General features: G+C 28.0%; 2 protein-coding genes across 6 annotated transcripts; both read right to left on the bottom strand.

Moving 5' to 3' along the window:
• Positions 1–6329: 6329 nt before the first annotated feature.
• LOC136079140 (uncharacterized) lies at positions 6330–6761 on the bottom strand. The gene has a single exon (XM_065794858.1). The coding sequence runs from the start codon at positions 6759–6761 to the stop codon at positions 6330–6332; it is 432 nt and encodes a 143-aa protein (XP_065650930.1).
• Positions 6762–36486: 29725 nt separating this feature from the next.
• Positions 36487–65404, bottom strand: LOC100204095 (extracellular sulfatase Sulf-2). 5 transcript variants are annotated; one of them, XM_065795319.1, is made up of 12 exons: positions 55200–55597; positions 53541–53949; positions 50907–51228; positions 50109–50432; positions 49898–50023; positions 47273–47341; positions 45821–46050; positions 41398–41688; positions 37971–38279; positions 37747–37889; positions 37494–37625; positions 36487–37393 (listed from the first exon to the last, which is right to left on the bottom strand). In XM_065795319.1, exons 2-12 carry the CDS (start codon positions 53938–53940, stop codon positions 37325–37327), a joined length of 2415 nt encoding a protein of 804 aa, XP_065651391.1. In that variant the 5' UTR covers positions 53941–53949; positions 55200–55597; the 3' UTR covers positions 36487–37324. The 5 variants fall into 5 exon arrangements, with proteins under 5 accessions (XP_065651391.1, XP_065651389.1, XP_065651392.1 ...); XM_065795317.1 differs by lacking the exon at positions 55200–55597 and adding an exon at positions 65203–65404 and having other exon boundaries at positions 37106–37393; XM_065795320.1 differs by lacking the exon at positions 55200–55597 and adding an exon at positions 61091–61175 and having other exon boundaries at positions 37106–37393.
• Positions 65405–72089: the final 6685 nt, after the last annotated feature.

Raw genomic sequence — 72089 nt, 5'->3', positions numbered from 1 at the left:
ATTTGTAATATTAACACTGTGGTTATGAGTTTTGATATACTGCACATTTGTGACACCATTTTTGTTTACTGTGACAATCATTCTGACAGGGCAGAAGGCACCTGATTTAACACTCCCTCTGTAGTACCTTTTATTAGTTTTTCTTGCTGGTTCACTAACAGAGCGATGCGGTTTAGAATGACTATCATTTTGACAAATGAAATAACTTGTTTACTGATAAAAAAACAAATGAAATAACTTGTTTACTGAAAAAAACTACCACTTTGTTTACTGAAAAAAACATAACTATTAAGTTCCTCTTTTTCCTTCCATGCTAAGAATTCAGATTCTGATAAAAAATTGTAGGATTCTTTGAAAAATATACCTTGATGACATTCCTCTATGTGTTTAATAAGTTTGACTTTTTGAAAAAATACTTGGCCGCAGTCTTGATAGTGACATGGAGTTCTTTTATCTTTGAATTGATCATCTCTAAAAATGGTTTTATGTACCTGCAAAGCATGTCTTTTCATATTATCTTTTCTTGTAAATGACATCATGCAAGCAGAACACATAAAACTAAAAACAACAATTTTTATTTAACTCTTTATATACTTTAGTTACTTATTGACATCAATTAAGTATTTTACCCAGGTTTTTTAAACTGAATTTCTGTTAAACTATTCAATGGATCGATTGATGACAATGCTGAAAAAAAATAATGTAATTTTTGTTTTTAATTCACCACAGAAAACCACTAAAAAGTTTCATAATATCAACATAATGGTTCTTTTAACTATTTAATTTTAAAAAGGGGAGAATTTTCTCATATGAAAAAAATCCTTAAAATATGAGATTTATTGTATAAAAAAAACTTGACAAAAGTAAAACTTACTCTTATAACAAAAACTTTAAAAAGGGGAGAATTACTCTCATACGAAAAAAATCATTAAGAGAGGAGATTTACTCTTTTAAATAAAACTTGACAAAAGTAAATATTACTCTTACAACAAAAACTTTACAAAAGGGGAGAATTACTCTTCCACACCACCAAATAGGTTAATTTTATTAATAAAATGATTCTCTTTAATAATTTAATTTTGAAAAGGGGAGAGTTACTCTCATATAAAAAAATCCTTAAAAGAGAAGATTTATTGTTTTAAAAATAACCTGATAAAAGTAAAACTTTCTCTTAAAACAAAAACTTTAAAAAGGGGAGAATTACTCTTACCACAGAACACCACCAAAAAGGTTCATTTTATCAATGCAATTGTTTTTTTTAACTATTTAATTTTGAAAAGGGGAGAATTACTCTCATATGAAAAAATCCTTAAAATATGAGATTTATTGTTTCAAAAAAAACTTGACAAAAGTAAAACTTACACTTTTAACAAAAACTTTAAAAAGGGGAGAATTACTCTTCCACAAAACACCACCAAAAAAGTTCATTTTATCATTAAAATGGTTCTTTTTAATAATTTAGTTTTGAAAAGGGGATAATTACTCTCATATGAAAAAATCCTTAATTTAAGGATTTTTTTTATATGAGTTTTAAAGCTTATAAGAGGAGATTTACTTTTTTATGGGACTTACTCCCACTATCGATATTACATAACAACTCAAAAAACTAAAAACCCTACCTTCATAAGGATTTATTTCTGCAGCATTAACAAATGATAATTTATCACTAAGCTTGTTAAACATTTCTTTGTTTAATTTCATAATAAGTTTATTTACTTTAATAACACCAGGAACTCAAAAACTTTACTATTCACGACAAATTTTCACGACTAAAACATGCGACAAACTTTATGCAGGTCAATTTACGGGCTAATGTTTACGTCGGGAGTATTTCTCCCCTACGTAAAATTCAAAAAATTTTATTCATTCGGACTAATGAAATTTTCTGATATTTCGGACGTCAAGTAGCGTGTTATGAGATGACATCGTTTCAATTACGGCAACTTTTGAAGTTCCATTCTGGGCAACATAGGACCATGGTGTTGTAGCAAAATATTTACATACAAGTAACAACTTACGATATAAGCTCTTAATATCACATAGACTTGAAACCCTTAAAATTTAAAATTTAAAAAAAATTATCATCAAACTCAATATCGTTAAGCTTCTGTAATCGTTTAAATGCAACGATAAAATTAGATCGCAAAAATTTTTTTCTTTAAAAAAAAGTAATTTTATTCACATACGTGCAGTTTTTAAGTTTAAATACTAGAAGTTTTAAAAAATAAAGAAAATTATTTTCTTTACAAGAAAAAATGTTCATGAAAGTAGAATAAGTTCCAGTTTCTAAATAAAGCTAAGTGTTCCAATTAAGGAGCTGTTCCAATTTCGGCAACTCTCCCCTATATATACATATATATATATATATATATATATATATATATATATATATATATATATATATATATATATATATATATATATATATATATATATATATATATATATATATATATAAATTTCAAGTTAACACATGGTTCCAATCAGAAAATATCATGCTTTAAAGTTTACACAGATAACACAATTATATTATTAATTTATACATTGTCATATAAACTACGCAATTATTATATGCAGAAACACTCATAGAGTAAAGCTAAAATCTCTCTTTACCTTCATCAGAAACACGCAGCTCGCGCAATAAATTTTAAAAATCGTTTTTTTTCATAGGAAACAACTTTTTAAAAAAATGAATGTTTTATGTACATCAACTAAATGTCTTTAATTTTTTATGCTTTGTGTTTAAATGTAGAGAAAATATGTTGCCATATGCATTACAAAATCTTTATTGTATGAAACCTAAAAAGAAATATAATCTTTGAATTAATGACAACCTTATTGTCCCTTTTTGCCATGAAAGCAAAGACCAGTTTTTTGTTTCTTACTGAGGTCCATATCTCTGGAACAAATTGTCTTACCAAATTTTGATTTTTCTCCTAAACTGACTTTTGCTTCATTCAAATAGAAACCTAAAAAAAAATATTTTTTAATTGAAAATATCTTGATTTAATTTTAACCTTTTTTTTTTTGTTTATTTGTTTTGTTTATTATTTGCTTTAACATTTTATTTTCCCTTTTTAAACATTTTATAATGGCTTTTAAACTTTTTTTGCATAAAAAAGTATTATTTCACTACAGACATTGTATTTTTATCAAAAATTAACCATATCGGTTGAACACGATGAAATTCAGCACCCTTTAATTGTTGATATCAAAATGAAGCTAATTGAATTATTTATTCATTTTAATAATTTTTTACATATTTTATCGGACGCTTATATAGAAACCGATTATCTTTGTGAGTACTAGACATCATCTGTTGGATCTTGCTTTGAGTTTTTTGAGACGGCTATCCAAAATTTCCTAAATTTTTTTATTTATTTGTAGCTAATTTCTTGCTTTTCAATAAAGATAACTTTCAACAACTCGCTGCTCAGGATAATTTGGAGGATTTGCTTCCTAAGGTACAAATTCGACGCCATTTTGTTCATACCATTCTAGAGACTTCTTGGAGCAGTGAATTATAGTAGGGTTCATTTTCGAAAACACAAATTTCGAAAATTTTCGAATAAAAACGTTTTCGATAAAAAATTTTTTTTCGGATTTTGTAAAAACTTTCGAAAACTATCGAATAGCTAAAATAAATTCGAAATTTCGAAAACTTAAATTTAATTTTGAAAACTTAAATTTAATTTTGAAAACTTAAATTTAATTTTGAAAACTTAAATTTAATTTTGAAAACTTAAATTTAATTTTGAAAACTTAAATTTAATTTTGAAAACTTAAATTTAATTTTGAAAACTTAAATTTAATTTTGAAAACTTAAATTTAATTTTGAAAACTTAAATTTAATTTTGAAAACTTAAATTTAATTTTGAAAACTTAAATTTAATTTTGAAAAGTTATATTAATTTCGAAAAAAAAAATAGTAATTACGAGATATTAAATTAATTTTGAAACTTAAGTTGAATTTCAAAAAGTTAAATAAATTTCGAAAAAAAAATGAGTTGCGAAAAGTTAAATGAGTTTCGAAAAAAAGTTTCACAAAGATAATTAAATTTCTCTATAAGCAACATTCTTTAGCTACTTCTAGTTCAACTGTTTTGTATATTTCCAGACAGTATATTTAAAATTCTTTTTTTCCCTTTAAGCAACTTTTCCCATTAAGAAACCTTTATTGAAATTGGGTCAAATGAGTTGCTTATATAGAGCGTTCACTGTATTTATTATCACAGGAAAAGCTTTATCATTGCAATCAGTGACGAATCCAGGATTTTTGGGGTTTGAACTTGCCACCAGACATGGAGCAAACTCCAAACATTTGTATGTTTATTCTGTCAAATAATGATGCTTTGCAAATAATTGCGCTTATTGGAGGCTGGGAACAAAAAAGCCCTTTAACTTCATACCCTCCCCCACCCCAAACGTGAGAGGCAACAAGTTGATGAAATTTTTTTTTGTACTGATCTCAACTAGACTTATATTCATTGATAGATTTTAAGTTTCATAGTATTATCTCTGAGCGTTCAAAAATTATGACCATATAAAATTTGTAAACTTTATATGATTATGAAGTTGATGGCTTTTAAGTGAAGTTAAAGGGTCTTTCGTCCCCAGCCTCCTCATCGCAATTTTTTGGAAAGCACCATTATTTAACATAAGTATAAACGTAAAAATGTTTGGAGTTTGCTCCATGTCTGGAAGTTAGCTATCTCAAACATCAGAAAAACCTGGATTCGTCACTGATTGCGATTTCGATATATCTGAAGAAAACCATTACAGGCTATGCCCACGTTTTGAATTTGTAAACATTTTCCACAGTTTGTAGAATTACTGAAAAACAAGAAAAATTGTTGATAGAATTATGGAGAGAATTAAAGAAATGTCATTATATATTCCTTTTGCAAATTAAAATTGGCAAAGCGAACATATAACGTTGTTCTAAGGTGCTGTTCATATGTATGAAAAACATTTTTGCCTGGGAGAGAAAAATAACAATAATTTTCTATAACGTGTGGGAAGTTTGACAAAAAATCTTTAATTTTTTCACACCTACAAATATGTTACTGTGACCATTTTTTGATCTTGAACACAGACACATTAAAATGTTGCATAGTTTTTGCTAGTTTATTTATAGTTTAGTTGTTCTTAAAAAGTTTAGAACTAATTCAAACTTTTACAATAACAATTTGAAAAAAAATAAAATATTTATAGAGTATGAAAAGTATATATATATATATAAATTAGTAAAAACACTTATCTAATTTTTGATTTCTTCCACACTGTGTTTCACCATCAGTAGGTTCATCAGGAAGAATGTCTAAACATAAAAAAGTTTTCAAATTATAGAAAAATTATTTCACAGGAAGTTGGGAATATATATATATATATATATATATATATATATATATATATATATATATATATATATATATATATATATATATACATATATATATACAGCGGTGGCCAAAAATTAAAGACCACTCATTTTTTTTTCAAAATTTGTTTTTAACCTTAGTATAATTTTGTTTTGGAAAAAGGTATCAAAAAAAGAAAAACATTTTTAGAAAGAATTTTTATTGTATTTTATATTTATTATAAAAGAATTTATAATTTTTTTTACAAAATAATGCTAAAAAATTAAAAAACTGACTAGTAAAAAATATAAATGGGAAAAAAAATTCGACAAAATTTTAAGACCAGTTTCAAAAATAATTCAAAAAGCAATAAAAAAATAATTTAGAAACGTGTTGTTCCTCCATTTGTTTTCAAGCACTCTTGTACTCGTTCTGGCATTGAATTCATTAAAGTTTTGATTACTTCATCAGGCACATTTTTCAAATGATGAGAGATACAAGATTTCAAATCTTCCAAATTGTAAAGTTGTTCTTTACCAAGCTTGTGATCAAGCCACGACCATAAATTTTCTATTGGATTCAAGTCTGGACTATTGGCAGGCCATGGAAGCACTTGAATTTTATTAGAATTGAACCAATCGCTATCAACATGCGCTTTATGACACGGCGCATTATCTTGCTGGAAAATAAATCCATCTTGCAACTGCCATAAATCAATGCTAGGAATAAGCGAGTTTTCCGAAATTTCGATGTACCTTTCTTTGTTGAGTCTACCATCGAATAAATAAAAACGCCAACTCCACAGGCACTCATACAGGCCCAAATGCCTATTGAACCACTGCCTTGTTTTGTTCGTTGCAAAATGCATGATTCATCGTACCGTTCGCTTGGAAGTCTACGCAACATTACGCGACCTTTTCTGTTGTCTACCTCAACGTTCATTTTATCACTAAAGACCACACGGCTCCACTAATCTGTTGACCAATTTTTATGTAGTTTGCACCACTCTTTCCTGGCAAGATTTTGTTTTTTATTTAAACGTGGTTTTTTTGCAGCAGCACGCCATAAATAATTTAAATTGTGGAGGACCCTTCGCACAGTTCTAGGGCTTGCTTTCAGACAATTTGACAGTGTCCATTTCGTAGACAAGTCTGTAGATAATGCTTGTCTGTTTTCTTTCATTAATCTCACTAACGAGCGAACATCACGGTCATTTGAAATTTTATTGCGTCCAGTCCTATGACGATCATTAATTGACCGGGTCTCTTTGTATCGTTGAAATATATTAATAATGCAAGAGTGAGACCTTCCGAGCTTTTCTGCTATTTGTCTGATGCTATAGCCTTCTTCTTTTAATACAAGAGCCGCGTATCTGTTTTTATCTTCGATCTTTGCACGCATTTTTGCAATATTTTTATATCCTTATTGCAATTCAAAAAATAAATGTTTATTTGATATCGAAACTCAGGTTTCGACATTTTGTTTTGTAGCCCACGTAATAAGCAATTAAGACAGTTAAAAAAAATAATGGATTATTATTTTTAATAAATGCAAATTAAAGATTTGATAGTGGTCGTTAAATTTTGTCCGACTTATTTAAAAAAGATTTATAAGTACTCATTAGCTTTTTAATAAGTTAAAAGCTATTTAATAAGAATTAGATTTAAAAAATTATACCACTTTAATCCGTATGTTTTAATTAACAAGATATTAAACAAAAAAATTTAATATGTCAATTAGAATCTTCTTAATTTTAATTTAAAGATTAAGAAACCAATTATAAAATGAGTGGTCTTTAATTTTTGGCCACCGCTGTATATATATATATATATATATATATATATATATATATATATATATATATATATATATATATATATATATATATATATATATATATATATATATATATATATATATATATATATATATATATATATATATGTTATATATATATATATATATATGCATATATATATCTATATATCTATATATATATATATATATATATATATATGTATGTATGTATGTATGTATGTATGTATGTATGTATGTATGTATGTATGTATGTATATATATATTACAATTAGTACATCATTTTTATTTTTGATGATATTGCTGTGTCCCAGATTTCTATTTAATAAAAATATTTTGATAACAAGTTGAGTTTTTATACTTGAAAGAAAATAATGAAATTAAAATGAACTAACAAGTTTTCGACAAAACCGCTAATTTAAACATACGGCGTATTTTGTGTAAAACAAGAAAACTAAAAATAAGTTAAATATATATATGGAAAGTTAAATATATATGGAAAATAATGTAGGCAGTTTTTGGCAATAAAAAAACCTATTTTTACTGCGAGCGCAGTAAAAATGAACTTTCGAAGCACGATAAATTTTGTGCAGAAATGATATGTAGAAACTTATATCAATCTTGCAAATCAAATTGAGAAATTTTCTTACTAATTATTGCGCAAAACAACGCGCAAGTAAACGATTATTGTAAAAATGATATAAGACGTATAAAGCGGAGTTGAAACGTTTATAGCATTTTTACGACATAGATGAGGTTGATTCTAAAAGTTCTTACAAAATATAACTAAAGCCCTTATGAAACTTATAAGAAACCAACAACAAAAAAAAGGGCCTCTAATTTCCCAATTTGCTGACATGTGATAACTATCCAAGTCCTATTTTGCCAAATGAACATATCTAAAAAAAAGTCCCAATTTACCGACTAATTTATTGAATGGGGTATGTCACCGTCCTACCCTCCTTCCATCCATACTCTTTGCACCGGCCTTGACTTGATCTAGCCATCAGTATTCATTTTCAAGAGCGTATTTAAAAGAAGGAGAAGATCTTGAGGATTGTTTTGTCCTAATTTTTAGAGTTCTATTTTTTTGTTTTTATAAATATTCATTTAGATGCAGTTTAAAGAATTAATGTTATAAAATAAATATTTTGAAATAATTTTAAAAATTTTGAAAGTAAAAAATTGTTTCGATACCGTTCTAATGATTTCGTAAATATAAAAATATTTCGATGCAAATTATAGAGGCTCGAAAGTGATAAAATGATTCGGTGCCATTTTTAGAATTTCGTTAATATAAAAATATTTCGATGCAAACTATAGAGATTCGAAAGTGAAAAATTGTTTCGGTAAATTTTCGATAATGTAAATATATTTTGGTACAATTTTCAAAATTTCGAAAGCGAAAAATAGTTTCGGAGCTAATTTAAGGATTTCGACAATTAAAATATATATTGATTGAATATCGTGAGTTTCATAAAGTGAAAATCATTTCGGTTCCCAATTAAGTAATTAGAAATCGTTTCAAACTTTCCGTAACAAAAATAGAATTTCGAAAAGTTTTTTTTTTATCAAAAACTCAGCATAAGTGAACAACCCTTGGTTTTAGTGAAAATGCAGTTGTTTTTTTCTGTTTAGTAATGAATATAATGATGAGTATGTAACATTTGCTGCCAAGTATGTCACATTTGAAATGCATTATAATTTTTTAATCAATAATTTTAAAGAAATTACAAAATAACTATTTAATTTTATTTCATTATATGAAATTTTACATGATTTTATTATTTATTATAAAAAATTTGTTGCTCATTATACAGGGTGACCACAAAGTATCCGCACACGAGACGGTTTCATCTTGTGAAAATATAAGCATAAAAGCACTTATGTATTTTCTTATTTATTTGTTGTTTTTGGTTAATATTATGTCATAAACTTTATATACTTTACTTTATATACTTTGTAAACTATGTTCAATTGGTTTTTTTAGAATGGTGCGCGTTTCTCCTTATCGTCAATCTATCATCGAGTTTCACAAAAAAGGCTACTCAGCGAGCTACATTCAGAACCGTTTACATGCGCCAAGACGGACGAATTAAGGACACAATTAAACGCTTTGACGAGTTGGGAACAAGTTCTAATTATCCAAAATCCGGAAGACCTCGAACAGTGATCACTGCGAGCAATGTGAAAAAGGTACGCGATCGCCTGCGTTTGAACCCCAATCAATCTGCTCGAGGTCTCGCAAAGAAAATGGGGATAAAACGAACTTCAATGGCAAAGATAATCAAAAAGAAGCTTAAGCTCAAACCATACAAGAAGAACAAGTCGCAACTTCTTTCTCAAGCAGCTAAAGTCAAACGTAAAGACCGTTCTCTTGGACTTCTGCACCGTTTCAACGGAATTGATTATCGCAACATCTTGTTCACTGACGAAAAGATTTTTACAGTGGAAAGCATTCTTAATAAGCAGAACGATCGAGTTTGGGCAAAATCTCAACCAAATGTCTCGGTTTCACGCAGTTCTCATCCTGCTTCAGTTATGGTATTCACCGGGATAACGGCTCATGTTAAGACACCGCTCATATTTGTTCCACAAGGTATAAAGGTCAACGGTGACAATTATTTGGATATGCTCAAGAAAGAAATTGTTCCTTGGGCTCAAAAAGAACTTGGAAATCGTATTTGGACGTTCATGCAAGATGGAGCTCCAGCCCATAAAAAGAAGACAGTTCAGGATTTTTGTGCGGCAACTTTTCCTGATTTTATCAACTTTTCTCAATGGCCGCCATCGAGCCCCGATCTTAACCCGATGGATTTCTCAGTCTGGAGCGTCCTAGAAGGAAAGGCATGCCAAAAGCCGCATAAAAATATTGAAAGTTTAAAAAAATCACTACTGAAAGCTTGGGATTCTCTGGACCCTGCCTACTTGCTCGCCACCGTCGAAGCATTCCCGAGACGCCTACAGGCCTGTTATTTTGCTGATGGAGGAAAATTCGAATTCAATCTTTGAATCATAATTGTTATAGTTCAATAAATGTTTTAAAATAAAGTTTGTGTTCCAAATACTTTCTACATGCTTTTTATTAAGCTCTTTATCTGTGCGGATACTTTGTGGTCACCCTGTAAGTTAAATTTTAATATTTAGAAAATAAAAAATATAAAAATTTAGTTATCAGTTTTTCAATTTTTCTGTTTTATTAGCGAATTTTAAAAATTTATTTGCCTTCTTTTTAATTTTTAATTTTTAGTAGAGTCAATTAGTGCAAAAAATTGGTGCAAACTTTGCGCCGTTTAGAGTAAAAGCATTGACGGACATGTTGGTTAGGTTAAACACACACTTTAGGACTTAGACCCACTTTCAAGATGACCCCACATGGTCTCCATGGAAACTAGCAGATGTTCATAGCAACAAAATTTTATTTTTTCGAAAAATTTAATTAATAAAAATGAAGCAATTAAAAATACAAAAACGCTATATAGAAAAAATTAATTGATAACGACTTAAAGGGCCATTGGGTAAATTGAAGAATTTTGCGTGCAAAAATAGATTACGTTTATTTGTTAAAGAAAAATGGTGGTGTACAATATTTTGCAAGAGTTTTATTTACTTAAGATACAAAATCTTTTTTTTTTTTTTCTTTATAAAAAATCTTTTGATAAGACCATTAAGTCCTTAAAATTTGAAATTCACGCAAAATTAAATAACTTTTTTATTATATGTTTAGAATAGAAAAAGAAAAAAAAGGTTTTCTTTTTAAATATAATGGTTCTATCAAATCGATGAGGCTGGTTGTAGCTGGTGTGTATAGTTTTTATCACTTTTGTCTCAAAATTATCTAACGCACATTCAAAATTTATAATAATACACGAATAATAATAATAGTAACAATAATACTAATAGCAATAATAAATAATAATAATAATAGCACGACTGTTGTTTAAAAAAAGTTAGAAGAAAAAGGATAAATAAAAACTAAATTTTTTTTACCAGGAATTTTTTTATGTGATTTCAATAAATTTTAAAGGAAATTTAAATAAAAAATTAAACTTTTTATATAGATCATGTTGGAATTTTAGTCAATTGACTAAAACTTGTACTTGTGTTGTCAAAGAAAACCATCGAGAGTTTAATTTGTCTAGGGAATATTAAAATAAAAAACACGGGTCTAGAGCTAGGTATGAAAAGTTACCGTAAACGTAGGAAAATTTGAAAGAATGGGCGAGTCACCAACTACACTATTATTTGATGATCTAAGATAAAAATCTTCCAATGGATAATTTTATTTAACATGATGCAAAGTTTCATAAATTGCTTAATAACAAATTTAGCGATATGAAATTAAAAAGGGTTGAAAATTAGTTTTGTTTGAGACTGTGAAAATGAGTTGTGAAAATGATAATGAGTTTTAATTGATGGAACTAAAAATAATATCTCTTTTGAGCAGTGACCAAGATAGTATTTGTAGAAAACGGAAAGAGATGAAACTTTACGACGAGGAGAGAGAGGCTGAAGCTTAACTGATAAAACTGGTTAAACTACGTTTGCAACACGTTTTTAGATTTTTTCTAGAAGAGAAAGAGCATCATTAGAAGAACCAACCCAAATATAACAAGTGTAATCCTTGCAAGAACGAACAAAAGAACAAAGGAGCAGGATGTTGGCCTGCACGATTAACAAAACCAACCTTAGCAGATGGTAACTTTGCAATTGATTGTATATATAACTTCTACGAGAGGTCACTAATGAACGATATTCAAAAAGACGTAAAAAAGAAGATTCAGTTAGAGGTTTGTCATTTATTAAAATAGGAATATTGACAGTATTGCAATAGTTCTTTGCAGTAAGAAACGGAGTTTTGCTGGAGTTAAAATTTAAAAGTCACTGCAAGCTAAAGTTACAGAGGTGAGATTTGATTCAAGATCGTTTGCTTGTTCTAAGGGATCGAAAAGAAAACAATTTTTGTCTAGACAAGAGTATAAAGTTGAGTCGTCAGTGAATAGAGCCACTTTGGATATAAAATTGTCAGAAAGATCATTAATGTAGACAAGAAACAATACAGGACCAAGGATAGAATCTTGAGGTATCGCAGAAGTTACTGAAAATGAAGTAGAGTATTGGCCTTCAAGGATGACTTTAAAAAAAGTAATAATTTAGTAAGATTAAATACTTTCCCAAATACACCATATGAAGAAAACTTATAAAGAAGATCATCATCCCAGACTTTATCAAAAGTTTTAGATAATTCAAAAATATTTGCACTTGTCTTACCGCCTCCATCTAATTGCACGGTAGAATCTTTTAGTCACAGCAGATAGCAAGTTTACCGTAGAACTTGAAGATCAAAAACCATGCTGGTTGTTCAGACAGAAAGTTATTAGGCTATTTGGTCAAAGACTCAATGACTTTGCTAGTAATGGAAAGAAGAGTGAACGGACGATATTTGGAAAAATCAGAACGTTCTCAAGTGTATCTAAAAAATGGAACCACATATACCAATTTCCAGCTGTCAGAAAACAAGATTCAGTCAAGCACTTATTAAACGGAGTTCTGGAGAACACTTTTCTATGACAATTACAGGAATGTTATTTGGACTACAAGCTGAGATGATTTTTATTTAGAAATGACTTTATCAACGGAAGCCTGTGTAATTTGGATGTCTAACAATGGGTTAACCTGCTTAATTGAAATGGCAGGAAGAATATGACTATTAGATTCAAGTGTCGAATTTAAAGAAAAGTTCTTTTACAAAAAGTTCTGCCTTATCCCTGGGAGAGATTATAAGATCAGATTATAAGATCAGACCCATGAACTACAGATGGAATGTTCAACTAACTTTTAATAATGACACTGTTAAAGATTTTCCAAAAGTTAAAAGGGCCTAACTTCAGAGATAACCCGGTTGGAAATAAGCTAGCGACAAGTGAGTGACTAGCTAGCTTTATAGCGATTTTCAAGCAAATTTTGTTTGTTATTTTTTTGTTTTTTTAATATCTTTAAAAATTCAATTTTTAGTGTGGAGTCTATTATAGTTATGAGAATAATTGAACTTTAAATATTGCGATTTTGTAGCAATGTGTTGCTAGCAACATAGCGTATCGGAAGATGCGAAATTTAGTAAACTGGGAATATTGGAGCTTAGCATCAGAGCACGTTTTTTCACTGATTTCTTACTATAAAAAAAGGCGTTTGTCCTTAAGAAAGTGATTTTTAAAAAGTGAAAAAAATGTTGTAGCTTAGGGCTTCTTATGTGTCAATGCTCACCAAAAGAACTAAAAGGGACACCATCCGTGCACAACATGGTTTTGTTAAAACTCTGATTTTTTACAGCTGGTGATGAAATCAGCCTCTCCTAGAGTTACCACAGAGTTTGGGAACCTTACAACCGTTCGGCTTTAGAACCATTAAACTGAGCTGTACCAAAAAGAGTTGCATAGCCACTATCGAGAAGGGCACAAGCAAAAAATCTGAGTAAAGTTAAGAAAACCCAGCATTATTTTAGGTAGGAAACAATGTAACACAGGTTTACATCTATGCCAGCCTAATTGTGCGAGGGTGGTAAAAGTTTTTGTCTATTAGGCCTTTTACAAGACAGTAAATGGATGCAGTTAACATCTGTGCAAGATGAGTGTTTTTATCAAGACACCATCTCTATCGTTTACTCAACCAAGAGTCCCAAGGCTTTAAGTCAAAGCAAGAACTTTAAGTCTGAGTTTATTTCTAATAGCCATTACCTGAAAAATCAAACCCAAGGCATAACGTAAGGCAGCAGGAAATGCGAATGGTATTACTGGGTTGCATGTTACCAGTAGCAAGGTGTTCGTGATGATCCTGACCCTCACCTAGTGTAGTTAGAAGAAGTTACTTCCGGTAAGCTGCACTTTAAAACATTGAACGGAATTTTTAGAAACGCATTAGGAAAATTGTTACATCTAACAGAATACAAGAAAACCTGTCGATGAATTTGAATTTAGCATGATATGCTTAAAATACATATTTTGTTAAACCATTGTCCTCACATTTTAGGTAGCTGGGCTAACTTTTTGTGTTATTTTTGTTCCCAATCAAATTTTGCTCCAATCACTTCGTTTTTTTTTAAAGCATTTTCATCTTATGATATAAGTATACTTAAATTTTAAGTTTGCACAACGTCTGAAAGCGTCATATCAGTAACATTAAAAATTTTGGGCTATGTTCCTGCTTAAAACATTCAGACCGATCTATCAGTTGACATAAAAACTAAGCATAAAATCAATTACAGAAGAGAATCACATAAAAAAAAATTAAACCACCTAAAATAATAGCATTACGGACAACACATTAACATAAATACTGTTAACAATTTAGCATTACGGGTAACGCATAAACTTAACATACAACTAATATACATTAAAACACATAAACATAACATACATTACGGACAAAATAAATATATATTAAACATAAATATTGTTAACAAACATAAAAGTAGAAAAGCTGAAAAAAAAATAAGTTTGTAAAAGTCTAATTTGCTATATTTTTATTTTAACTTATTTTTTGCTTAAAAATTATGATGAATATATTGTTATAATTGTGATATTGAATACGTTGTAAAAATCACTATGAATACTTTGTAACAATCATGTTGAATACGTTGTAAAATTCAAAGGTTGTAACAGAAAGTTAAAATAGTTTAAAAATTACAAATTTTATATCAACAATTTTTGCCACTCCATTTTTTAATAAGAATTTAAAATTCACCCGACACGGTAACTCTTTTACTCAACGTGCTAACTCAACAAGTAAATAAATATATGAATTAATATATAAAAGATGTGTCATTAAAAGTTATTATTTTTGTAATTTCTTTAAAAAGCGATAAAATTCTTGTACTTCCGTAACGGATTTAACGGTTTTAACCGTGACATTATTATTGAAAAGCAACGAGAAAATATTTATTATCTTTTAATAATTATTTCTATAAAAATAATAACAGTTATTAATGTCATTATCAATATCATTATCAATGTCATTGATTTATAACAGTTATTGTAACGAATATTATTTTTGATATATAACTGTTATTGTGATGATCATGGTCTACTTAAAATAAAGTATTTTAAGTAGGCTATGGTAATTATTAATAATTTGATAAACACCCGTTTTTGTAATGAATAACTTTGGTAAATAACCGTTATTTATATTATCATTAATTTATAATTATTTATATTATTATTCATTTATAATTATTTATATTATCATTAATTTATAGTTATTTATATCATTATTCATTTATAGTTATTTATATCATTATTCATTTATAGTTATTTATATCATTATTCATTTATAATTATTTATATTATTATTAATTTATAAACGCTATTGTAATAGTTATTAAAAGAAAATTTTTTTTCTCTTTTTGTTTTGAAATTTTCGTTTTTAAAAAAACCAAAAGGCTACATTTAAGTAAAGCTAAACTCGGTTCTGATCTGAAAACTTAATATACGAATTTAGGGTAAAATTAAAAAAAAATAAACTGTTTTTATATGGTAATGCTGGGATGAAAAATAATTACAATAACTTTTGTATCGTTTTGATGAAAAATATTTACAATAACTATTGCGGTATGTTGCATTACTAATTCTAATTCCAATAGCTATTTTATTTTAAAGTATTTAAATTCTTTTTCTACGCATTTATTATTATTTGGGCACTAGAAAGTTCAGAGGCGCCCGTAACGCTCGTGACGCTCGTTTTTAGCAGTCATTTAGTCACCTACATATATAAACTTTATTTAGGGGAGAGTGGGGTAATGGCGAACGCGGGGTAACTCCGAACATGGTCAAAACAGCATTGTAAAAAAATAAATTCGACAATTTTTTTTTACCTGCTGAGAAGGGATCCTATGCTCAGTTCCAGACGTGCAGTAGTGTAATGAAGCTGCGGATGTTGTTCACTATAATTTGATTTTAAATTTTTCTGATAATTTTATGCAACTTTTTTCTTGAGTAACACTCTGTTGTAGCTTCTATGGAAATAAAGTCACTCCTTTTTTTTGTTTTTGTTGCATAATATAGTTTTTAGACTTAGTTATTACAATTAGCTTTTTATTCGCTATTACACAACAGTGCTTGTGATTGCCCCCCAATGTGTTCGGAATTACCCCACGTAGGCAGGGTAATTCCGAACACCAATGGTTTTATTTCTGGCATAAATTTTTATTTTATAATAAGATTTTTAAAAATTCCTTTTGAGGGTTTGTGACTGAGTAGTTAAACTAATTGATAAGCAATAAATATGATCAATTTTGTATAACTGGTGTCTTTAATTCGCATTCCCGCTTAGGTGTTCGCCAATACCCCACTCTCCCCTATATTGAGAAGTCAAATGAAGCTAGGAAAGCCAAAGAAGTATATATATTACATTTACTAAATAAATAATAAATTAAGGGGCGCTCGCGGCACCCGTTTCTAGCAACCATTTACATAAAACAATTTTATTTATTTTGAGTTCAGTAATATAACTGTTTAAAGAACAATTTGTTTAGAATTAACATTAATAATATTCATTCAAAATCATACAAATATATAATTATGTATGTAATTAAATAATTATTTACTATGTGAAGTGAAAAACTTTTTCTTAAAACTTTATTTAAACTGATATTGAAATGTTTCACCCGATGATGTCGTCTAAACTAATCGATTAACTACATAAAACGCGTAGAAATAATATATTTTTGTTATTATAGTTAACTGCTAATAAGAAACAAATTACAGCATTATGCAATCAGAGAACCATTAATCTGGGTAATTACATATTATATGGTCTAAACATGTGAACTACTTTTGTTTTGCAACTATTTTTTCTACGTTTTCAGATCACTCACCTATCAGACCATACTGTTAAATTTTGAAGGTGGGTCATTTATGAAAATTAGGCAGTTTAGAAAATCAAATAAATATTGTTATTTATTTATGTAACAAAATTCTTGTATAACTTTGTAACTAGACCCAAAAGTTCAGTTACTTTATGGAACACGCACAGCCATAAATGCCTCAGGGAAACAAAAGACAAAGTTATACTACAGTAACTTTTTGTTATATTAGAGTAATTATAGAAACAATTGGATAGGTGCCTAGTGTGAAAGCAAATAACTAAGTGAAAGAAATGGTAGCAATTGATCATGAATACATGTCTATCTCCAGCAGTAAAAGAGGAACAATCATTATTATATGTGGGTATACTGGCAAAAAAACTCAAAAATCGTTCTTTAGAGAAATCAATCATTTAAGTTTTCTTCCAATTTGAAACTTTTATAATGTAATGAAATTGTTGACATTAAATACACCATAATGTTAAGTGTTTATTTAAAAAAATATTTATAGCTTTTATTTTTTTTAATTTTAATTAGTAATAACTTTTAGCCTGAATAAAATACCCGTTTTATGACTTAACGTTAAATGTATTTTTAAAATCAGAGAAAAGATAATGTTTCATTCGACTTAGTGTATTATACCAGTTCGTAGAGCGTTGTAAACTTTACAATACTGCATCATTAAGTTAAAACTGCCAATTTTTGACTTAACGTCTTTTGTCAGAATATTCACGATATATAAGTTGTACCCTATTTCAAGGTTAAATAACTCGGAGACTGGACTATTAAAACATTTCTAAGTTTTGACATGACAATAACGTTTTTCATTCCAATAACAATAAATTGTTATTGTTTTATAAAGATGAATTACAATACAATATTTATTGTTATTGCAGTGGGTCATTACAATACCTTTTTTTTCAGCTATTGTTATTGTATTACGAAGGTGTATTGCAATAGAATATTTTTTGTTATTGTATTACAGTATTACAGGAATTGTAAATTACAAGCATTGTCATTGTTTCTGAAAAAAGTTAATGCAATAACAATAGTCATTGTTTCACTTATTGTTTTCATTACAATTACAACAGTCCGAACTCTAAATAGTAATATATAATAGTTTGATATATATATAGTTCTGGATGAGATATTTAGAGTAAATCTGATTATCCAGCGTGCGAATTGGGAAATAAAAAAAATATTCTCGCAGTATTTAAAGTGTTAGTATCAATATTTTTATTTAAATTTAGACAGTTGTCCAGAGAGAGCTATACAGGTTGTAAGCAGAAGCTGGTGTTCCTAGTTTTAATTAGTTTATGTTTTAAGTCGCCCCCGCTTTTTTTTATATTTTGGAATGCGCTCGGTTTATTAAAATGAGATATAAAAATCTATAGGAAAGTCATATTTATAAGGCATTACTTATTTTTAGTATAATTTTTATTTTATAATTTTATATTTTATACAAATATTTTTCAAGGTTTTATATATAAAGGATACACGCACACAGATTAATGTATAGGGGCACCATACTTGTACCCATTTGGTTGAAATTGGTTTTACCAAATTTAAAATCACATTCTCAAGGATGGTCTGATCATGTGGAAGGTTGGGGGAATGGCTTGAAGGTGGTGGGGAATTTGAGAAATTTGATTGTTTTCTTAGGTAGTGTTCTGCTGCTTTGATGCACTCATTGTGGGTATATTTGTTTAACATCTGCTGTTGCCAACCAGTAGTCTTTAGGTATTATGTCTCGATTGGAGAACACGCACGTAGTTGATTGGTGGTGCCCTTAAAGTAGACTGGTTGTCTTTCTTCTAGGGGTTAAACGTATTCTGTGACGAATTTGGAAAGATTATCTGTGGGTTCTTTAATTCCCTAGAAAATTGGGTAAAAGGATACTTCTGTTTTGTGTGTTTTTGGTAGTCCGTAGAATAAAGGGAATTGATATAGGTTTTTTGGTCTAAATTTCTCTGCTGTTTTTTCATTTATTGAGTATTTTCAATTAAAAATATATTTCATTTATAATTAAAAACATGCTTCGCATATTTTCAATTAGAAAGTTGACCTTGTTGTTTGCATGTTGAGAAGGGTCATGGTGTAGTCGCTTGTATGCATTACGATCCTCCAACATGCTAAAGACCTTGAGTTTGTAGCCATTAGTGTTCATTATGCAGATATCCCCTCCTTTGTCAGTATGTTTGATTGTGGTTCCTCGTTTTCTTTCTAGTGATTTAAGCGCTTTGAGGTCTTTCTTCCTCACATTACTGATTTGGTTTCCTTTTCTTTATCCAATACTAATTTTAGTTTTTTTCTAAAATTATAAAATATCTTAAGAATTTTTTACGTTGAGTACATTGTTTGTAAGATTCATTGGGAGATATTGATGATTCCTTAGTCTGCAAAGCGTTTCTCAAATTTCTTTGTTTTCTCTCTCATTGCTCCTTTGTATTCCCTGACGTTTTTGTTAATTTTTTATTTGGTTAGGAAAAGACTGCGTGTCCACAGTTAAATGTTTTTTGTTGCGTTGGATGAAGTATACATTTTGTTAGGTAAAACCTGAGATGGAGTAATAGATTGGTTAATCATTATTAAGATAAATATTTTTTTTTAAAGAGTAATTTTAGCAAATCTATTATAGAGATAATCACTCGACATTATAGAGATAATCACTCTTTTTAACACCCAAAAAACTTAAGATTTGTTTTTCTATTTTTGGTACATTTTGCTGCTTTTGATCAACGTTTGTTTCTAAACTAGAACCGGACGCTAACTAATTTTTTAATCGCGGTTTTTCTCATGATGCTTTATTATAATTATTATTTTTTTAATATAAAAAAAGCTTTTAATGAAGTGGATGTATGTCTAAGCATATATGTATGAAGCTGTAGGAACTTTGGAGTCGTATGTTGGGTTTGGACGATGCAGGAGTCAGGGTTGGGTTTGCTCCGATTATCTAAACTTTTTGCAAGTTATCCTCATTTGACACCAGTATCAACATACAAGAAATTTGAGTATGCTTTATGGCTCTTAGTTACCTACTTTGAACAACAAAATTACTGGGCACTCGCCAAAAATACGAAATTTCTCCCCAGGCCCCCGATGAAAAAAGTTACTTTTTACATTTTTGGAAAAAAGAAGAATCTTCTTATGGTAAACAACAACAAAATTCTGAAGATGTGTTGCGAAGTCTTGGAGCATATTCCTATTCTCCGTGAATAGTTGGCATTCTAAAAAACTACAACAGCAATTGCTTAGAAGGAGTTAACTAGTTGCAACTCCTAAAATTTAATATTTTTTTGATTTGACGAAGTTCTGCTCAATGTAATTAAAAAAAAAAGTTGTCCAATCGTATTCTAATTGCGTAAATCGTAAAACAATACAACCAGTGCTTTTTTGCTATCATGTAGATAAATCTCAATCAGCTAAAAATTGTTTATGGGTCATTTCAACCTTTCATCAACATTACATACAGCCAAAATAGTAAAAACAAGTTTTTCAGGCCCTTGGAAAAAAATTAGCTCTCCAACCCGTATTCCTTTTTTTTCATGGAATTTGTTTGTTTTTCAGTTTTTTAAAATTTCTTGGAAGCATGGGAGGCGTTGCAAACAAAATAGTAGAGATATAGTACTCTATTAGGTTTCATTTTTAATGGCCACTTCCGTTACCGCAGAAAATTTGATCATTCGTGGAAATCGATCATTCGATTGTCATTCGTGTTTTTAAGCTGTATACGATTTTAAGTTGTATTTATTTGCAACAGGAGTAACAGAAGATTTGCAAATAAAGAAAAAGTAATATTGTAAAATAATATAATATATAAAATAATAATGTAAAATAATAAAATAATGATATAATAAGTAATATAATAAAATACAATAAAATAATAAGCAAAGTATTGGCAAAGTAAAAAAGCAAAATGTATTTAGTATGGAAAAGAAATAGAAAAAACTTTAAAAGACAACGATACCCTTATAAAAAAAACCCGATGAACTTCCAGCGAAAAAATGTTTCAAAACCCAGCGAACTTCCATTGATCTTTCCTAGCTATCTTTCATCTTTATATACAAAAAGTGGAAGTTTAGCGAATTCGCTGGTATTTTATTTTTTAGGGTATATTTTTTTAAAACGTTTTTAAACATTTTAAATATTTAAAACCGATAAGCGTGAAATAAGACAGATTAAGCATAGAAAAATAAAAATGTTTAATATAACCTTTATTTAAAAATATCGATATTTAAAATAGAAATACAATGTATAAATAATAAACTACCTTAAGTATGAATACAAATTTTCATAAATTTTTAACAAGAAAATAAAAATTAAATTCACTAATATTAAAGTTAAATGTTTTTTTTTATTGACTTTGGCTCAGATTTTGTTGAGAACGATGATGTAGGCTTGTTGTGGATCTTTGCTATACATTACGCTTGTTTCTTTATTTAAATATAGAAATCGATCGAGATAATTATCTCGATAGTGTTTATTTGATGCATTTAAATGGTTTACATTTATTTAAGCTAAAATCACATTTTTTTTTCTATTTTAACAATTTAAACGAACAAAACAAAAAATTATAGTTGTATTTTTATTTTTTTGTTTTGATAGAGATTTAAATCATCAAACATAATCTACAAAAAAATTTAATAAAGCAAAATCATTTTGCATAAGCTTACCCGAGCTTGTTTGAAAAACTCTCATAAGTCGAGAACCAAAAGGTTGTACGTACATTTTTTGTTTTCGAATAAATGCAATTTGTTTACTTTTCCTGATAAATTATCTAAACTTTTTTAAACTTTATTTATTAGGATATTTTAGTATATTTTGAGGCGAAAAAATCATAAATGAGTTCAGCGGACTGTTGGTTCTCAAAACAAAGTTATCAAAACAAAAAAAAATTAAAAAAATCGCAAGTTCGTCTTTTAAATAGTACTTGACGCATTCTTTTCCGTTTGGGTCTTCGGAGCTAAAAAAAAATGATACAATATATAAAAGACATATATAATAATTCTATAAAAACATATAAATAAATAATATATAAAATAAACAGTAAAATAGAAAGCAAACATAAAACAGTATAACAGGTAAAAACATAAATAACTTTAAAAAGCAAGGATGAATTATAAAAACAAAAACATATAAATATATAAAAAATTATTCATTACTTTAAAATAAAAAAATTTGATTGGTGACAGTAAAACATAAACTTAGCCAAACTTGTGTCAATAAAAGTTAGTTACTATTAGAGATTATACGGTAATCAAAATAATTAATACTAAAAAAATATTCTAAAACAATAATAACAAATAAAAGACATAAATTAAAAAAAAAGATCAGGCGAAAATCACAAACAAGTTGAACTTAAAAAATTCTATTATTTATTGTTTTTGTATGAAATAAAATAAAGACATGGTAGACTTAACAAAATTATGTTATTTATAAATGATGAAAACTAAAGATATAAAATTATACGAAATTTACATGAAATTTATTTTAATAAATTCTAAATTCCTAATACTAACTTACCGTATGTAACAATTACTTACAACACTTACTGTATGTAACAATTACTTACTGTAACACTTACCATTAAAAGCTTACCAACCACACATATAAAGTTACCCTTCTCAATGAGGCCTTCATCTCAATTAGTAAGTTTTGTGTATCTTATATCAGTCTCTTTGTTATTTACAAGAAAAGCCCTGTTAAGCACAAATGTATCATATTCACCAGAGACAGTTCCGTTGCAAGACCATTGAATAACAGCAAACTTAGACGTTACGAATACTAAGACTTACATAAATTTAAAGATTACAAATAAATACATAATTTTGAAAATTTTTTGAAGTAAATTATAAGTTGCTATTAAATCTTATACCTCATTAGCAACGTATAGTTATAGATGTATAATACATAAATTTATAGATGTATATTAATAAGACTTCAATTATTTAAAAATTGTGACAATATATAAGCAATTAAGTATATTGTAACAGAAATTGCAACAGTGTAAGGAGACAGTAGATTAAATGAAAATTATCCTATTCTAACCAGTACCATCCTTCTGAAATAACAACACTCTCATGTAGAAAATTGAATAAAATGACTTAGGTAAATTTAAAAAAAAACAGTAACCCAGTAGTAATAGAAAATGTAAATATCAATTTAATAAAATAAAAAAAACAATTCTAAAGAAAAACAATTTTTTTAAACCAGAGGTTTTTACAAAATTGATGAGCCATCATAAACTGTTGAAAGTTGCATATAATTTTTTATCACAAATATAAAATATAACAGTTCACCTAAAAAATTACAATTCACAAAAAAAAAATTACAGTTAACCAAAAAAATTGTGGTTAACCAAAAAAAGGAACAGGTCACCAAAACAGAATTATGTAAACAGCTCACAAAAAAAATTACAATATTACAAACAAATCATCAAGCAAAGATAAAAAGCAATAATAATACAAATAGTATTACTATAGAAAGAATAATTATAGAAGAGTTAAAAAGGGCATAAATCAGGAGTACTAACAACACAACCTTCAACCAAAAAAGCCTTTTATATAATTTGCTCTATAATATTTGCTATAATAGATAGACATTCTGCATAAGAATATATAAAAATATCCTAAGCTGCGTTTGGACTTGTTTTTAAAAATTTAACACAAACAAAAACATTCATCTCAAGCATAAAAAAATATTCAATACTACAAAATGATCCAAAAGTAAGTTTAACAAATGAGTTACTATGACGAACATTCTTATGACGAATATGGTAAATCTTTTTGGCAATAGAAACTTTGCAATATTTTTGAATTTTAAAAATATTCTTACCTAAATAATAATCAAAAAACAGTTTCTCACAATAAGGAATATTATAATTACAGCCTTAATCTAAAACTTTAATAGAGCCAATAATATCTCCTTTAGAATTAAAATTATGAGAACATAACATGTCATCCAAAAAGTCAATGCAATCTTTGTCTATAATATTAGAATTAGAAGTTTGAATGTTACATGAAGTTAAATATGAAAATCGATCTATTACTTAAGTAGATATATCTTAAGTACCATTTAAAAGAGAATAATGCAATAATAATATAATGCAATAATAATATAATGCAATAATAATGCAATTAAAATTTTCAAACTAATGAGTAAGATAATAAAAGCCTCCATAAAAGATTTTTTTTTAAACAACTTTGCTTCCAACAAGGCTGCAAGCAACCACTAATTAAAGTTGGAAGTTACTGTAAGAGAAAAGATGAAGATTGTAGAGCAAGATAACGATTGACGGACGACTTAAAGAATTGCAAATTATATGAATCAGAAAAGTAAGATGAAGAAAGCGAATTCCAAAGAACTGATGTTTGAGGAAAAAAACTAGACGAATAAGCGCTTTTGGAGCACTTAGGAACAGTCACAGAAAAAGGATGACACTTAATTGAATGACGAGTAACACGAGAATGAATTTTAGTAGATGGCACAAGAGACACTAGCTCTTTAGAGCAGTGCCCATTATAGTATTTGTGGAAAAGAGAAAGAGAAGCAATATTACGACGATGTGATAATGGTTGGAGGTTGGCTGCAAGACCAGGTCCAACTATGTTTACAATGCGTTTTTGCACCTTGTCTAAAAGAGAAAGGGCATCATTAGAAATCCGCCCCAGATAAGGCAACAGGATTCCATACAAGACTAGATTTGAGATTTATAGAGATAGAGAATAGAATCCGAAGTAAGAAAGTGACGAGCTCGATAAAGAGATGCAACCTTAGCAGATGCTAATTTTGCAACTGATTTGATATATGGTTTCCAAGAAAGATTGGAAGTAAGAGTTAATCCAAGAATATGAAGAGTAGAAGACTCATCGAGTACATCACCGTTCATAAATATAGGAAGGTCTAAATTATTGAGATGAATATTGGCTGAAAAAATTGAATTTTATCTGTATTGAAGTTCACCAGCCACTGTGAGCCTCATGCTGTAGCAGAAGTGAGATCCTTTTCAAGCTCAAATGCCCCCTCCAAGCATTTAGAGAGTGTTGGCTTCTTATCACGACAAGAATAAATGGTAGTATCATCAGCAAACAATGCCACCTTTAGATGTGAGAATATCTGGAAGATTGTTAATGTAAATTAAAAAGAGTATAGGGCCAAGGTTATAACCTTGAGAAACCCCTGAAGTTACAGAATAAAAAGAAGAATGCTGACCATCGAGGACAACTTTTATACTACGATTGGAAAGGAAGATTTCAATAATCTTAAAGATGTTACCAGATACACCATAAGAAGAAAGCTTATGGAGAAGACCAGCATGCCAAACTTTATCAAAAGCTTTTGAAATGTCGAAAGCGATGGCCTCAACCTCTCCACCTTTATCTAATACACGATAAAACCTATCAGTTATTACTGTTAGCAAATCAGCTGTAGAAGATCGAAATCAATATTGATGGTCAGAAAGTAAGTTATTAGATTCAAGATGAGAAAATAAGTGTTTGTTAATTAAAGATTCAAAAACCTTGCTTACGGTAGGAAGAAGAGTAATGGGACGGTAATTAGACAAATCGGGTCGCTCTCCAGAATTTTTGAAAATAGAGATAACAAATCCCGCTTTCCAGCAGGCTAGAAAACAAGACTCTGATAAGCACTTGTTGAATAGTTTTGAAAGTATAGACGACAGCTCTGGAGAACACTTCTGCAAGACTATAACAGGTCTGTTGTCCGGACCACAAGCTGTAGAAGAGTCTATACAGGAAATCACTTTAGATACAGAAGCTGAAGTGATACGAATGTCAAGCAATGGATCAACCTGTTGGGTTTTGGCGTTAGACAAAACCTTTTTACAATGGTTTCTAGCAGTAATAAACAGACCTCTGTTTTCTAGAGAATTGTTTTGCTGATAAATATGGAAGTAGCGGTTTCGATTGGCAATCACAGCAGCACAGTGCAAAGAAAATTATGGAGGAGAGTGAGGCTTGACCTGGAATTGTCGAGAGGGAACAAAATATTCCAAGCCAGCCTGAATCCATGAAGTTATATAAGAAGCACATTTGTCGACAGGAAGACAAAAGATTTCTACCCAAGGGCCATCACGAAGAAAATCACGGAAAGAATCCCAGTTAGCTTTACTGTAGTTGTAAGAGGTAAAATAATATGGGGGTTCAGGTAATGAAGAAGATTGAGATATTAGTTTTAAATAGATCAAACTGTGATCAGAAGCACCTAAGGGTGAATGTGGAAAAACTGAGCACTGACTAGGATCAGAAACAAGACATAAGTCGAGTAGAGAAGGTAAATGATTCATGTTGTCTGGAAAGCGAGTTGGAAAGTTGACTATTTGAGTTAGAGAATGAGAAAGGCAAAAGTTAAGGGCTTTAATGCCTGCAGAATCACCGAGACTAGAGCCAAGCCATTCAGAGTGGTGAACATTAAAGTCACCGACAACAGCAATATTAGCTGATGGATAAAGAGAGAGGGCTTCGTCAATATGATCAGAAATAACATCAAAAAGAGTGCAGTCTTGAGATGAAGGAGAGGAATATAGAACAAAAAGGAAGCCAATAGAGTAAAGTGGTGCTAAACAAAAGCACATAAAATAATAGTCTGTGGATTTAAACCTATTTTCACAACAAATGGGTGAATTCTTACAAATGTAAATGCCCAGGCCAAGCATGTGACTATTGGAGTCTTTACGAATTAAAAGATGATAACCATCAACACTAAGATCCCAAGATGAGACAGCTGAACTCAAATTAGTCTCACAAAAAGCAAGTAGGTCTGGTGAACTTTGCAAGAGATAAGACTCAACAGAAGAAAAGTTACTTCGAAGACCACGAATATTAGTGAATGATTGGTTTAGAGAACTTGGTGATGATGATGGTTTTTTGTGTTTTATAGTTTTTGGTACTATCTTCATTTTTAAATTTGATTGAAGAATTTGACTCAAAGCATAGATAGTATTCAGAACACTGCTTAACAGCCCAAGCAATTGCCTCATTACTACTAATAAACCCTAAGCCGTAATAAAGGGCTCCAAATGTGGCCTCCGCAATGCACACCAAAAGTGCAAACAGGGAAACTATCCATGCGCAATATGGCACTGTTAATACTTTGATATTTTTCAGCTGTTGATGGAATCAGCCTCTCTGAGAGCTACCACAGAGTTCGAGAAACCTGACTACCAGCCGGCCTCAGAACCATAAAACTGAGTTTTAGAGCTGTACCCTCATTAGGAGATAATAGAATTCATTACCCTCATTTGGAGATAATAGAATTTATTCATAGATTAGGAGATAATAGAATTCATTACCCTCATTAGGAGATAATAGCACATGAGAGAAGATTAAGTAATTGGTGCACATTATATTCTCTTTAAGATTTATAAGTTTTTCATGCCATGACGACGAACAGTGTCTACTCTTGTGAATGTGGCGGCAGCAAGCCGATGTACACGTTCTATGTTGATTCTTTTAATTGAAAACTCTATCCAATTTTTAAGTTTGCCTAGGTTTTCAGCTTGCCAGTTTTTGTTGTACACTAATCTCTTAAGTTCAGATCAAAAATCTTTAATTGAACGAAATTCTGGCACATTAGCAGGATTATGCTCTTTTGGTACTCTTTTGGCAAATAATACGACTAAGCAAGATCAGGCCAAAAAACAATATTGTCATTTTTATGATGTTTTTCAATGAATTTCTCCAATCTAACAAGACATTTTGAAATATACACATCTTCATTGACTGCTTGGCCTGACGGAGCAATGTACTGCTGCGAGATTCCATTTGTAGAGAATGCAATCCAAACAAGTAATTTTGGTCCAAATTTGTCTTTTCTTTTTAACCTTACATCATTTGATGCTGCATTTATGTCAAAAGAGTAAAATTCAGCATTTCCAGAAATATTAGTGTTGCTTAAATAAAAATACGATTCATCGTCGATAATAACAATTTTTTTTCCGAAAAACTGAAACCAACCTGCGGCACTTTGGACGAAGCTGCTTTTTGAGCCGGTGTTCTTTTTGGTGTTTTAGTTTTTTTACAATAACGAATGCTAGTTTTTTGGTGAATAATTTTGCATATGTACGGTTTGTGATACATGAAATCGTTTTGCAAGACCATTTTGAAATACCATCCTTTTGATCAATCGATTTTTTATTGCACTTTATCTCTTTTGCAGGCATCTTTATTGCTTTGCGACCATTTCCGACTTTTCTTTCTCGTCCTATATTGTTCCCCTTTCTTTTAAGTCTATTATAAATAGTAGATTTTGGTATGTTCTCCACTCAAAAATGATTTACAATAAAGTTTTTGTTGTCATCCCGATGGAAATCCAAAAATGCGTACACTCGTTTTCTAAGGGAGTCTTCGTTATTAGCTTTTTTTTTCATTTTTAATTATTCCTAAACAAATTATTTTTTATTAATACATTTAAAAAATTAAATTTGCAACAAAATAGAAGTGATTGCAATTATATAAAATTTTTCCTTTGTATTTTTATATTTACACAAACTTTGTCCAAATTTTTACTTATAATATGCTATATTCAAAAGATCTGAGCCAGCGATGCAGAGTAGAAGGGCCCAAAGATAAAGCTATTTCATTGATTGGTTTAGATCTGATAAATGTTGGGTTATTAAGTTCACTGCTCTGCCAATTTGGCAACCTTAAACAAGATAATATTTAATATTTAAGCTTGTAAACTATTTTTTAAACTGGGTTGAATTTAATTAATTTATTATTACCTTAGATCTTCTGCTTCTATCACCTAAATCTTCCCAGTTCTTGCACTTTCTACCTGGACCTGCTGCAAAGTTTTTTTGTCAAAAGTTAGATCTTTTTCAAAACAAGTTCGTTCGTGTTCTAAAAGTCTAGGGAAGGTTCTTGAACGTTTCCGCAACTTTGATTGGAATTTACATTTAAATATTATTAGAGTTTTCTTTAGATTTTTTATTTCAAGTTTGTCAATATTTTCCTAAGTATAAACCCTCCTGTCTACAAAACTCACGTAGGAGAGCCTCGAGTAAATTATCATGATTTCTGACTCTTGAATTATAGGAACTAAATGGATTCTTTTCATGTTGAATGTAAGCAACGAACTATTGTTAGTTATTTCATACGCAAGTTTTAATTTTGAAACATGCACTATGCCATCAAATGTTGCATATTTTGGTTTTTGAGGTTTGATAATTGCCACCTTCTGCTTGAGCATGAGTTTTTTTACTGATAGAAACTAAATGTATTATTTGTGTGATGAATGTAAGTAATGAACTATTGTTCGCTACTTGATACGCAAGTTTTAATTAAAAACTGAAAAAAGAATACAAAAAAAACGAAATATTTAAAAGGTCTTATTTTAATTGGGGCAAGTTGGGGCAAATGATTTTTATTTTTTCTGCTTTCATGTATACCTATTAATGGAAAAATTTTAAAACTACCATGGAATCTAGTGGAATCTTCTAGTTTTTGAACTAAACTCATAATTAAACTAATTTAAAAAATCAATTTATGACACATTTTTTAGATCTTCGTAATGAATATCTAAAATTAAAATTTATAGTCAAAAATGTTGTAAATAGTTTTCAAACATCTTAAACATATGACTTCAAATTTAACTTTGAACTGTTTTAAAATTAATAGAGTGACACTAAAGCAATACTTTTTTGAACATGTTTTCCAATAAATAAAACAAAATAAGTCTCGGAAAAAGGCGTATAAAATGGTGAAATCTTAAAAATTTTTTACAAAAAAATTAATTATTGCCTTTTAGTGGTATTTAATTACCTTATAATTTAAATAACTATTTTCTATCAACAGCTTTTTATAGGGGGTATTTCGCCGTTTTTTATGGATTTTGACTCACTGTGTGACACTTTTGATTATTGGAAAACAGCGCTAATGTCCACTAAAGTTTTAGATCACTGGAAATAAAATGACGTTTTTGTTAAACTTTCAGTGAACTTCCAGCGAAGTCGTAAAACTTGCGGAAAACCCCAGGGTTGCCAGGTTAAAGGTATTTTTTTCGGCAAAAAGCCAGAAATAAATAAAAAATAAACCAAAAATAAACTAGAACAAATTAAAATAAAAAAGAAGTAAAGTAGAAATGTTTTTTTAAAGAATTTATTTGGTTAAGTATTAATCTCTAAAACATTGAATAAAGTTCCGCCGATACGAGAAGGTCGTCTTCATTTTCGCATGCATCTGTTGCGTAAATTTCATTTCCGACCTTTGAAATCACTGATTCGGGAATGTTAAAGTCTTTAAAACAAATCTTTTGGCTCATTAATAAAGATTTCATGCGAATGACTGCATCTAATACTTGGTTTGACATTCTGTTTCTCTGTATGATTTTTACATAGGTGACCTGTGAAAAAGCTCTCTCGACAAAACAGTTAGAAACAGGAACAAATAGACAAGCAAGGCAGTAGTTGGAAATGTCGCAAAAAGCGGGATGCCCAAAAATGTCGACATAGCTCCTTAAAGATATCCAGAAATCAGTAGTATTTTTAGTCCATTCAAAGATACTGACTTTTCTGTATTGGATTTCAATTTTTTGACTTTTTGTACCCATTAAGCGAGGAAAAAGCTTGTCAAATCTTTCTCCATTGGAGACAGATTTGACAAGCCGTGAAAAGTTGATCTGTTCTCTGAAAGTCTTTTTTCAAGCTCGGTCATAGCCCTCTGGAGAAAATTACGACAGCGAATTTTTACATTTTTGACTAATTCTAAAGCATTTAGTTTTGCATTTGGAGGTTGCCCTTGAATGTAAATCTGGCACTCTGAGGAGAATTTGGCCCCAAAATCAACACACTGAAGAGGGAGTACAAAGCCCATGGTATTAAAAACACGCTGCTTTAAGCTTTTGAGATGCATATTTTGCTCATTTATTAGATTTTCTGGATCAACATTTAACCCTTGAAAGAGAGAGTTTAGGCGCTCAAACTCTTGAATGACTGGAGTGAGAAAAACAACATAGAGGTAAAGGGTGCAGTCTGGCAATATTTGGCTTATTGAAGAGGTTTTGTAACGGACCTCAGAGTTTGCATTCATTTCAGCACAAATGAAGAATGCTTTTAGTTCTTGCTAGTTCACAAGCAAGTTATAAAAACACTCTCCTCAAACCAACTAACAAGATTAGTGCGACAGAGGCTATAAAAAGTTTGTTCAGATGCAGCAGAGCTTTTTTTTACCCAGGTAAATTCTTTTTCCCACTCACTTCGATAACTAAGAGAGTTTTCATATAATTTTTTGATTGGCATTGTCAATTTAAAGATGGTAATTAATAACAAAAAATTAAGTATAAGCTACTGATTATTAAACTTAACAACCAATAGATCAGATCAATTTTTGAATTAATTATTTTAAGAAGAAAACAAAGATTAATTAGTTGTTATTTGAGTAGTAACAGTTACAAAATTTTCAATCTCCGCAGAGACATTATAAACTCGTTTTACCTTTTTTAAGTAAAGTATTTCGCTTTAACTCGTCTTTATTTTTAAGTTAAAATTTGATCCTTTACTGCCTCAACGACATTTAGAAAATCACAATATTCAACTTGTTTTTCTAATTGAGAAGCAAAACTTACAGTACTTTCTCCTTCATTTTACTTTGTGCTCGGAAAAATCTATTGTTCATACGCGATATTTTTTCTTGATTTGAAAAATTGATCAAGTTTTTCACACATGACATTGTGTCGATCGTTACCCTTACAAAAATTTTTTTTTTACTCATTTTCGTTCTTTTTAACTTTTCATTCATATTTTCATTCATTTTTGTTTATTTCGCTCTATTTCACTTTTTTTATGAAACAAAAATCTTGATTAAATTGACTTAACAAAAAATAAACCAGAATTAAACCAGATTTAATAAAATAATCCGAAAAGAAAAAAAAGAACCAAACACTTTTAAAAAAAACAGATTTAAACCAGATTTTCTAAAATAAACCAGGAAGAAAATTTCAAGCAAAACCTAAAAAAAACAAAACAGATTTGAGAAATCTGGCTTGAAAAAAACCCAGATGGCAACCCTGCAAAGCCCAGCGAGCTCGGTGAATTTCCAGTGATCTTTTACATTTCCAGTGAACTTTCATTGGAAGTTCGCTGGGTTTTTTTTGTAAGGGTAACGATCAACACAATGTCACGTGTGAAAAACTTGATCAATTTTTCAAATAAAGAAAAAATGTTGCGTATAAACAATAGATTTTTATGAGCACAAATTAAAATGAAGGAGAAAGTACTGAAAGTTTTGCTACTCAATTAGAAAAACAAGTTGAATATTGTGATTTTCTAAATGTCGTTGAGGCAGTAAAGGACCAAATTTTAACATAAAAATAAAACAAAATCTACTAAAAGATAGGAGCATAAACTTTGAAAAAGTGTTGAAAATGGTCGCATCGTAGAAACATCAAAACAACAATAAAAAAAAACAAAAACAATTTACAGAAGATATCGACAATTTACAAAAGATATCGTTTTATTTGCCATTTGAAAACATTACCCTTTACAAAAAAACAAAAACATGCAATAGATTTGAGGTCAGAAGCTAACCAAAGTTGAAAGTGACCCTGACCCCCTGGTATAGCCTTGTTCTCGCTCAGCCTTTTTAGATGACTGCCCTCCTAAATTTACAGCCATAGGCCTAAAAATATCTTATCCGGCACTGACCGAATGAATTTTGGATTTATGTTAAGTTTGTAACGGAAGCATTCAGCATTGGCAAATATTTTGACATAGGTTGAACCGACGTAGTTGTTTTAGCAGTATAGTTTTATATAGTAAGGAATAGTAAGGTAGTAGTAACTAAGGTAGTCTTTTTTATTAATACCAGCGCAAAATAGCGCACGTTGAACTAACGTTAGCTTCGGAAAATATGTATACAATTCTTGTAATGATTTTACATATGTTAGCCCAACCTATATGAACTTGCTGGGATACTATGTTTAATTTAATTTTGTTTAATCTAACTTTTTTTAATTTAACTTTGTTTAATTTATTTAATGAATCACACTAGTCTTAAAAACCTTCTGGGTTTACTATTTTCATTTAAAGAAAAATCAGGTTTTAACTTTTTAATTTTTTCATTTAAATAATAAGAAGGTTTAAGCACAACTTGCAGTTTAGGAATATACTAGGAATATGACTATTATCCCCTTTTTTTTTTTTTTTTTTCGAAGCTTTTGTGCAAGAATCAAAAATGCTAGTTGTAAATGCTAGTTGCAACTTTTAAAAAATGTCACGCCCCAAGTCATTTTTCTTCCTAAATTTATCAAGTTGGATCTCAAAAGAAAAGTAATTTTATAGAAAGTTAGAAAAAAAGGTAAATATAGGTAAATCAAACAATTACTTCAAGTTACCATAATAATTATTTTTAATTGCTATATTCTAAATTAACCATCAGAAATTGCAAATATTCTTCGATTTAAACAAACTAACAATCTATTCAGTTATTAAAAAATATAAAAATGATTTGGCCATAGAACGGCAATTAAAGTATGATTCTAGAAACAAAAAATTAACAGAAGAATCCAAGGTACTAATCAAAAATTGGATTGATAGTAGTTGTGGAATAACTCTTAAGGAAATTAAACAAAGACTTTTTAAACAAAAATCCATTTCAGTAAGTCATTCTACTATAGCAAGATGCATTGATAGTTTTAATTATACTTTGAAACGTGTTCACAATATTCCAGAGAGGAGAGATTTTGAAGACGTTATTAATAAAAGAGCTACTTATGCAGAAAGATTCATGAACATTTTGTCTTCTATGAACGACAATAAAATATATTTTATTGATGAAGTAGGATTTAGTCTTTCAATGCGAATTAGTACGTTCATTAGCTGGAAAGAAGGGCACACAAGCAGTGACCAATATTTGGTCAAGAAATATTTCCGTCTGTTGTGCAATGGACAAAAACGGAATTTTGAAATATGAAGCACAAACAAGAGCATTTAATAACTTAGTACTGAAACCTTTTTATATTCTATTCGTTTCGTATTAGCACAATGAGCTGTTAATGAAGTTGTTGGGGCTACCTTAATTTCAGACAATGTTCGTTTTCATAAAGTTGCTGTTGTTTAAGATGAAATAATACGTGCTGAGCATTCTTTGAAGTTTTTACTTCCATATTCTTCCTTTTTAAATCCTACTGAAAATATATTTTCTGAATGGAAACAGTTTATTAGAAAATTTTCGTCTAGAACTAAAGAAGAACTGCTCGAAAAAACATAAAATGGTGCATTACTGGCAAACTGTAATAATTATTTTGGGCAAGTGCTCAGGTATATGATTCCGTGTTCAAGAAGTGAACCGACTAATGAAAAACAAACTTACTTTAGTATATTTTTATTTTTATTAGACGAGTATTTGCAATTACAATATTTTATATATGATAAATTTTTGTTTAAACTTTATCAGCTCAGATTAAAACAACTAGGAACTTTAGTTCCTGCAATTTGAAAAAAAACAATAACAAACCAGTCAAAAAAGCAAATAGATTCAAACCGTCCTGAATTTGATTGTATAGTACTTTAGGTGGTTCACTTTTGGTTCTTGTTTTGCCATAAATGGTCAGTTTTATAAACATAACCAGAGACGATTTGACCAGAGGCACTAAATATGATTAAAGTAACATAATATGTTGTAGGATTGCTAAAATTTGCATATTTGTAAAAACTATGAATTTTTCATGAGTTTTAAAATTAGGGTTTTAAACCTGATTACAAAAAGTGGCAACTTGCATCCAGAGAAAAATTAATAATATTTTTTATGGTAAACCATTATTGTTACCATAAAATTTGAAAACTGGCACTCAATATAATTTATATACTGACTTGTATCAACTTTTTTTTTTTTGTATTAACGTGGGGTAGTAGTGAAATAAAATGTTAAACAAAAACAAGTTTAAATATGAATAACAGCACTTTCTACAAATTTAATTCAACACAATATTGAATGTACACACAAATATTATATCCTAGTGAGCACTCGTTGTCCGGGGGGCGGGCTTCGGACGTCTCCCGGACGTTTCCCGGACGACGCACGCCCACTATAAGTGTATGTATATACATATTTACACTTATTAATTATATATGCATAGATAAATATATCTATATATATGTACATTTATATATACATAAGATATATGTACATTTTTTTTGTTATGTAGGTGCCCCAAGAACCCTTGTCACAGAGCACCGCGGAAGTACATTTTACCAGGAAGTTCACGTCTCCTTCCTTACCGTGACGCGAAATATATATATATATATTTTTTTTCTTTTTTCTTTTTTTAAGGAACGATAAAAACCAATAAGTAATGTAAAATTTAAATAATCAAAATGTACACTAATTTTAATACTTAGATGTTTAAGGTTTTAATATTTTCATATAAGTTCTTTTCATAATAACAACTTAAAAAAAAAAAAAAAATATTTGTATTCAAAGTTACCCCGCTATTCAAAGTAACCCCATTATAGTAAAGGTGAGTTTCCTTTTATCCGTTTTTCTACGGGAACGGGAAAAAAAAGAAAAAAATAATCACGTGAGTAATAAAAGTTTTAATTTGTCTGAAGCAAAACTGCGCATGCTCACGTGATTATTTGTTCGTTCCTTTTCCCATTCCTGTAGAAAAACGGATGAGTGGAAACTCACCTGAACACTTTTTAAACATATTTCTGTTTAAACATATTTTTCCCTCTTATTACAACATGATAAGTAAAATATAACAATGAAATATTTTCAGTCATATGTATACTGTGACGTTAATCTATTGTCTTAAAAACAAGAACAATACAGAAATAGCGTTATTAAAATACTAAGTATAGATTTTTTAAAAACCTTCTAGCCAATATTTTTAGCTCTTTTAATTATTGAAAATCTTTGCCATATTTTAAGGAACTTTATTCCAGTCATTTTATTTATAAGTTTTATTCGTTTTTCTTATGATAAGCAACTTCATTATTCTTATAAAGTTTGGCATATACTTTGTACTTCTTTATAATTTACTTTATTTTTTAAATTAAGCCGTTTAGAACATTTAGTTACACCAGTATTAAACACAATAAATGTACTGGAATATAATCACATAAGATTAAAGCGTCCCAATATGGAGATGAATAGGTATTATACCTAGTGAGTTGAGAAAGATTGATCGTTTACAAGGTTTGTTTTGAAATAAAAAATATCATACTTACCAAGAACATTTTAAAAGTCTATTTAAATAGCTCGAAAGCCGGATAAAAATATTTTAGAATAATATAAGAACATCGACTCCCTTACACCTTAGACCTATTTCCTTTAATAAAACTTTTGAAACTAATCAAAACTATTCACATACGTTAACCAAACAGTTAAACGAATGTAAATTAAAGTTTTTTTGCATTTATGATTCTTCTACGAGTTGTTAGAGACTTTAGTTTAACGAGTTATCTTTACATTCAGTAACACATCAATGATAATAATTAAATTTTTAAACTCTCTTTGTATTTATTTAATTAATCTACTATAGTTATAAATAAATTTCTAATATATGATTAAAATTTAACAATGAAATAAACCAAACATATAATACTCGACATAAAATTTTAAAAAGTTATCTTGAACATTCAAGCTTATTTTATCTTCAACATTGAAGCTTATTTTCATTGGTCGAACTATATGCGAATAAATTTAAATTATTTGATTTAGAAATATATATTTAGAAGTTATGTATTTTAAAAAACTGCATACTGTAGAATTTTTTATTTTCAATTTTATTTTAGAAATTAACAATAGTTCATAGCTTAATATTAGATATGTTTTTAATATTTTATGCAAATAAAATATTATAAATTAATTTTAGCTTGAAATTTAAAAATTCAAAATTTATATTCAATTAAATTTTTAATTAAAGTTCAAAACAAACTAATAGTAACTTATTTCTAGCAATTATCGTTTTTAAAATCCGACCAATAAAAACATGCCTATTATAAAGTAAGTCACGAGTGTACAACACATTTATACATGCTTAGAGCAAATTCTGATTTTTAGAAAATCATAGAAACACTACATAAATATTTGCTTTTAAAAGAATTATATAAATAAAATTTCCTTTAGGATTTGCTTCACAAGCGATCGTATCATCTTTTAAATAACAAAGCAAAACACCATTTTGCTTTTAAAGTAACAATTTTAGTTATACTAAGCTAAAAATTGCGAAAACCGAGTTTTCGTATTAGTGTTCGATTTGCACACATGATCTATGATAAACATGATAACATGCTGATAAACATTAAAATTCTTTTTTGGTTTAACAACTATTTGAATTAATTTCCAAAGGAATTCGAGAATTGTCTTTTTTTGCGCTCAAATCGCTTCCATTTTTTAAATAAGCCCTGGATAAAAATATTGCATTTATAAGTTAAATTAATACTAAATATTTAAATAACGTATAACATTTAAGTATATGAAAAACTTATTAAAAAAATCAAAAACCTCATTATCGTCCATATTTCTACCAGCGCGCAGCAGACATCCATGTGAGCTGTTACAATTTCTGATATAGTTTAACTGACGATGCAAGTCATAAAGTTTTTGAGGTTCAACATTAGAGACAATATTATGTAACTAAACATAAAGTAATTAAAGATTAAATAATTAAATATGACGTTCAATTACTTCAAACAAATGAACAAAATATTCAAACAGTTTCAATCAAGACACAATAATTTAATATGTTCAAACATACTTGATATGGATCTTCACTGACATTAAAATATTCTTTAAAACCTGTAATAAACTCGCAATATAAGAAATTATGAGTAGCATTAATAGTTCTTAAACACCAATAAGTGCTATTTGGAGAGTTTGTGCATGCTGTAAAACTCGGACCTAAATGTAAACATCAAGTATTTACATTTAAAAAAAAATCAAAAATATTAACTTACAAAAAATTTTTTTTGTATTAAATACCTGTCCAGAGGGGCGGAACTTTCCAATGATTTTTGCTCATATGAAAGCAATTCATATTTTCATTTACTTTTTTCTTTTTTGTTTTACGTTTCGATGAACATAAACAACTATTTAAGTAAGCAGCTGAACTTTCTTTTACGTGGTCAGCAACTTTTGAAGCAACAGATTTATAAACAGCAATAGTGGAAAGTTTATTTCTCTCATTCTTCCAATAAAAAAGCTTCTCTTTGTTTCGCTTTATCTTTAACTCAATATCATCTGTACTGTCATCTTCAGATGCATTTTTAGCATAACTTGGAATAGAAGACTCTGATAAACAAAATATACAAATAAAATATTTTACACAATAATGACATAGATTACTAATAAAATATGTACAAATTTTAGTTATGATATTAAGACATGACATTTGACTTGATTCTGATACATAAAATTTGTTGAACACAAATTACTATATGATACCAAGTAATAACATTTGTGAGATCACAAATGATATTTGTGTATCTCAAATCACAACCCACAACCACCTAAACGTGCTTTAATTAATAGAACTATTATCAGAAATAGTCATTAATAAGAGTTTCTTCTCAGATTTTCTTTAAATTTTGACTAGTCACTCATTTTAAGCATAAAAAACAACCCTGAAATTTTCAGCTAAAAAAATTAAACTTTAAATTTGTTTAACTGTGTTAATGGATATCTAGAATGTGCGTGTATGTATAAAAATACACACAAACACACACAGAGTAGCATGCAAAAGTTTAGAAACCCCATATTATTTAAAGTATAACATTTTTCAAACTTCCTTAAACCAGCTGATTTTTTTACCAAATATTCTTTGTTAATTCATTTCATAATACAAACAAAAAAAATTATAAACTACTAACTGTCTGGACCCATAAAATACAGGTCTCGGTAAGTCTACTATATACCTACCATATCTATACTTATTCCTTATTTCAATATTTTCTAGTAAGCAATAGAAAAATAAATATATATCACAGCGGATACAGACATCCATAGGACATTAAAAGTCTGTAGGACATTCTTAAAACGCCCAGCGGACATTGTACCTGCTCGGATTTAAATATATAAAAAAACTATACATGTTGTCTACCTTTTAAAGTTATAAAAAAAAATTGTTGTAATATAACTAACTTTAAAAAATTTTATATACTTTGGAAGCTGCTGCACAAACTTCTATTTATCAACGATTTGAATATTAGTACACATCTAAATAATATTTAGAATACCGGCTTGATATGTGTTAATTAATTATAATCGGTATAAAAATTTTTAAAAACATGCAAAAACAGACTTGAAAATATGTGGAAAAATGGACTTAACATGATTCGTATAATACAGGTTATGGTAAGTCTATTCCACATAAACCATTTTTATTCTTAATACACAGGGTGTGGAAAAAGTTCCCATACAAAAGTATAATTCAAAAAAATTATCTGTACCGTGTTTTCTTTCAATATATAGTGTATTTTTAGTATTCTTTTGTATTCCTTTGTATTCTTTTAGTATTTTTTAGTATTATTTTGTTTTAAATTAAAGTGTAATTTGTTTCCCGTCTTGTACAGGAACTTTTGCTGTTTTTGCTGTTTATATTTTTGTACAGGAACTTTTTCTGCACCCTGTAGTTATTTTATTTCAATAAAATGACTTTAGTAAGTAGTAGAAAATAAAAATCTTTAAAATATTTGTTTTGAGTAAATGATAAATGTGCAATACTATAACTTTTTATTATAAAATTGTAAACTTTTATTAAAAAAATGGGGACAGGCTTTTTTTTCTTTATTAACTTTCTATTATGTTTTTGTCAATTTTTTTTTCAAATCATCCATTTAATAGGATACTCACCCTGTTAATTAATTTTGAAAAAATTAAAAATTTCAATCTAAAATCTTTATTCCTATAAGAGGAAAGTTGTCTCTTTAATGTGTGTTAAATGCATAGACTTGACTAATTACCTATGCAAATTAATAACATAAGTAACAAAGGTAAAACTTAATAAAAGCAAAAATATTTACAGAACTTCAAAAATGCTTTATTTTGTGTTTTAAAAAATCAAAATTAAGGAGATGTTGCCGCAATGCAATTTTCAAGTAAAGTAAAACTGTAAAACTTGATAAATGTTTTAGCATTACATAATTTGAAGTTTAGATACTATATAAGTTAAATACTTGCACTTTCATTCATATTTTCTTATAAAAAAAAAGTACTGTAACTCTTTCTCGCCATTACCTTTGTCACAATGGCTATCAAACACACTCAAATGAGCATTAAGTTGAGCATTATATAAATGATAACAGTTAACTAAAATCTAGTTTTTGTTTGAAAAGGCTTTGAGCAAAAGTTTAGAAATAACTGAATTTTGATAAAAATTTATTTAAAAAATCATTAAAATATTAACTTAATAAGATAGTTTCAATAAGACAGTAAGTATCTGGTGCATATCCATTTGTCTTTAAAACAGCATAACAGCAATTAGTCATCAAATAAACTAGTTTAATGAGAACATCCTGAGGAATTTATACCAACATTTTTCAATCAAAGCAGATAAATGTTCTTTGTCAGTTGGTTTTCTACCAACTAATTACCAGTTGATGTACTCTAAAAGAAGCTCAATCGAATCGAGATCTGGGCCCTGTAAAGGTCATTCAAGAACTTTAATTTCTGGAAATTTAAAATAACCAATACTTCAAAATACTTTAAATCATTATCTTGTTGTAAGATCCATTTGCAAGTCATTTTATCTTTTGCATGCAACAACATAACATTCTTCATGATGACAAAACAACATTTTTCATTAACTTTCTGAATCATAATATCTTCTATACAAGAAATGGGACTAACTTTGTCACGAGAAAACATTTCTAAACTATAACATCTTCTCTGCCATGTTTAACAGTAGGCAACTAATATTTTGGATTATTTCTGCCTTCTGCTGGATGTCTGACATTACTACTGAATAGCAAAAACCTTGATTCATAAGAGAAAAGGACATTAGACAATTTACTAACTGTCCAAATAATATGATCTTTTGCAAATTTTATTTGGGCATTCAAATATCTTGCAAATATCAACTGTTTTTTATCTGGACAGCAGCCATACAGATTATCTTAACATAATCAACTCTAAGTTGTAATTTTTGTGGTTTGTATTATGAAATGTATTATGAATTAACATAGAAAAAATAACAATTTGAATTAACAAGATAATTTACAGAGAGAAAATTTGGTCAAATTTGAATAAGTTTATGAAAGGTTTTTGTAATATCAGTTTGAATTTCTTTTTAAAAAAATATCTTGTTTTGTTTTAATGCATAATTAAAATCCTTTTTAAATTTACTTTTTAAATTATAGCTAAAAAATTTAAAGGTTTTCATTCTGGAAGAAATAGGTATCATTATACTTACCATAATTCGCATGACTTCTTGAGAATCTGTTCATAAATTTGATTTCATGTCTTTTGATGCGTCTCTTTAATTTTTCAAATCTCTTCTTAAGATGCAAAATAAATTTATCAATTTCAATTGGATTGTCTGTTTTTTTAAAGGAGTTTAAATCAATACTATCTAGTAGAAATTCTTGATTATTAACACTTGTTAAATTTTCTTTTGAATGTTCTTCATTATTAGCAAATATATTCGTTGAGTTTTCTACTGACTTTAGAGGAACATTAAAAATAGTTGTTTTTGATGTGTTTTCTAAAACAAAGCAAAATACTGTATTATACATCAAATGCTTTCTTATTTAAAAAAAATTACAAAATACATTTAATGATGGCTCAGAATAAGTGCCAGACATTGATGAGGAAAATTTCTCTAAATCGATTTAATAGCTTAAAACTTCTCTAAATTTTAAGCTATTAAATCTATGAAGAATTTATAGTAAGTTCAACATAGATTTATGCTAATTTATGCTAATTTATAGTTTTATCTGTGCATTTGTGTAAAAATATATAATATCTAAAAATACCTAAAATAAAAAAATATCTAAACATAGTTAAAAGATGATTAAAATAAAACATAAAAAAAGATACAGAAAATTTTTTTTAATTTCAACTTTTTCATTATATATTCGTTATATATTCAACATTTTCAATATATATTAAACATTTCATTATATATTCAAGGTGATTGCAGGTTATGGAAGAAAACTTCAGTTCATTTTTTAATTACTTATTTAGAGAATAATTGAATTATTAAAATGACAAAAAATGTTTAAAATTACTTTATATTACTTAAACTAATTAAATTTTAAAAACTTGTAATCAAAAATTGCTGAATTAAAAAAATATTCATATTTAAATAACATAAATATCAGAAGCAAAATGAATGGCCCACAAGACTAGCAAAAGTAGAAGAGCCTGAAGCAAATACTTAAATGATTTTAGGTCAGTCTCCATTAAATTTGGCTTTCCTTTGATTATGTGCGGGTGACATGATCATTTGGAGTTCAGATCTTGTGTTTTTTTACAATTATTCATATTTTGAATATTTTAAATAAAGGACATTTATCAATTGCAAGATGCTTTCCTGCATCTATCGCAAATTTTTTTTTCAAAAGAACCATTATGGCAAATCCGGAAGTGGTGTAGTGGTAGAGCACTCACTTCATAAGTGAGAGGTTCCGAGTTTGAACCCCACCATGTCCCTAATAGTACCACACTCAAATTGTTTCTCAACGCAGCAACGTTGTTTATCAAGTTTCGTGTTTCGGAGTTTTATAGTTGTGAGAGGGTTATAACCACAATTAAGCAGTAGTGGCCTTCTCAACCTTGAGGAGATGAATTAACATAAAAAATAGTCAACCTTGGGGAGAGGAACTAACATAAAAAAATTAAATAAAAAATACAGTTCAAAATCTTTAGAAGAATGAAAATACAAACTTTAGAAGAAGAATATATTTTTAGAAGAAGTAGAAGAATCTGAAAAACTTTTTTTTTAACTACAACTACTTCAATAATGGGAACTGCATAACAAAAGAGTTTGTTAAATTAACTTTTTTAATTCTTTGTTTAATCTATTTATTTAAAAATCTTTGCAAATTGTTTTTCAAAAAAAAATTTTCTTATTTTGATTCACTCCCAACAAGACTGCAAGCAACCACTATTAAGTTGGAAGTTACTAGAAAACAAAGAATAGATTTATAGACCAAGGAAACAGTTGACAGAGGGCTTGAAAAGTTGTAGCTTGTTTATTTCAGGAAAATATGAAGATGGGAGAGAGTTCCAAAAGGATAAAGTGCAAGAAAAAAAACTAGACGAGTAAAAGTTTCTAGAGCATGCAGGGACAAATACAGTAAAAAAATGAGACTTTGCTGAATGACAAGTCAAGAGAGAATGAGTTTTGATTGATGGAACTAGAGATTATAACTCCTTTGAGAATCAACCATGATTGTATTTATAGAAGAGAAAGAGGCGCAACCTTACGATGATCGGAGAGAGGCACAAGCTTGGCAGATAGAGCAGGTCCAACTACAATTACAATGACTTTGTCTAGAAGAGAAATGCTGCTCCATTTGAAGAACCAACCTAAATATGACAAGAGTATTACATACAGGCACAAATAAGATATTTGTAGAGATAGAGAATGGAATCAGGAGTACAATAATGGTAAGCACATTAAAGAGAAGTAACCTTAGCAAATACTAACTTTGCAATTGATTGCATATATGATTTCCACGAGAGGTCACAAATAAACGATATCCAAAAAGAAAGAGAAAGAAGAGGACTCAGTGAGAGGGTTATCATTCATTAAAATAGGAATGCCGACAGTATTGCGATAGTTCTTTGCTATCAGACAGTAAAGGCCAAGACCAAGACTAAGACCAAGACATTTGGGCTCAAGACCAAAACCAAGATTGAGACATCAAAAAATAAACCCAAGACCAAGGCCAAGACTTTAAAAGTTTTTACAAGGCCAGGATCAAGACTTAGGTTCTAGGATTTTCAGGATCAAGACGTTCTAAGAAGTCCAACACAATAAAACTCATGCTCACTCATGTTTTTTAAATTCTCCTAACATAAGAACTCTCATTGAGAGTGGGAAGTTGCTGCGATCTACGGTTTGTTATTAATAACTAATCCATTCATTGAGTAGATATTTTTTGTAAGAATCAAGAAAGAAAAAGACAATAAAGGTCCAAGACCAAGACCAATACTCTGGGCTTTCAAGACCAATACCAAGACCAAGACAGTTAAATGAGTCTCGAGACCAAAGTCTTGGTCTCGAGAACTACATCTCTGAGTAAACTATTGAATATATTGTAGCAAAATATTGAAGATAATGCACCAAAACCATTTTAATAAGTTGCAGAATTCACAGCCATTTCAGCTTAAGAGGTAAAAAATGAGTAAAATTATCCTCTCGTTGTCATGAAAAGTTTTAATAAGAAATTGTTAATAATTGTTTTAATAAGCATTTAAAGAGAAAAATCTTCTATAGTACCATCAATATATGTATAGTACCATCTTCTATAGTACCTTCTATAGTACTATAGTACTATATACCTTCTATAGTACTATTCTATATACCTTCTATAGTACTATTCTATATACCTTATAGTACTATTCTATATACCTTCTATATACCTATATAGCTATATACCTATATACCTTCTATATACCTATATACCTTCTATATACCTTCTATATACCTATATATATATTCTATATACCTTCTATATACCTATATAGTACTTTTCTATATACCTTCTATAGTACTATAGTACTATATATACCTTCTATAGTAGTATAGTATCTATAGTACCTTCTATAGTACCACCTTCTATAGTACCATCAATATATGTATAGTACCATCAATATATACCATCATCTATGGTACCATCAATAAAACCATAATCAATAATATTATCAATGTTAAAGTTTTTAAATTCCCGTAGTAGCATTTTTATACTTATGTTGGCAACTAATTTATAAACATCATAAAGTTTAACATTATTGTAGAACTGAAGACTGTTGATTGAATAAAAAGTCTGTAGCACTTTAAACATTTAAAAACACCAACAACGACAACAACACTAATTTAGGTACTTACTAGTCAAATTTAATCTTATTTGTTAGGTACTTATTAGCATCATTTGTTCTGTGTGAAAGTATATTAAGTGATTTTTGTTTTATGGTTTATGCAAAGTGATCAATTGCTTCACAGATATTTATATTTCCTATTAGAATTGAGTTTTTACCTTTCAATTTTTACAGAAACTTTTCTATTAGAAGGTAAAGTTTCTTTTGGAAAGCTTTCTTTTGAAATTTCGAAACTTTTAAAATGACATTTTAAAACTATGAAATTAGGCTCATTTAAAAAATCTTTTCCAAATTTTCTAGTAGTTACAATAGACTATGTTACAATAGTAGTTACAATAGACTATGTTATTTTTATGAAGTTTTATGAAAATGAATTAAGAAAAAAAAATGTTCACAAATCTGGAGCTGGAGGTAGATTACTTTGATGAAATCACAACTTTAAAAAATATGCTAATATCTTGCTCCATTTTTTTTACATTGAAATAAATTAAAATTAGTGATTTAGTCAAAGTCTGAACAATAGATATTTATTTATAAGTGTTATATATATGTACTTCTAAATATGTTTATAAATAAAATAATTTTAAATTTTGAAGGAGAGGTTTAAACCTAATAAAATGATATTTGAAATGCCCACCTCCCCACCTAAATAAAAATATTCTCATTCATCAACATTAATTCTGGCTCCTTTAGTTTATTAAACTCTGTGCACAGTCAAATTCTATTTTCTTAGCTTTTCTAGAGTTCCAAAAAAGTTTCAGAATTTATAAAAAGCAATAAAAAATTACCTTTGCAATTGCATTTACTTGTCTCATTCAAACACTCTTCATAATGCAGTACTTCATTTTTAAAAAAACAAATTATTTTTTTATTTGGCGTACATGGAGGCATTGGAAATCCAAAATTTTGACACATTTTATTTGCGCTTTTGTTATCACCAGTATTCACATTTTCAACAGGTTTCAAAGCCAAGTCTTTATCAGGCTTCCGCAACTGGTTTTCAGCAGCTTTTAATTTCCTTTATGTAAAAAAAAAAAAAAAAAAAAAATTAAACATTAAAGAAATGTTTCAGAAGTAAAAATGAGAATTTTATAAGAAAAAAAGGTTTTAACGTTAACCAGGTAACATAACCAGGCAAGATATTTTTACCAATAGTCTAATCATATTTGGATTTTGTAGTATACTAACATAAATTTTGTAATATTTATTATAAATATTAGAAGAAATGGTTTTAAGAACGTTTACAGTGGAGCCCTACTAAAGAGTTTCATACCCTCCTACTAACGCTTTATCAAGTTACCCATACTTGTTGATTAGGAACAAATGTATAACTTTTGATATCAAAATTTGTTTCAATGCTTTTGTGTAACGGACTGAAGAGCTTATGTATTTAACAAAATAATGGTGCTTACCAACATTGAATAGCCTAACTTGAAAAACTAATAAATTACTTTATCACAAAAAAACAACATGAATTTTACAGAAGACTTAAAAAAGATGAATAAAAGATGAAGAATCATTTGCAATAAGAGGTGGGACTTAGCTGAATGACAAGTGACAGGGTGAAACAAGAGATAAAAAATACTTGAACAGCTGTTTGTAAAGTTGTTTGTAAAGTTGTACCTTAAAGAAAACAGTAAACTTTTCAACCATATTGTAAAGTTGCATTTTATTAATCATATAGACAATTATATTTACAAGCAGATACAATTTTATTTTTTGACTTTGTCTAAACGAGGAAAGACATCATAAAAAGAAGCAGCTCAAATATGACAACATTATTCCATAAAGGGATAAGAGATTTTTAGAGCAAAGAAATGGAATCAGGAGTGAGAAATGGTGAGATCAATAAGGAGAGGCAGATGTTAACTTAGCAGAGGTTAATTTTGCAGTGGATTTGATAGTTTCCATAGAAAGTCAGCAGTAAAAGATAAAGTGAACTCAAGTTTAATAATTTGTCTTTATTTAGGCTGTAAATAAAAAATTTTCTCAATCCAATTCTGAGATTCTAGTTCTCTGATTATTCAATCAGTAGAGTAATCAATATATCTCACATATTTTTTCCAAACACTCAATGTATTACTTTTTGTGAAAACAAATAATTATAATCGAGTCTTAAATATTTTCAAAAACTATTTCAAAAAATGTTATCAAAATAAATAAAATTTTGCAAAACCTTTTTTTAAAAATAATAAATGTTATTTATACATTTTTTTTAACTTAAATGTAAACAATCTCACCCTCTCTCTACTAAAAATGTGTCTTTCCATATTTGTTGAATAGGATACTTAGCTTTTCCTTTGGAAGCGCTATTTATAAAAATAAAATAAAAAAATTTAATATTGACAATATTTAAAAACAACTTCATTATATACTTTTAAAGTACACAAATACTTTAATTACACAAAAATCAATCCAAAAAGCATTTTTAAAAGCAAAAAAAACTTTGTTTAAAAATAATTAAATAAAGTAAATGTGCGTAGAAATATTAATCAATGTGGATGACTTAACTTGTGTGTGGAGAAATCAATCAGTGGGTCAGTAGTATTTTGGAAAAAGAAGAAAAAACAAACAAGAATGATTAAATTTTGAACGCTCACTTTGATTTTTGAGAAATTTTTAATCTTAATAATGTTTTTAATCTCTTTTTTCCAGTCTTTGTAAAGCTTTTTTACATTTAGTACAGATGCCATTAAAAATATTTGTTTTAATTTTTTGAAAAAGTACTTATATATTATGCATATATATATATATATATATATATATATATATATATATATATATATATATATATATATATATATATACATATATATACATATATCTATAAATATGTATATATATAGATCTATAGTTTGTTGGCTTTGGGAAGAGCGGAAGGAAAAAAGTGATTCTTACGCCAACATATACGTCACTTTTAATTACTTTTAACTTTCGTCCAACATTTCCGTGTTGGACGAAAGTAAAAACCATTAATTTAATTACAAATTAATCGTTTTTTAAAAAAACCACAAAAACGCAAATTTAATTGACCAGAATGTTTTTAAAAACATTCTGAATGTTTTTAAAACATTTTGAATGTTTTTAACAATATAAACAATGTTTTTATTTTAATTTTTTTTAATAAAATGTTTTTATTTTTATTTTTTTTAATAAAATGTTTTTATTTTTATTTTTTTTACTGTAAATCATGCGCGGAGTGTTGCTACATCGACTATCTTATAGCCTGACTCGCAAGGGAGTGCTGCTACATCGACTGACAAATAGCCTGACTCGCAAGGGAGTGCTGCTACATCGACTGACAAATAGCCTGACTCGCAAGGGAGTGCTGCTACATCGACTGACAAATAGCCTGACCCGCAAGGGAGTGCTGCTACATCGACTGAGGGTTTGGTTGGGGCAGGCAGTCTATCATTATTAAAAAAAAAAAATTCTGGTCTTGCATTTTAATTTTTACTTTTTGTCAACAAAATATGGAAAAAACTTTCGGACAACATCTAAGGGTTCTATATATATATATATATATATATATATATATATATATATATATATATATATATATATATATATATATATATATATATATATATATATATATATATATATATATATATATATATATATATATATATACTTATCAATGTCACAGAATCTTCTTTATTTTTTTTAACCATTTTTTCTAATCTTTTTGAAAAACAAATTAAGTAGACTAAAGGTCTATTATCTTTGTGAGATTATTAATTTGGCATTTTAAAACAATCTGAGCAATACTAAACTGTTAGTGGCATGTTTTTTAAACTACTGCAGTAGATGAAAAAAAAACGTTCATGTGTGTTAATAAATTTCCTTTTAATATACCATAAGGAAGTATAAAAAGGGGTAGGTGGTAATAGCATTTAAAAGAAAACTCTACTAATATAAATGAAACTAAAATTGATCTGAAAAAACATTTGAACATGCAAAAGTTATAAACTTGTAAAGTTAACACTCCCCCCTCCCTAAATTATCAGAATTGTAAACTTAACTTAATTATTATTTATAACTTATAAGAAATTTTAAATTGATATTTCAACTTTCTCTACAAATTTTGATAAAATCTATTAAACAATTTTTTTTTTCCTTCCACATTTGAGACACTGAGAGCCAAATTTTCTGGTTAATATTGTTCCCAGGCTTCGTGACCATAATTTTTTAGAAAATATTCTCATATGACAACAGTATCAATATTACAAAATTTAAAGCTTTCACTACATCTAAAAGTAACTTATTATGAGCACCAAATGAATTGTTAAATGTTAAAAGATCGGAAGTCCAAAAATGTAAACTTTCAGAAAACTAAAAAAACTGCGTTTTTTCCCGTAGTAAATTTTTGTTAATGGTTTAATAATTTATTTTTTTTTTGTGTAGAGGATAATGTTTTTCACCTGCAAAGAAAAATTATTAAACCTTTAGCAAAAATTTACTACGGAAGGAAATAGAGTTTTTTTTAGTTTTCCGAAAGTTTACATTATTGGACTTCTGCCCATTTAACATTTAATGATTCAAATATCCATGACCCAGCCATTTAAACCCTCCTTTTTTGTGTGTAATGTGAACAAAATATTTTTAAAATTTAGATTATAATTATTAAAACTGTACAAAGTATAATGGTTTCTAAAATTTTTTTTTGAAATAAATTATTTTCAGTACGGTGTGTTGAGAGTTAATTCAAAAAATGATTTTCTTAACAGTACCTTCTCAACAATAATGTCAATAATTTTGTGAACAAAGTATTGTTTAGAAGTTTCTTTCTCAGTCATCAATAAATTACATGATATATTAATGTCAACATTTTAAAATTAAAATTAATAAATCTTTAGACTTACTTTCTAGTCTTGCTTAAAGCAGCATGGTCCATTAAACTAGTACCATCAATGAAGCTTGGAAAGTTTGCATTTGCAATATCAAGAAAAGTAGGTGCAAGATCAATATTTAACGCAATTGATGAAATACTAAAAAAAATGGTTAATTTTTCTTTATACAGTCTATCAAACTCTTTGTAACTTATAGATGGAACATAGCAATCACCAGGCTTACTTTACACCTTTAGGAATATGTGGTCCTCTCATAAATAATGGTATCCTTATATCAGATTCATATGGCTGTGACTTGCCTTTGACTTGATTAAATTGCCCAAGATGGTAACCATGATCAGATGTAAAGATAATATAAGTTTCATCTAGAAGACCTTCTTGAAAGAGCATGTTGTAAACTTTTTCAATGGCATCATCTACTGAAAGTAAAGTTTGTAAACGCTTTCGATAAAGAATGTCAGTAAACAAAGCTGTGGTTTCATCTAATGGTGGTGTCTGTCTTATTATCCAATGCTTATCTGAAGATGTGTAGTTGTAGTTAGGGTGTCTAATAATAAACAATAAATACTGTAGTAACCCTTCAGTCTTACAGAAAGCTAACCTAAAAAAGCTTACATTTTTTTAAAAAAATTAAAATTTGTAAAGAAATTAATGTTTACAACTTTTATTTTAACTTTTTAGATTTGGAACTTTTTTCTGTCTTTGAGTATTAATATGAATTAAATAAATTATTATAATATAATATGTAAACAATTTTATACACTTGAAATATTTAAATAACAATTTTATATAAAACTATTTATGTATAGTTTGGATAACTTACATATATAATAAATTAATATTGCAAGTAAGATCATAAAACAAACTATAAATATTAACTGACAATAATAAGTACACTCTATCAGCAAACACTTTTAATAAATATAGAATTCATCAGCTATGATATTACACTTCAAAAGAATTACACAATAGTTTATCTCCAAAAGAAAAATTATCTTTAAATACTTTAAACTATTCATACCTTGGAGCTTTGACATCTTTAAAAGAATCCTGATACTGTGGTGCGCTATCTTCTGGACCATGTGGTGCAGACATAGATAAAACCATCATTATAGGAGCAGATGAAGTCTGACTTTTAACATTTTTGAAATAATCAATTGAAGCATTGGTTACAACATCAGTAAAGTAATCTTTTTTGTAATCATTTTTATATCTAACTATTTTTCCATTAACATTAAGAGAATAGTTGTAAAACCGACTGTTTCTAACTAACCCAGACCAATGATTCCATCCAGGTGGCACTCTATCGCCATTGTAATTGTTCAGATACTTGCCAAAATAAGCTATAATTAGTTTACAACTGCTTTATCATTTAAAAACCAAAATTAACTTTTATTGTTGATACTTTAATATCAAGCACTCAAGTACTAACAAAAGTTTACAAGCAAATCGGGTGGCAGTGGGTTTTTTATTTCTTAGGGTTTTATAAATTGTTTTAAATTTATTTGATAATCATAAAACTTTAACATAAAAGTATAATAGTGTATTAAACAAAAAGATTATGCTTATGTGATATCTGTTCATTTTTTATTTAAGCACTAATTACAACAGTTTAGATAACTTGATTATACTGCAACCATGAGGTTTTTAACTCATTAATTAAAAAGTTGAGCATTTAAACTTGATACCTATAGACAATGTCTTACTCATTAATGCCTTTTGCTTACCATCCTTGATTTCACACTTATGTTGTTTGGATGGGTTTTTTACAACCATATGGTTGTAAATAGTATTAACCACTGTATGCAAATCAGCACTGTGTATTTTGTATTAAGTATATAAAATATATTTAGAAAAGTTACAGTTTGCAACCTAAAATTTTGTATTTATAGCATTTCTGTAAGTTAACTATCTTGATCCACAAAAATATTATTTATAAGTAACTGTCAACAGTAACGTGGTGTCATTTAAAATGCTATTTAGCATTATTAAACAGTATTTAAAAGGCATAAAAAATGTGTTAATTTACACTATTAAAGAGTATCGAGGTGGGATTTATGTAGTTTTTCTGAGATGACGTCGAAAGTGTTATTTAACATAAAACATTAAAACAACTTTTAAATATTTTGAAATTTTTATGTTAAATATATTTTAGATTTTTAAAAAATAGTTTGTTTTTTTTTTCGTTTGTTTTTATTGTTGTTGTTTTTTTACTTTTTCAATTTGATTTAACGTGTTTTTTATATTATTAGACGAGCCTAAAATATGACAAAAACTAAGTGACAAGTAAAAAACTTGATTAAACTTGTATAATTTTATCCTGTTATCAGGCAACACAGAAAATATGAGATCATATTAAAAAGCTCAGAACATTTTTTTTTATAAACTGCAAGATTAATACACTCAAGAATTAGAAAATAAAGACACTACCATTACATAAGTATTTTAACTATAATTTTTTTTTAAAACATGCCAAACAATTATAAACTGCATTTTTCTTAATATCTTTTTATATAGTGTTAGAAACATAAAAGCGTAAATACTCAAATTTTTATTAGATTTAAGGAGTTTAAATATAAGAAATTCGAAACAAAAATTTCTTATAAGATAAAAAGCATATGACGATTATCTATTGCGGTTATCTATCTATTGCGCAATTATTGAATTTATTTAAGCTATTAGCAATGAAAAGATTTTTTTGCATACGCACCAAAATTTTTTTTCTTCTATCGTTTAGTTCAGACTTGTCGCAAACTTGTCGTCTCTCAAAATACACAATACACTTAACTTACCATAATCAAGATATAGCTAAACGCGTAAGAACCTGACTAACTCGCGCTGTTATTATGTTAATAACAGTTTTTTGATACTGTTAAAAATATTTATATATTATAAGCAATATCAATGAATGAATATATATATATATATATATATATATATATATATATATATATATATATATATATATATATATATATATATATATATATATATATATATATATATATATATCGAGTGGGTGACACCCCTACCCCCTTCTCCATTTAATGAATATTTATACCATTAGCCGACAAATTGGGACCTTTTTGCATAATAAAATAAAACAGTATCTTAACTTTTTTTATGGTGGAAACAATTTTATTTGCTGCCTCCAGTCTAAAGCAAAAACAATTTTGTAGATGGACTGTTTTTGATGATGATCGTTGTATAAATTAATATATGCGGGTGAACTAAATGAAAGTGAATTATGCAAATGAATTAAATTTTGCAAGTTCTGAATGAATTAAGTTTTGCAATGTTCTTTGAAAGTGAAAATATTTTATCACTTTCAATGGGAAGGGATGTAAAAAGGTTATGACATCCATTCCTTTCCCCCCATAGAATCGCTGCTGTAAATAAATAGAGTATTACATTTTAGTTTATTACTCGAATAATTACTATTTCTCAATAATTAAAACACAATATTGGCTTGGGGCCAAAACACTGCATTATATCAGTGTATTTTTCTGGGTACAGTCTGGTACTCATCGGTACATTTTCAGTGTACCGATAAGTACCAGACTGCACCCAGAAAGATGCTTAAGACTTATTTGTTTACAATTTTTAAAAATATAACAGTAAAAAATATAACAAACTTGAATTTAAAAAAACTAACCAGTAACATAACCAGAATCTTGTAACAGTTTTCCAAAGTTCAGTTTCTCTGGGCCATCAATCCAAGCAGGACCAGAACAATTCTTATCGTTCGAGTTAACGTTGTGGTTATGGGCGTATCTACCTGTAAGTATAGAAGAACGAGATGGACAACACAAAGGAGATGTTGTAAATGCGTTAGTAAATGTTACACCTTCGTCTTGCAATAGACGTTTTGTCTTCTTTAAAACATCTGTTGATCCTAAGTTCACATCTAAATCATCAGCCATTATAAATATAATGTTGGGTCTCCTTAACAACGATTCGTTGCTTTTCTTTAATGTACTGCTGTATTTTACGCACATAATTAATGCCAGTACCAAAATTAGTCTATGTTTCTCTCTCTTACAGTTTTTCTCCATTATTCGTACCTGAAAATGAACAGAAACTTTTTGAGAGCGTGAACTTATATCCTATCAAAAAAATTTTGAAAGAACGGTTAGCTTCCTTTTTTCATCTGATAAAATTCGTTTTGAAAACCTTTTAAAATCTATTCATATTATTTACAGGATTCTTAATCTTCTTTAATTTTTTTTTTTTTTTTTGTATAACTCATTACCTAACGCTTTTACAGCCGTTTGAGGCTTTTCTGTCTGTGATGGAATTTCCGGATTAGTTTTTCTCAAATATAATCAAGTTAACCCCGCCCAAAGAATTGCAAAACGTTTCACAGAAAACTTTAAAATAAAATTTATGAGCGTAAAATAAAAAATGATAAATATTGTGATTGAAAAGCTATCTTTGGTTTATTTAATAAGTATGTAGCAATAAAATCTCAAACCACATATTACGCTTAAAACGCATTAAATATCTAATAATATTAAGTTAAGATGAACTCTTTGTCAACGAATAACAACTACAGGAACGCTAGCCAAATTTTATCCGTGAGAGCAAAATATTTGAAAAAAAACTGTGTGTGCGGAAGGCTGTAAAATTAAAGTGTTGCGAGAGGACTACAAATACCTACACTGCAATTCCATTCAACCATTTGCGTAAGTAAAACCAGCACTCGAGTATATGAATTACTTAGCTATAAAGTTAAACCGTTTATGTTTACCTCTTTTTTTATTATATGAGAAGAATTCACACTTTAAATTAGATTTTCTTAGTTATTGATTAGCAGTAAATAAAAACTTAAGAATTTAATATATAAAAAATAAACTCATCAAGTAATATATTGATGTCTTATATAAAGTTTGATGACAAATTCATGGTAATAATGCTTTTATGCGTTTAATGCGAAGCGTTAAACACGTAAATGTGTTTGATTGCAAATAGCATATAAATTGTTGACATATTGCCACGACAAAGTTGCAATATATGTTCGATGATGAGGTCATAGTATGAGTTTGAAAGAGGACGCCATAATACATAATCAATGCAAAATAAGGGAAAATTTAAGAATAAAAAATTTAATATTTCAAGTTAATACATTCAAGTATCGAAAACTTTTTTTAAAATAAGAAACCAATATTTTAATACATAGTTAGCAAGAATAAAAAAAATATCAAATAATTTATATAAAAATACTACATAATTATGCTAATAAGAATAATCCAGTCATTATATGCGTCTGTATTAAGTTTTAGCTTTAATTTTAAATTATATTAAAAATATTTACCTAAGGTCTTTGCTAACCATATGCTGAATAATTGTTTTATTTTCTGAACATACCCCAACACGACAAATATTTCAAAACTTGTTAGTAAAGCTAATTACCATAAATATTAATCGAGATAATTAATAAAGTGCGCATACTTATCAATTTTTAAAAAGAAACGATAAATGCAATCAAACAAATATCAGATGATGAAAGTATTTTTATCTTCCTCCTACAATTGATTTTGTATGTGTTAAGCTGGAATGCGTGAAATAACAAAGCGTATTATTCAACCAAATTCTTTCAAATTTTTCAAATTATTACTAAACTAAAAATGTATCATTAAATTATAAGAGAAGAAAAATTATATTGCACTTTTTTTTTTTTTTTTGTAAGCGCTTTTTGTCTACTGAATGTGTACATTTTTATCGCATTTATCGATATTTATGGCATTTTTGATGATTTTCGCGTTTAGATTTCTTATGTATTGTTAATTAGTTAAATTGTTTATTATTTAAAATTTCATTTATGTAATTAAGTGCCGTGGTTTGAAGTTTTAGACGTCCGTTCCTCCCCCTCCTCCCTTTAAAAAAATGATATGAAAAGTTATTAAGTTATATAGTTATAAAGCATTTTTAGTATACATTTTTTTATTATTTATCTTTTTATCTTTCCGAAAAAAAAGTGTTTAAAAAAGAAAAATATTACTAGACAATAAAGAATACAATTTACTTCCAGTGTAGAGTTTTCACTTTGTATGTAATTCTGCGACATTTCATTATTTAATATTAAAAATTTTTCAAGAAGTGTTAAGTAAGAATATTTTTCTTAAAAAGATATTAATTTAATTAAATCACTATTTGATATATTTTTATTTTATATTTTATTTTTTGTATAACTTATACTTTTTACTTTAAAACGTAAAAAATTTTAGATAAGATAATCTTATCTGTTCAAAAATATATAAAAAAATTCTTTTGGTTATTGAAATGCGTTAAATACGTTTAATATCAATATATTAAACGTACTTAAAGGAAAGTTATGAAAATACATTCGGTGTTGATTAAAAAGAAACAAACAAATAAAACCTAATATACATAATTTGTTTAAATATAAACGGATAAAATATCGTCGAGTATAGTTTGTATTAATTATAAAGTTTAATTCGATTTATTAAATTAGTTTAAATTATTTGATGAAAAAAAATATTTTTTTGAGTCATTCTTTTTATCATATTAAAATTTATCTTTATTTGTTGTCGTCGTTTTTTTTGTTTTTTTTTGTCATTCAGAAAACAAATACTGTTTGTTTCTCTTCACCGTGGTATAAATTGCATTTTGTGATATAAAAAAATTTCAATAAAAAAATGATAGCAAAAGTTTTAGATTTTTCATATCGGTGCCAAACAATTTTATAATACATAATTTACGGAGTTAGAGCCTGAAAATAAAAATAATGATAATAACAAAAAGTCTGGCTACAAAACGTTTTTAATTTATAGAATCTGTTACAGTTTGATTACAAATATTTACAAATTATATGTAAGTATCTTGAAAGTGTTGTTATTATTTACCGAGTTATCATTTATAATTTTAATGTTATAACTTGTTTTAAATTTTTAAATCTAAAAAATTTTTTTTATTAAAAATCTTGTTGTTTATATCTAAATTACATATTTCTTTTTACATTTCACAAATCTTTTTATCATATATTAACATATTAAAGCTCATAATATTTATTTTATTAACATTATATGTCAGAAAATTAATAGCAATAAAAAAGATGTAATAAAATTTAAATAAATAGATAAAAGAATAAAACTCTAAAATATAATACGGAATAAATACTATTTATTAGAGCAACAAATTTTTTTTTTTTTTTTTTTTGGGGGGGGGGGGGGAAAGTTTTTTGCTCATTCATACCAGCTCCTCAATTAAAAATATTTATGAATGGTAATAGGTACAAAAATATGAACATACATATAACTCTAAGTTTTATTCTATGTTTATATCTCTTGAGACTAATTTATTTCAAATCAATGGGCTACAAGGGTTAATGACGTTCTCAATCTTTGATTTTTCATTATGCTACCAACTGCTAAAAATTCTATTGTTATATGTTTTGCTATGTTCTGCCAATTTTGCGTTTTTCTTCAATATAAACGTATTTCTCAAAAAAATCAAATGCAAAAAATGTTTTAAAATGAGGACAACTAGAAAAACACTTTTTTTTTCGGATTTTCTGCCAGCAAAGTAGTTGTTAATGCAAAGAGGTTGTAGCTCACCTTTTTTATTGTAAAAAAGTCTATAAGGAATATTTAATCTTTCAAATAGCACCCTGAGCCAACAACAAGGGTTGTTGGCTCAGGGTGCTATTAGCCAGGAAGAGGCCATGTGTGCCCCCTCCCACTTTTTTTTCTAAAGGACTTTTTTTTTTATTTAAAGGACCTTTTTTTTAGAAATTGACTGTTGTGCCCCTCTACTTCGAAACCCGTGTCGTCGGCCATGGCACCAGCACGTTTTGAAAAAAGAAAAAAATGTGCAAACCAAGATAATCGATAAAAGATATCGATAACCATTTTAACTCCTCGCAAATCATTAGTTGATGAGTTATTTTAAAACTTATTTTAGGCCGTTTAGGTCGTTAAAATTTTTCTTTGTATTGAATAAATAAAATAAAATTTGTTTGAAAAATAAACCACTCAAGGTTTCAGGAAACATTTTACAACAAACAAATAAATTAAGTAGTTAGTGATGATTAAATCCAATAAAAAACAGTTTTTTTTAGAGTGCGTGCGACCGCGCGCTATAAAACAATTGAAACAACTTTCAATTAATAAGACGTATTTTGTGGTGTCAACATTTAAACTTAGTATCAAAATTTTTTTATTTCTTTATTTTAATAAAATTAGAAACTAAAGTCCTTGAAAATTTTAAAAGTTATTAAAATTCATTATAATCTAATAGATGTAGAGTGCTGAAAAGTTTTGATATTAATAAAATATATTTTGATAAGGTTTAAATAAAAATAAAGATTAAAAGCAGGAAACTTTAAAAGCTTCATTTTTGAGAAAACAGCGTGGTTGTTTTAGTTAAAAAGAAAAGTTTTTTAATTACATAAAAGTTATTTAGAGCATTTCCTATTCCTTTAAATACAATTCAATAATAAGGTGGCCAAAAAATGTGTAAATATTCTTTTTTATATTAATTTAGACTTTTTTCTACTAGATGTTATACTTGAATAAACAAAACATCTTTTTCTAAAATATAAAACTCATCATCTAAATCTATACACTTTGAGATATTTTTGTTTTAACCTCAGTCGTCAATCACAAACAATTACTGAAAATTTTAAAGCTCTTATTTTTTAAAATCAAAAATTAGGATTTTTTTATTAGGAGTCAATTCATTTAATGTTTTTAACTGTCACATGAAAAACATAAATAAAAGTAATTTGCAAACTAATTGCACTAAAAAAATCTTGAGGCTGTGTTTGCTTTAAAAAAATAAAATATAAAAATATTAACAAAAAGCTCAAAAATTGTTTCAATTTATCCCACACTACGGGTAAAACCTCAGTAATAAAGTCAATTTTTCGGTAACACCACGTAAGATAATGTTTTTATGAACTAACCATCTCAAATAAGAAAGTGTTACCGTAATCACACTCTCACTACCCTTTTTTTTTTCTTCTTAATTTTGATCCTATTATGGCGATTTTTCGCAGTAATAGGATTAATTTTGCGAATAAAAAACGGTTTCCAATCATCGCAATTTTTTGCAAAAAAATCTTTATTTTATATAAGTATAAACATATAAAGTTTTGGAATTTGCTCAATTTCTAGAAGTTAGCTATCCCAATTACCAAAAGATGCTGCATTCATCCATGTTTCAATGTACGTCGTCATGTGCGTACGTCATGTTTCACCGTACGTCATGTACATAAAATGTACCATTAAATTAAGTATATTTTTTGAGCTTTTTGTTAATATTTACAAATCGGTTTCTTGCGTCGCTTTCTTTGTTTTGTTATTAACCAATACGTTTTCACAGAAGCAGAATAGAAATTGGTTTAAACGCATTTTACATCATGCGCAGCTTATCTCAATTCTAGTTTGATAAAATTAAAACTGATAGAAGCTTGTGTTACCGGAATTTACATAGTAGATTTTTAGATGCAAGTTTGGGGGTAGAACTTATTTTTTTTAATATATATTTATATTTGCATCAGTTTACATTTTATTTTTAAAAAAGTGGAAAATGGGTTCAATCTATTTAGAATACGTATTTTTATAATTACCGAAATAAAAAAGAAGCAATAACTATACTGTAACTTAAAAAAACAAAGCAGAAAATATAAATCTTGTTGCCATTTTGGCGACTTCACAAGATGATCTTGTCCGTATTTCATTCACATAATGACTTGTTATTAAAATATTGTTTTGATAAAATGCTTGTCAACATATCCATTCCTTGATGTCTTTTGTTACATTAAATTATTCTATTATTAACACCGCAAACCTACGCTGTTCAACACACTTTAGGATAATAAACAAAGTAATTTTTTTGAGACCTTATGTTAACATTTTTTACCTTTACCCAATATTTATCTTTTGTTTATGATTTTCCTCAATTTCTTTTTCCAATACTCCAGGTTATTCCAAATACCTTTCGCTCTCTTGTTTCAATTGTTTCAATTAATAAAATATGGCTCTTAAACAAGATGCACTATTTAAGCTATATTAACATTATTTATTTAGTTAAAAAGTGGCGACCGGAAATTCCTTACTCTTCACTTTTAATGGCCGCCAATGTAATTCACATTATCTAAAAGTCACGAGTTTGACTTGGCAAAGTTAAATGACCTGATTTATTTATCTTATTTTGCAAACCCTTTAGTTTTCTTCACCTACACTGCATTCACTTAGGAAACTACATATATTTTATTAAATATCAATGTTACGTTAAAAATACTCGTGACATTGTTTTAATACAATGAGCTAAAATTACAAAATTAAAAATCGAAACCAACAGCAACTGAAACCAATAGCAACTGAAAACAACGGCTAATAACATTTTTTTCAATATTATTTGTTCAACAAATAAAAAAACTTAAATATTTTAGAAATAAGTGTCGGGTTTAAATTTTTCTTATCAATATATAAAAACATATCAATATATAAAGCATTAAAAAAAAAAAAAATGTCTGATCTGAGTAATTAAAGTAGGATCACAAATCAAATAAACTTTATTTTTCAATAAAAGCTTTGAAGCTTAAAATAATAAATATAATACTGGAAAAATTCCTTTAAGCACAGGTATTCCGGTATTACAACTTCTACAACTCAATCTGACTTTTAAAATATCTTAAAATAGAATTATCAAACATCAATAAGATATCTATAGTTATCAAAACTTGCAAATGCAAATTATAAAACATATACTACTCAACGAGTAAAATTTAAACAAATAAAAAAAAAAAAAATCGTAAGTTCAACTTTTTTAGTAGTATATATTTTGCTAATTAATAAAATATGTTACATTTCAAATTGTTACAGTTTCACGTTAATAATAACAAAATAATAAAGCAGTTTTAAAAAACAGACTGGGGCTCAAAAAAGATATGGGTGATGAAATGCCCATATCTTCCATGAGCCCCTCCTCAGTCTTTTGAATACCCACCTCAATCTTTTCATAGTGCTCCGTAATATATTCGTATTTAAATAATTTTTTAGAAAAAAGATATAAAAATAATATATAAAAAAAAAAAAAAAAATAGAAATAGAGTATTTAAAAAAAAAATCAAAAGATTTTTAAAAACTTACTTAAAATAAATACAAGAAAAAAATCTTTTTAATGCATTTTATTTTCTTAAAATATTATTAAACACAAAAAAATACTATAAAAGGTTACCACGGGTTACTTTAGTTAAGGATACTCATTACTCAAAAGCCAGAGCAACCTGAAGCACTGACAAAATTAACAAAAATTTGAAAACAAATGTTTATCATAATACTAGAGCTTATTGCTTAAGAGGGAAGTACCCTATAAAGCTGCCAAAAAAGAAATTTATTTACTGAATTTTTTTTCAGAAGCAAAATTTACACAATAGAATTTAAAGATTTTGTAACTAATGTGAGAAAAGTGGAGCAATTTCTTTTCTTTGAATTATACTCATCGTATTTTACCCTAGCAACCCACATTGCTTTTGTTTTTTTGCTTATTTCTGAGACTCAAAACTGGGAAATAAAAAAATTAAAAAATTAAAAATTACTTATAAAGGTCTATATACTTTCTTTTATTTATTAATAGTCTCTATCTAAAGACTTAATTGGCTTTATCTAAAGACTTAATTGCCTTTTTCTAAAGACTCAATTGTTTCAAAGTATTTTTTTTACAGTGATTTCAGCAATATTATTCTATTTCATAATGCATTTATAGGAATTTCGCATAATAAAATTTTTTCGGCAAGATTTAGGATCGATCAAAGTGCAAGAATTGATGTAAACAAAAAAGTATTTTGTTGTAGCCAACACAGTTTATCATCGCCACCATCAATAACTCACAATAAGTTTTTAGATATCAACTCTTTAAAATCAGCAAAAGTTGAATAAAAATGTTGGAAAAGTTATTGGTTATTTTAAATGAGCCCATGAGATGCATAGTGGTATAAGTCACTTTTTTCAATATTTTGAGTTATTGCCACCAATGGTTAGCATTTTGTTTATTCTATTACATGGCAGAGTGGTATAAGTCTAATGATATCAATAATAATGCTATTTTTATTTACTTCCTCTAAAACAGTTTGATGATTTATAATATGATGTCTACTAAATGCCTCTGTATCTCAAAACTAAATATGAGTGACTTATACCACTATGCATCTCAGGGGCTCAAATATATATATAAAAGAATTTTATACATTAAATGTTTGTAATTGCACAATTTGCATTAATAATCACTTTGTGCATGAGAAAAATTGGGCAAAGGTATTCGGAATTAAAAAGTTTAAAATTAATAAACTTTCCAAGTCTTACGAGTAAAAAAAATTACAGCCGTTCTGTAAAAGTTATTACTAAGACTATTATTACAGTTGCTAAAGAGACATTGTTTAAAGTAGCAAAATAAATAAAAGATTTTAGCAATGACATTAGAAAGCTCCTTAGAATTTCTTAAAATTTCTTAGTTATTGCATTAAAGATTGAGACTTTTTTAATAAGTAGGTATTTCTTTTTTTTATTTAATAAAACAGGCCAATCAATATCTCTACCGTTAAAAATTCAATTTCGCGATTAAGTAGCTTCAAAAACTATTGTGTTAAATAAAACCTGATATTATAAATTTTAAATAATCTCACAAGGTCCCAAACATTTGAAAAACTTTAAAAATCAAATTTTAAAAGACTTTAATGGAATATCATCTTTTAAACCGCAAGCAAAATTGAATACTCGCGGTTTGTAAAAATGATTGCAAGAAATAAAAAATAAAAACTAATAATGACTTTTTACATATATATATATATATATATATATATATATATATATATATATATATATATATATATATATATATATATATATATATATATATATATATATATATATATATATATATATATATATATATATATATATATATATATATATATATATATATATATATATATTCCATATGACGCTGTTACGAGAATATATATAACCGCCGAGCCCCGTTTACGTTATCAGCGTCAGTTAATACTACTATTTAAAAAGTTAGCAATTAAACAAAAATCAAGTATAAAAAAAGAAATGAAGTAAATTACAATTCCACTCAGATATTAGAAACGCTAAACAATATGATACAACATTAAAAATAAACAGTTCCAACATTTTTATTTTAATACGAAATAAAAATCAGAGGGGTTCAACACAAAAATAAGTGAGCAGTGATGACTTTTTCAGTTTAGTTATTTTAGTTTTAAATCTTGTTTTAAAGGAGATATTTAAATTCATGTTTTTTTCTAATAAGAAACGTTTACATTCTCTTTTGAATTTTTCTAATGAGAAGTTTAAAAGAATTTTAGTTTTAATAATATTAAAAAATTTTTTTTTCCATAGAAATAATCCACGATATTGGATTTGAAATGAACTGAGTTTTAAATAAGATCTTGGATAAGCAAATTTATCATTTGAAAAGTTAGTGGGGTATTTATAAACGATATTTTGATTTAAACATAAGCAGCATAACTTGGTATATATTAAGCTTATAAACATTGACTGCATTAAGTTCCTTTAAAAGAAATTAACAGCTCAGTTAACGCCAAATATTATCCTACAAGCATGTTTTTGTTTACAATAAATTTTTTTAAGTTTTCTGTTGTTAGTACTTCCCCATTCAATATTGAAATAGGAAAGATAACTAAGAATAAATAAAAAATGTATATTTTTTAAAGACTCAATATTTAGAAATGGTTTAACTCAATAATATAACTCATAAGCAGCAGTAGCGTTGTGGTTAGCGCGCTTGCCTCAAAAGCTAGAGATACGTGGTTCAGCGCTACCTCTGGGAAAGTTTTATGACATCGGTAAGGAAGAAGGCGTGAACTTCCTTTCAAATGTTCGCGGTGCTCTGTGATAAGACCGTAAGGAGTTTGGGGCGCATAAAATAAGCATTAAAAAAAAAATAATTATAAAAATAAAAATACAGCACAGAAGTATTTTTGGAGATTTTATTTTCAATAAACTTAATATGAGATTTTCATGATATATTTTCATCTAATATAACTCTAAGGAAGTTAGCTCTTTTAATAACTGTATTATTCATAAAATGATTGGGTAATTTTAAAGGAAGGTTTACTAGGTTTAACCTAGTAATCCTTTTAACATAGTAAACCTAGTAACCTAAAAAACCTTTCCAAGGTTTGTGGTTTGTAGAGCAAAATAAATTTAGTTTTCTCTATATTAAATGAAAATTTATCACTTTTAATCCACTCATTATTTTTAATAATTCTTCATTAAAGTCGTCAGCAAACAAAACAATAGTTTAAATTTTGGATGCTAAATATAAATCATTTATACACAGTAAGAATAATAATGGTATATAACAGTATATATTGTTTTCTGTTTGACAGGTAACTTCTAAACCAGAGTAAGTTATTGTTTAATACTCCAAAAAGTTCTAGTTTTTTTTATAAGTATGTCATTGGTTAACTGTACCAAATGTTTTTGACTGATCAATAAAAACTCATAATGTATAGCAATCATTAATGAAACCATTGGATATATAATTTATTATTTCGATTACTACATTATCCTTTGATTTTATTTTTTTTAAACCCAAGTTGTTTATTATATAGTATATTGTTCTCAGTTAAAAAAATTATAAAGTCTATCATACATAATGCGTTCTAATAATTTTTAGAAGCATGATAGGACAGAAATAGGTCTATAATTAGAAATATTTGTATCATCACCAGTTTTAAAGATATTGTTTTTGTTTTAGCAATTTTTAACTTCTCAGGTACAATACCTAATTTTAATAAAAGGCTAAAAATTTGAAACAAAAATAATATCAAAGGTTGTTTTAATTATTAAATTTGTATAAATATTTTATTAATATACTTTTATTAATCTGATACATTTGTAATATGTAATAATAATAATATGTAATAATTTTGTATGTATATCTTTTTCACGATAAAAATGTATGCATATATGGCATACCTAAAAAAAAAAAAAATACTAAATAAATATGCAGCTAGGCTAATGGTATTTACTATATTATTTCATTCACAGCGTTTTATTAGCCTCAATGTACAACTCTTTGTCTTAATTGTCACAATTACTGACATTCAATTCCAATAATTTTTTTTTAGTTTTTGCTATTGTTTTGCTATCTTATTTACAATTTTATTATTGTTATTTTTTTGCAATATAAAAGTCTATTCATTTTTTATTTAACAGCAATTAGTTGTTAAGATCATGTTATTTGTGCTAAAATTGTTTTTCAATGAACATCTCTTATCCAAATGTAACTATTCAACATACCTCGCACATTCGACATTACAACTTACACCTTCGACATTACGCTTACGTTATCATGATTCTTTTTTTCTTTATCTTTACTTTTTCATTATTCGTTCAAAAATTTGTCAAAAAAAAAAAAAAAAAATTGTCAAATCTTTTTGGAAAACACTCTTTACTATTTGGCGGTTTAACAAAAAACAAACATCCCAGTTTCAGCCTCCATGTCTCAATCTTCCAGTCCAGTCATTAAATATTTGTATTCTTGAATTTCCTTAATCTCTGAATTTATGTTGTCTTAATAACATTGAAGTTATGCTTAGACATCTTACTTTAACCATTGACGTATACTTACTAAGATCGATGGTAATAAAAATTACTTTGCGTCATTATGACACAATAAAATCGAAGAATCTTAATACAAAGACGCTAATCAAAATTATTGTTAAAAGTAGGCTCTTTTGATGTTCAAAATATATATTATAGCTGGTGACAGGATTGGTAATTGTCTTCATAGTCTCGTCTAAAAAAAAACAACCAAATAAACGTCGGATTTTAAAGTAGAAAACACGTCATTTAAGCTTTTTTTCTTCTTTTCTCTTTTTTTTTATTTAATTTTTTTTCTTGAACAATGAACACACTTGAACAATGAACAATGAACAATGAACACACCATGTTCTTGTAAAAATAAAATTAATTCTTTAAGTTCTGACAGGAGCAAGCAGAAGACATTACATTTTATCAAATTGTCAATGAATTGTATTGTTAATCTGTGATTGATTTAAAAGAATTGTGGCTAAAAATATGGTGGAAACATGTAATAAAGAAATTTAAACATAAGCAATAATATTTTTATAAATGTTTAATTCGTATACATTTAAAGCTTTGACTTCTTTTGGTAAGCACGCGGCACATCTATATGCATTAAAAGTTAACCAACCCACTTGTTACGCTCGCAATAAATTTTTTTAATAAAAACGAGTTGCCCAACTATACTTGCCCAAGCTATATTGCAATAACTAATACAGATATGGATAAATGAAAAATAAAATCTTTTTAGCACATTTATTTAAAATATTTTTAACATGATCCCTAAAGTTATAGAGATTTCGTCTTCTATTAATTTGAATTTTTCCAATTTAAGTGTTCATTATATAATTCACCTAAAACTTTCAATTAATAGACATTATTTTAATGCTGTCAATAATTAAATCTGGAAGTTTAAGGGGTAAAATTTGTCAGATTTTAAAGGTTTTGTAAAAAATATGTTTTTCGTTTTATCATAGTTTAAGAAAAGTTTATTAGCTTTAATTCAATCAGTCGTTTAGACTTATTAGTCCAGTGTTAACAGTTGAAAAAACGAAAATTAAACTATTATCAGAAAACATTAGTATCATCCGTCAAAAAAATAAAATTTAGGAATTTAGAGGATAAATGGATATTATTTATATGCATGAAAAATAGCAGAGTACTTGAGGGGCACCATAACTAATAACTTTTAACTGCGTACTAGTTAAGCTGTGCGATTCTGAAGATAAGACTGGAGACATTTTAAATTTGAGTTCAAAATTCCGTAATTTTTATACTTTATAGAAAAGGATTTCATGATCGACAGTGTCGATTGCCTTTGATAAATTTACAAAAACTTCCAGTGTATAGTTGTTGTTATCAAATCCTTTCAAAATACTGTCAGTCAAATCAACTATTGCATGCTTATTGCGATGATCTTTTTTAAACCAAAGAGTTATAATTTAGCTGGAGTGGGAACGGAGTAAAAATACGTCATTTTTCAAGGAACAGTCTTACTAATAGCATAATTTTCAATTAATTATCGCGTAATTATCATAACTTAAAATTATCCAATCACATTCCACTTAAAAAAAACTATCTTTTTAAAACGTTGTAAGAAATCATTGTAAATCAAAGATGAAGGTTTAGAAAAATTAGTAACCCGGAAGGAAATGAGCTAACGACTAGCGAGCCACTAGTTAGCTTTATAGCGATTTTCAAGCAATTTTTTTTTCTTATTTTATTTTTTCCTAATGTCCTAATAAAAAATTTTTTGACAGCAATTTTACTACGATATGACGCCAGCTACAATAGCCAGCGGGTCTTTAGCTTATTGAGCTAGGTGTCCTTGTAGCCAAATTACTGTCTATATCTTTACAAATATTGATAGCTTTTTGCTAACATAAAAAAGCTAGCGATCCTCGTGGCCAAATCGCTGTCTTTATCGCTGCGATTATAGCTAGTTATTCGCTAGCCGATTTCCCACCGGGAAAGCGTTTTGAAATAGTTTATGGTTGTTCTTTTATGCTTTATTTTTTAGAACGCCTAATAAAAAGTTTTTAGATTAGAATTAAATTAATAAATATCTAGATAAGGTTTGGTAATGTTTTTGGTGGATTTACAAAAAGGTATTTTATATCCCTTTACTTAAATATAGAGGTTTGTTTTCAAATCTAGAAAAAACACTGTAGCACAAAATAAAATCCTGGAGAAATATAACAAGTTTCTTGCAGAAGAAACGTTTTTTAAGAACGTACTAAACCTGTAACTAAACGGGGAAAAAATATATAAAGTTCAAACAAGTACCAGAGGTTGTCTAAAACTTTGATACTTATACCAAGTGTTGAAGTATTCAAAAAACAATTACTTTGGGTAGATCCGGGGGCAAATCCAGACCATCTTATAAGGAGAATGGAAGCAATTTACAGGTCTATTTGATTCAGTGGATCCAGACTCGAAGGATAGAAGGTAGGGGGGGGGGGGAAGTGCAGGTTAATTTAGTGGATCCAGACTCTAATAAAGTGTGTGTTGGGGGGGGGGGGGAGGGGAAGGGCAATTTTTAGCTTTAAATCATAAAACCTCTTTAGTTAGTTTTTTTACAATATTATTCTTACATTGTTTTGATCTATATAACTATGAAATTACGTCATATTGATATCCTAACAGTCCGAGTTTTTGTTCGCATCACACAAGTTATTAAAATTTCTTAATCAGCCAACCTAATTTACTTCCATTTTTAAGCAACATGCTTTGTTAAACATATAAATTTACCAAAAAATAAAAAACTAGTTCTAATCACATCTATTATTTATTTCTAACCATCACCCCCCTCCTCCCTGTGGATCCGCCCTTGGGTAGATTGTAATTTTTGTTGTAATTACTTCTTGATAGTTCGACAAACAGTTGTTAAAAACTTATCCAGTTAACTTTTAAGAGATCGTTCCACTTCAACTATAGCTTATAAAGGTTACAAACTACATTTCAAAATTTTCTGTTTTCAATGCAAAGACGCCATTTGGACTTGCCGCTGGAATAATAGGCCTTTTCACTAACTCAACTTATAGTCCGGCAAAATATTAAATATTTGGTGCTATGTAAAAAATTAATAAAAATTTCGAGCAACTGATGAAAACAACGTCGAGCTTTGTGCTAACCTGAATAACTGCATAACTCTATAGCTTCATAACGCGTAAGAAAATTGCCTATTGATATTGGGTAACGTATTGTAAAGAACGTATTGAAAAGAATAAATAAGATACACTGTCGAGTAATTGCAATTTAATTTGTTCAGATCATTATTCAAAAAAAAAATGTAGGCAAATGTAAATAAATGATAAGATTGAGATACAATTCTTAGCCTCAAGAATTTAAAATTTTTCGGACCACTTGAAAAAGGTTTCAAATTTAATTTTGTTTTTCTATAGTATGAGCAAGAAGTGTGCAAGAAGTTTTAATAATGCTGTTACAAATATCGCTGCAAATGTCATATAATGATTAACTTTCTCATAAGTCTTTAATTTACAAAAGATGTATGAACTATAAACTAAGCTCTATGAGTAAACATGTCTTAGAGGTTTTTTCTGATAGTATAGTATAAAATTTAAAAATCATATGCATACGCACATATGTATAAGCATATGCAAACACACACATATAATTTTCCAGCTGATTCCATGTTATATATCTCCACATGTTATAAGTACAGTTTCAATTGATGTTAAAAATGAGTGCTGATTTACACACACACACACACACACACACACACACACACACACACACACACACACACACACACACACACACACCCAGATCTAAATTATTTTAATGGGGCTTATTCTTTGCAGAGTAAATGCTTTTATTTTTTTAACAATGAAATAAACGGATTTTTTGAGCGCGTCCGCAATTAAATGTATTGCATATTAATATAAAAAGTATGAACAAAAATTTTGAAGCTTTTTTAAATAATTTGGAGGATATTCTCGATATTTTTAACGTAATATGCATTACAGAAAATTTTCTTTTTCCAGGTTTCACAGTTATTTCACTTGAGCGTAAAACAAAAAAACGCGGCGGTGGTATTTTTATTTATATAAAAGAAAACCTGCAGTTTATTAATTGGCTTGACTTAGCCGTTGGTGATGACGATAAAGAGGTTTGAGCAATTGAAATATTGACCAAAAAAAATAAAAATGTACTTTTGAGTTGCTGTTATCACCCACCAACTGGTGTAATTAAATATTTTAATAATTTGTTAAATAAAGTTATTTTTAAAAAAAGTGACCGCGAAAAGAAATTAAACTATTTAATTGATGATTTTAATTTGGATTGTTTACAGTATTACGTCAAATACAACCTTAAAGAGTTTTACAAAAACTTGTTTAAAAACGGAGCGTTTCCGCTAATTACAAAACCGACAAAAATTAGTGAATCAATGACTTCATTAATTGAATTTATGATAACGAACGATATTTTTTAATCATTCTCTTAAAAAAGGAATCATTAAATGCGTTATCACAGATCATTTTCCGATTTTTTCCCCCATAAATACAGATAATAAATTAATTCTAAATAAAAAAAATAACTTTTGTAAACGCATTTATAGTAAAGCAAGCTTAGCATCATTTAATGACCAATTATCAATGCTTCATTGGCAACATATTGATTAATCTCAGGACGCAAACTTAGCTTATAGCAATTTTCTTAAAACATTCTACGAAATTTATGACGCAAATTTTCCTAAAATTGAAATAAACTTAAAACTAAAAAAAAATAACATCTCCATGGATAACCAATGGACTAAGAAAATCTTCCAAAATTAAACAAAAATTATATATTAAGTACTTGAAATCCAAATCAGTTGAAAATAAAACCTCCAGCATAATTTTTTACAAAAATTATACTAGAGAATTAATAAGACTAAAAAAAAATAAAAAAATAAAAAAAAATACTATCTTGACTTAGTTGAAAAAAATAAAAACAACTCAAAACGCATTTGGCAAGTTTTAAGAGAAATCACTGGTAAAGCTAAAACTAAATCAGGCGCTTTGCCTAGCGGTATTAAAGTTAATGATATTATTTTGTATGCTTCAAGCGATATTGCAGTTGAATTAAATAAGCATTTTATTTTAGCGGGGCCTAACTTAGCAAAAACTATTCCATATACTAGTAACACTTTTGAATTTTTACCTCAAAAAACAACAAATCTTAAAAGTGCACCGCTCTAGTGACGTCAAATTGTTTGTTTGCCCGAATATAAAACCACAACCACTGCGCTTTTAAGAAATTCTTTTGTTTTGTGCAATGTTTGTCCGAATATCAATACCAATGCTTTACGTTTTTGGAAAAATTCTATTTTTAGACCCAGAGCATTTATTCATGCAACAGGATATAGCAGAAAATCGTATGGAGACTATCGAGATTAAAAAAGTCTATTTATCTAAATCTATCAATCAAATCGACACAAATAACTCAAGTGCATGGTAATCAACAATGCTGAAGATGTTTTGAGTTTAGTTAAAGACAAATAAAATGAAAAAACAAAAATTTCGAAAACAACTGCAAAATGCAGGAAGAAAAAAAAGTTGTTAAATGTACTGGAAACATTTGTAAAGTCAAAAAGTTGAGGAAATGTCAAAAATGCCACAATATTTAGAAATCCCAATGCAGCAAGTTAGCATGGCGTGTTGATGGGAAAAACCTACTATGATTTTTCTTGCTGCAGCTTTGCAAAGAACAGTGACAAATCGAACAAGTAGCTTATTTAACGCAGATAGTGATTTAGAGAGCAATGAAAAATTTTATTCTTCTAATGTCATGTTATAATAAAAATTCAAGTTGTGTTATTGGACTTACATGTTTCTTAGCTAAATGCACCCCAAAAACCTCATAACTATTAAGTTGAACTTGGATCAGTAACATAATACTGAAATTGATTTAACCATTTGATTATTATTGAAAAGGACGGTCAAGAGCTTATAAAAAGAGGATTTATAAGCTCTTGACTGATCTTTACAAAATTGCTAACTGATAAAGCTAATATTTGCATTTTTAAAAGTATTTAAGACTGAAAAAGTTGCTATAAAAAAAAGAGAAAATATTCAAAAATACTCAAAAAGGTTTTTTTTATTTTTAAATAGGCCTGGCTATAAATTGTAGCTAGACCGGGTGGTTTTTTAGAGTGCTTTAGCTTTTGCGGTGCATATACCTGTTAGGACACTCGCCAAACAGATTAATAAATTAAAACTCACAAAAAAATCAAGCTAAGTAACATTTTTCAATAGCCTCTATTCCCCAAACAGGCAAAAAGGTTATTAAGATATCACATCCAAAAAGTTTTAATTACTTTATTTTTAACTACTTTAAGTTTAATTTTATTATCATTTACTCTTTTATTCCTGTGAATTTGTTTAAAAAAATTATAATAGTAACAAACTTTTTAGCACTAGATAAGACACTTTTTTTTGCCAAGTACCCTTACAAATAAATCTACCTTGTTTTTTGCAAAATTCCGTTTCGATAAAAGATCTCAGTTTACCAATAGGATCTGTGACTGCGCCGTAACTTTCCGCAGTATACTTGTGATGCCAATAATAAACTTGATATAGTGTAGGATTTTCTCTAGC

The sequence above is a fragment of the Hydra vulgaris genome, chromosome 04, assembly GCF_038396675.1.
Source record: "Hydra vulgaris chromosome 04, alternate assembly HydraT2T_AEP".
Classification (NCBI taxonomy): domain Eukaryota; kingdom Metazoa; phylum Cnidaria; class Hydrozoa; order Anthoathecata; family Hydridae; genus Hydra; species Hydra vulgaris.
The sequence above is the reverse complement of the archived record's forward strand: the minus strand, read 5'-3'. Positions and strand labels throughout refer to the sequence as shown.

Excerpts from the sequence above, each read along its gene's own strand:
- LOC136079140 (XM_065794858.1), bottom strand. The coding sequence starts at position 6,761 with ATGCGTGCAAAGATCGAAGATAAAAACAGATACGCGGCTCTTGTATTA.
- LOC100204095 (XM_065795317.1), bottom strand. Across the intron at positions 41,689-45,820 it reads AAGTAAATGCAATTGCAAAG|AAAACACATCAAAAACAACT; the intron begins GTAATTTTTTAT and ends GCTTTGTTTTAG. Across the intron at positions 37,394-37,493 it reads GAAATATGGACGATAATGAG|GGCTTATTTAAAAAATGGAA; the intron begins GTTTTTGATTTT and ends ATTTTTATCCAG.